Source organism: Prosopis cineraria, unplaced genomic scaffold, assembly GCF_029017545.1.
Source record: "Prosopis cineraria cultivar Desert tree isolate PC_DT_omini unplaced genomic scaffold, ASM2901754v1 PC7, whole genome shotgun sequence".
Lineage (NCBI taxonomy): Eukaryota > Viridiplantae > Streptophyta > Magnoliopsida > Fabales > Fabaceae > Prosopis > Prosopis cineraria.
In genome coordinates this window covers 16368083-16439062 of record NW_026555338.1, presented here as the reverse complement: position 1 = coordinate 16439062, position 70980 = coordinate 16368083, and the positions used below count along the sequence as shown (strand labels likewise).

Below are 70980 nucleotides of genomic sequence, written 5' to 3'. Positions count from 1 at the left end.
AATTAAAAAGGATGATCTGTGTTGTCTCAATTTTTTGACTTCATTTTTATATCGTTTGCATTTTGATGAGTCCTATTTTTAAAAAAATGGAGAAATCTGGTTGAAATTTTTAATTTATTTTACTTTTTTTTCAGCTACATTTTCTCTTTATTAAAATGTTATAATCCTATTTATCTAGATTTTCATTTTTAAATTCAGGTAAAAAAATATTTTTATTTTTAAATAGAACTTAAAACCTTTCCTGCTTGCCCTTTATTTTTATTGACACCTAAGGGGAAGGTTAATATCCTCCATGCGTTATATGGAGGCTAACATCTTTTATTATGTAATTATCATCATTTAGGTAACTCTTTCTCTATTTGCTTTTTTGTTTTCATTTTATAAAATTTTATATAATAAGATATAGATTTTATTTTAGTGAATCTCTAAGGCCTATTTTATAAACTCTATCCATTAAAATTTTGATTGTTCCAATTTATTTTCTTACTAGTAAAAATTTTTAGCTATGATTTTTTTCATTTATTAAAAGGGAGATTCATTTCCCTCATACATTCTATGAATAATTGCATTTGCATGCTTTTGATGCTATAGTTATCATTCTAACATAATAAAATAATAAGTAACTAATAATAAATAAATAGTAAAATAATATAGATTAAAAATTCAGCTCAGCAAATTAAAAAAGTTATTGTATCAAGGGAGAGTGATACAAAAAGATTTCTCAAATAAATAAATGACATAAATAAAATAGAGTAATTATATTCATGTTCAAAAGGTTCCCACATTTTTACATTTGCAAAATGACTTTTTAGCCCTCCGTAACATGAAATGATGAAATTGAAGACCGGCAATCACACTTGACGTTGCTTGATTGACGGGGAAACCTGACAATGTACCGTTTCGTTTCCATATTCCAATGATAATATTATTGATAAAAATTATACCTTTTAACTCAAATTTTTATAATTTTTTGAAATACATTTTTTTTGCAATTTTTAATTTAATTCTTATAATTATTTGTAGGCCAAATGATTTGGCATTTAATGTTTGGATAATTATTATATTTTAAATCTCAATATTACCAATTAAAAGAAAATATTTCTTAAAAAAAGATTAAATAGTAATATAAACTCTTAATTATAAATCCATGGATGACTTAAACTTTAAAGGTGTATTTAGTTGGAGGGGAGGGAAGGAGTTTTAATGAACCTCTCGGTGTAATATGAGATAAAATGTAATTAGCTTTAATTTAAGATATTAGGGTTATCTATTATGAATATTTAAATAACGATATTAATCCATTAGAATCAACTTTGATTATTTATTTCATTACTATCTTAGATATCAATATCTTTAAGATTTTATTTAGATTTAAAATTTAATATTTGAATTAAAATAATTATTATTTTATTAGTTTAGGGCTCTATAAATAGAGTTAGGAGTTTTCATTTGTATTAAGCTTTTGAGTATTATTTAATAAAAGTTTTCAAGAGTTTTGACCTTCTTCTTCCTTCTTTCTATCTCCCCCTCCTTTCTCTTTCTCTTTCTTCCCCTTTCCCTTTTTTTATGTTACATTAATTTGATACCAAAGCCAAGTTCCACCTCCCTTCTTCACGCTTAACTTGTAAGGTCTGCCTTATTAATCTATGCTTAACTTTAAAACATGGCAATCAAGGAATTAACTCTCAAAAGGATTAACAAATTGTAAAATTTCATAAAAAGAAGAATTTCTCAAATCCTTTTTGAAAAGAAATCCAAATTCAACAATTCAAATCTCAAACATTGTTTAATAAACTCAAATCAAAGTTTTGAAGGCATATGGAAGCTTGAAAATCAATTATGACCCAAAACAATAAGTTTAAAACTCAAAAATAAATTTTGTACAGAAAATGACACATGCACCACAATTCACAACATGTGTGCCACGGCTTGTCTTCTCTATGCCATGCTCTATGGCATGAGGTGCCATACGTCATGGTGCATTGCACAAATTTGACAGCATAAAGAGCGAATTTCTGATATGTCCTAAATCTCCGTCCAACGTTCAATTGAGGTGGTTTTGATGTCTACACAGAGCTTTTTTTTAGATCTAGTTAATGGCACAGATTTCACATTCAAACTTATTTTCTATAAAAAGTTGAATATCAAAATTTATTTTGATCACTTTTTTACAAAAATTTCCTAAATAGGTGTCCCAACTCAACCACACATGCCAAATAGCTCACATCAACCATCCAACTATACTCAATAGACTCTAACAGACATGTGCAACATACCACACACAATAAAAAACACGTTTATTATAAAATCATCACTCAACCCCAATTTTCATAAAAATGCAAAGGGGGAGAAAATGTTACACAAATTTATTAATTTCATTCTAAATCGTTTGAAATATATATAATTCTACTTGCATGAATATTTTAGCTTTATCCACAGGTTTAGAACTAAAACTCACTAACCCATGATACAAAATACACTAGTTATACGCAAAATCATGCAGGTAGTGCATAAATCATGTTAAATGATCCTAGCTGGCAATTCCATTAACAAATACACATGAAAACAACAAAAAGTGGCATAAAGAGGATTACTCCACAATCCTAGGCCTCTGTGTGTTTTCCCTTACTCGAATCCAATGAGCTAGGTCATGAAAATATTAAGAATTGAAGGGTGAGTACAACAACTCAATAACCAAGTTTCACCTAATCTATATAGTTGCATATCAATTGTAAATAGATGCAATTAGGCAAATGTATAGATATCTCATATAAATACTTGGCCATGGTTCACAAAACTAATAACCATGTGATCGGGCCCACAACACGCAATATCATGATATTTCACAAAGCATAATATAGGGTCGCAATAATAACAACCATGCGCCCCTAACACGTGCCGGACCACAAAACTAATAACCATATGACTGGACTTATATGTATGATCATATGCTAACCTTATACCCCCCTGTTACCTCCGACATGAAACGGGTAGCTATCACATGGCTACATCCTTCACGGACTAACCCAACCTTTCACTTGTGAGGAGCTACCGGGCTAGGGTGAATTCACTCACTTATATAATCTAGTTTCTGCCAATATTAACAACTATAGGGTGTCGTATCCCTAATCTAGCCTCCTCATGAACGGTGGAGACTAGTTAGGTTTAAGTTCCTTATAGAATAAGTAGGACAGTCTCAAATCAATCATGGGATGAGGGCTACCTCTTGATTCCAACGGTCAGTGTCAAGGCAAGTTCCTAATTTCAACGGTCACTGCCAGTACCGCATGGATTTAAACCAATCTACTTATCTCCCTAGGCGAACTCCTACCAATGATTATGCAATACACATTTCTCATATAACATGCATTTTAAGAATCAATTCATAACAAATTATCTCATATTTAGTCACTTCACACATTCAACATATCACATATCACAATTCTTCACTTTTACAACAGCATGCCACAAGTAAATTTATAAATCACAAGTAGGTGGCATAATAAATGTTTTTTCTTTCCAAAATCATTTCATAATTCAACACATTGCCGATATGCATCATTTATTTAAATCATTAAACACATTTCACAAACACAATTAATATTCAACTATAAAAATTAGGTTTCCCTTGGTTACCTTAAACCTTTAAGAGGTCAAAGGTTTACCCCTCACAATATCGACTTCTAAAGCTTCAACAAGCTTGAATGGTACTAAAATCAAATCTCACTACATTCATAACATAAGAATACCATCATTATTCCAATCTTAAGGATTTATCAACATATATTCTCCACACACTCTATTCTATTAACTTATAAATCACTACCCATTCATACTCAATGGGCTCTCTAAGCTCCATTAATACACATTATCATTAATAACACTACAAACCATCATTAATACACATAAATCTCTCCCAACTACCATATTTATATCAATTTTTGGATATTAAATGCTCCCATGGACAAACCAGTTTCAAAATCTTCAATATGGTGTTCCAATATCTTAAACAACTCCCATTAAACCTATTTTAACTAATGGGATTAGAACCATAATCCTATGGACCGAATTTCAACCTTCCAACTCAAACCTTACTACAAGTCATCATAAATGAGGGGGAGAAAGGAAGAATAGGGCTTAAATTACTTACCTTGAGTGTTTGGAAGCTTTAATCTATTGCCAATATGTTTTAACACAAGCCCTAGCAAAACCAAAGTTGTGCTCTTCAATTTTCTCTTCCCCTTCTTTATTTTTCTCACGCTAATACGAATCTAATGTATCAAACTTTTGGCCATGCACTGCGGCACACGTTGCCCTTTACTATGGCTCATGGCATAGAGGAGCCCGTTACATTTAATCTATATCTGTGCATCACGGCGGACTAACCACGTGTCGTGGCATATGACACAGAAGACAAATCTCCACTTTTTCTTCCTCTTTCCTTGCCTGGATGGCTCACCATTGATCCAGAACCACTTCTAGGGATAAAATCACAATAATTACACTAAATTAGACCCTTTTGGCCACACATTTTATTAACTCACTAATCAAAATAATTGGGTTAACTAATCATGGTTAATTTTCTGAATGTTACACAACTCATTTAAGATCCATTGCAATCCTAAAACCAAACAAGGCATTTAAAAAAAAACCTCATACGCTATCACCATAATCTACTTACAACCATTCACACATTAGCTGTTACACCACCACTATTAACTTTAACTTCATAATTTGCCTAAACCTTTAAGTTTCATCATTGACTACTACTTAACGCACCCTTATGTGCCACTATCTCTTTCGACGTCTAGATTCAAGTATAACACATTCAACATACATGTGAAGTTCCCATTGACATGTGGGCTCCATGCACCACATGCCTTGCAAGCTCCAGATTAATACACTATTTATGTCAAAATTTCATTACATCCTAAAGTTGTTCCTCCAATTTAACTCTCGGAAGGAGAGTTCTTCAAGCGAGGGAAAAATGATAAAATATGAATGAGATTTAATTATTTTATTAGTATTGTTTGAATAAGGATATTGAATATCCATTAGATTATTTAGGATTTATTAGATTTGATTTATTATCTAGGGTTTAATATTATATGATTTAGTATCTATGATTTATTTTTATATTTAAGTATTATCTCAAATGAAATAAGATATCTAGACTAACTAGATACCTTATCATTATCTTTTAAATTATAATTTGATTTAGATTTAGATTTAGATTTATTATTATTTTATTATTTCTAGGACTCTATAAATAGCCTTAGAGTTTCTCATTTATATTCAATTTTTAAATATTATTGAATAGAGATTGTGAGAATTTCAGCCTTCATCTTCCTTCTTTCTTTCTCTTCCCCCTTTCTCTTCTCTCTCTCCCCCTTTTTCCCTTCTTATTTTATATCAATTTGGTACTAGAGCTATCATGTCATAAAAATAAAGGGTGATCGACATGGGATGTGAACCATATCACACATCACTTAAGCCCAAAATTGATAAATATTTTCATTTTAAAATATAATTGAATTTGTACTAAAAATTATGACATAATAAAAATCATTATAATAAAATTTTCAATATTGGTGTAGAAATTTTGGTAGAACCTCCCATGTAAATAGAATCTCTAAAACATTCTACAACACAATATTTTACACAAAATATAATATCAATTAGGAGGATAGCTCCTTTTAGCTAGCAAACAACATATATCAAAATAGAAACTTAGCTATAAGCTATGTTGAGCACCTAACCTTACTTTCAAAATAAAACACATGAATTCAAACATTTACATCAAAAGGATATAATACTAAACAAAATTTGACAAAGAATAGTTGTATGCCCTTCAAAGGTCAGCAGTATGATTAGTGTCAGCTAATGAATCTGAGACCAAAATAAATTTCTAATGAATAGCATCCCAAAAAAATAAATTTAAAAGAAAAAAACTCAAGAATTATATAAAATAACTAAAAAGAATATACTTCTATATAAGAAACTCACTTGCTCTTGAAATCATAATCATAACCATAAAGATGAGAGTAAACTAAAATTACATTATTTTATGATACTTGAGAAACCAATTGATTATATATAAGTAGAAGTGGTACACTTTCTAACTAAAGCCATTAAAATTTTAAATATAAAAGTTAGTAGAAATTTAGAATTGTGAGGATTTAACAGAACAGGTAACAAAAATGGACACACAGTTCATGAGAGTAAATAACCAAACGTGTAACATTCAAAAAAAATTCTAAACTTGATTAATTAAGTTAATTAAGGTAATTAGTAAGTTAATGAGATCTGTGGCTAGAGAGGTCTAAAGAGCATGTTTGGTTGTGATTTCAACCCTAAACGTAAGTTTGGAGGGGATTTAGGTCACCTGGATGTGAAAAGAGGATGAAAATTGAAGGGCAAGATTCTGTGCCATATGTTGCGGCTTGTGGTTGGGTCACCGCAGTACATTTGTGCCAATATGCCTATTAGAGGGCTTATTTGTGCCATGCGCTATGGCTCATTGTGCATCCATCATGGCACATGGCCAAAAATCAAACTTTATCAATTCGTGTCTATTTACGAAAATAGAAGAGGAGGAAAGAAGGAAACAGAGAATGTAACTTGGCTTTACTAAGGCACATGTATTAAGACCATTAAGGATAGTTAAAAGCTTCTAAATACCAAAGGTAAATAATTTATGCCTTTGTCTTCCCTTCTCTAGCCTATTTATGAAGAGTAAACTTAGGGTTTAAGTATTAATGATGATTTTCAGTCCATATGAGTTATGGGTCTAAATCTATTAGTTAAAATGAATATAATGGGAGTTGTTTTGGGTATCTAAATCCTACATTAATGATTTTGTCAAGAGTTAGTTGGGAGGAGCCATTAATATGCAAAATTTGCAATAAAAGGGGTGGTTGGGAGTGTTTAATGCTCATGAATGACGGTTTAATGACTCATTGGTGATAATAGGGCTTAATAGAGCCTAATAAACCTATTGGGAATGAATGGGTGTGATTTTATGATTTTGATAGGAAGGGATATGTGGAGTTTGGTGTTGGCAAATTCTTATAAGAGAGACAATGATGATGTTTTTGTAATATGATTATAGTATAGTTCAATCTAGCACCATTCAAGCTTGGAAAAAGCTTTAGAAGTGGTTGTTATGAGGGACAAACCTTTGACCTCTCAAAGATTTGAAGTAACTAGGGGAAACATATTTTGTATAGTTGTATGTTAATTAGATAGTTTTTGAACTTCATGTTTTGAACTCATTGATGTGTGAATGTTATTTGATACAAATTGCTAATATGATGAGTTTATGAAAGAATTTTGGAAAATAAACCTCATGTATGATGCATATTAAGATTTAAGATTATGATGGATGGTATATTATTATGTAATTGAGAATAATGTGCTATTTTGATACGTGGAGTACGACAATCATGTGAGTGAGAACATATGCATAAACTATGTTAAAATGACATTTAGTGTCAAGATATGCCTAATTGTGTTAAAATGGCATAAAGTGTCAAGTCGTGCATGATCGTTGGTGATAGTTTGCCTAGGGAGAGGAATAGTTGAATAAACTCACATGGTATTAGCAGTGACCATTGGAATTGAAAGCTTGCTTTGGCACTGATTATTGAAATTGAGAGATAGCCCTTGTCTCATGGTTGATTCAGGACTGTCCCACTTATTCTATGAGGAACTCAAACCTAACTAGTCTTTATTAGTTCATGAGGAGGCTAGATTAGGGGTATAACATTCCATGTTATTAGTATTAGGGGAAACTATGTTATATAAGTGAGTGATTAACCCTGGCTTGTAGCTCCTTACAAGTAAAAGGCTAGGTTAGTTCATGAAGGACGCAGCCACATTATAGCCACCAGTTTTATGTCAGAGGTAATAAGAGGGTATAAGGCTTGCATTTAATCATGCATTTAGTCCCAGCTATATGGTTGTTAATATTATGGTCTGGTGTGGTTTAAGAGTGCATGGTTAGTATTATTGTGACCTCATGTTGTGCATTATGGGTATATATATGCTTATGTGTTTGAAGCTCGATCACATAGTTATTATTGTTATTGCCAAGGCTACATGTTGTCATACATGCATTATATGTGTGTTTATTGCCACTTGCATAAGTTTTTAATTGATATAAAATTATATAGACTAGGTGAAACTTAATTACTGAGTGATTGTACTCACCCTTTAATTCTTAATATTTTCAAGGCCTAGCTTATTAGACTAAGGCCTGGGGAAACATGTTGAGACATAGGAATGTAAAACAATCCTTTTTGTATGCCTTAATTTGTTGTTTTATGTGTATGAACTTTGTTAATTTGTCAATTAGGATTTACATGATTATTTTGGTGCTACTTGCATTACTATAGTGTACAACTTATGTATTTTATACCTTGGGTTAATGAGTTTTGATTGTAAACCCTTGTGTAGGGCTAAAATACTTGTGCAAGTAGAGAAATGTGTATTTTGACTAGTTTGAAATGGATGTTTAGTGCAAGAATTTCCTCCTACTTGTGTTTTATAAAATATAAGGATGAGTAGTGAATTTGTGATTTATGTGCTTTTGGTTGAGTGTGGTATGTTGCACTAGTCCTCTAGAGTCCATTAAGTATAGTTAGATGATTAATTTAGGCTTTTAGCACTTTTGTGTGAGTTTGGACACCCTTGTGGTGATTTTTTTTGTGAAAAGTGGTGACAATGGATTTAGGTGTCCAACTCTTTGTAAAAAATGAGTTTGAGTGTGAAACTTGTGCCATTAGCTAGAGCTTGGAGAGAGCTTGGTGTAGACACTGAGATCATCTCAATCGGATATTAGATGGAGATTTAAGATGCGTTTAAAGTTCACTCCTTGTTCTTTCAATTTTATAGAAGAATACTATTATTTTCGTGCAATGCGCCGTGGTGCATGGCACAAAGGTGAGAGAGCCGTAGCACATGTGCATTTAGTCACAGTGTATGTTACGTTTTTTGCATAATTCATAGTTTTAAGGTGTAAATTCAATGTTTTGGGTCCCATTTGATTTTTAAGCTTCTATATCCTTTTTAAAAACAATTTGAACCAAATGAGAATGCATAGGAGAGTTCTAAATGATAAATTTTCTTAGGATCCCATTGTGAATGAGTTGAAATCATTTTCTTCATGTAGTTTTGAAAAACATTTCTCTCATGTATATTATAAAAACTTGATAATCTTTAGTGCTATATCCCTTGATTACTTCAATGATGGTTTTTATGGTATTTATATATCAAAGAGATTATAGGACGTGATTTATGCCACAAAAACAAACGTGGACACACAATCCACAATGGTAAGTAACCAAATGCAGCCTGAGTTATAAAACAAATGTGGACACGCAATTTATAAGGGTAATGCTAACCAAATGCGGTTTAAAGCCATGAAAAACAAATGCAGGTATAAGACCTACAAATAACAAACATGAGAACAAAGCCCACGGGACAAACTAGCTAGTTATTAACCACAGTGCATTATGGGCTAATGAAATTGCTGTTAGCAGTAATTTTTTGTTTAAAGTCCTGTTAGAAATTACATTTTAAACATGCAAGAAAAAAATAATCATCACTAAAATAAGACTTTCGTTCTCAATGCCAAACTCACATGAATTGTTTCAAATATCAAAATTTACAATAATAATACTTCATAACTAATGCACAAGCTTGCAACAATTGAATGATCAAGAATTTCCAGAGTTCAATAAACATAGATGCCTTCATCAATCTTGGAAGTATATTTCTTAAGGAAAAATACATGCACATATCATAATTTAATTATCCTTCATCATCATTTTGTAATTTCCAAAATTAAAATAATTTAATTAACAAAGAACTCAATACTCATCATATTGTTAAAAAATGATTTATATAAAAATTTAATATTTTCAATAACAATACTACTTTTATTGGTAAAATAATGGGGGTGCTATTTACTTGCACGTCGGAGTTTTAAATTTTTAAAGATATTCTTCCTTTAATTCTTGTTAGGGGTCTTATTCTTCCACATACCCTTAGGTAATCACGACACCTAAGCAAGAAGAAGCAAAAGATCTATAGTAGAATAGGGAAGAAAGCTTGATGCTACTACACATCACAGGGAGGAAAAAAATTGATGGAGCATCCACAGTCTTCACCTGCGATGAATAGTAATGAAAGTGAAAGGGAGGAAGATCTGCATGCTCGCATATTCACTTAAACAGGGGAGGGAAAAGGACCTCTATAATCTAGAATAGAGGAACAAGAACAGAAGCCATGAGTTGACTAATCAACAATGAACAGAGGAGAGGCAAGCACGTCGATGACGGCAATAGCTAAAACAAAAGAGAAGGTGGTGAAGGTATAGAGGAGGAAGAAGGAATAAAAATATCAAAGCACCTCTCTCTCTCTCTCTCTCTTGATGTCTGGAAAAATTGAAGAAGAAAGGAAAACATATTAGATTTAAGAGAAGGGCAGTTTGGTAACTTCACAGTACAAAAGGTAAAAATAATTCTCCCTTTAGCCTTTACTAGATTTGATTCTTGAATCTAATAGATGAATTATATGTCTCAAAATTAATATAACTACAAGTAAAACACAATAATATATATATATATATATATATAAAATTTTTACTTAAAATTTTTGGGTCATTATAAGAGCCTAGTTTCACCTCCTTTCCTTGTGTTTCTTTTTTGGTTGAAATCCATAAAATAACCCAAACCTTTCCTACAGCCACATATCATCATATAAAATATTTGAAGGGTAATTTTCAATCCATATATTTATGACTTCATATGGGATATTACCATGAAAGCCCATATAGGGAGTACCAAAATTATTACGGCACCCTACTTTAATGTGTTGGGTATCTACAATATAACGAAGGCTACCAGAGGAGAATAATTGAAGAATGACAAAAATACTAGTATGCATATGATGATGGTGTGGTTATGAAGCAAGTCGCAGGGTTGAATATGCACAATAGATTGCTGAAGATGAAAGTTTTGATGCTAAATTTCAGAGGTGAATAGTGGAGGTCAAACACTGCAATGCTAAATTGAAATATCAAATTCAAGAAGGCGCACGTTTAGCTAAAAAATAAAGAAGAGTTTCTAAAAATTTTTGGAATTTCTAAATTAGCAAAAACAAGCAATCAGGGAGAAGAAGTTGAAACTCCTACATTAAATTCAAAGGAATCTATAGTAACTCTTATGGAGCCTAATGATAAGAATGGTTTGTCTATTTTAGCACCTTTATTAGTACAAGCAACATTAAAAACTCCATTAAAGGCTCCTTTACTTCCTATACAAATAGCATCTTTCTAAGTTGTGATCAGCCAAAACGAACCTCTCCTTACTATAGATTCACCCCATCTATAAGTTGCACCTACCAAGAATGTCCTATCACTTAACAAGAAGTTTTAATAGTATCTTGCTTGCTAAAAAGATTTTCTAGAGATTCCAAATAATTAATGTTGTCCGTTATATGATACAGTTCATTGTGACCTAACTTGTTAGAAAGGATTCCTAGATTCTTACCTATATCAAGTTGCTTGCTCTTGCTAGAGCTTGCTTTTTTAATATCTTACCTGCTAGAAAGGGTTTTCAAATTGGAGCACCCCACTAAAATTTATCCCGCCCTTCCCTTCTCGAATTTGTGCCTTAATTTTGACTTTTCAAGAGCCCAATTCTTCAAGTAGGGGGAGAAATGGTGTAATATAGGATAAAATATAATTAAGTTTAATTTAGGATATGAGGGTTATTCAATAAGGATATTTACATGAGGATATTGATCTTTTAAAATCAATTTTGATTATTTATTTTATTATTATCTTAAATATCGATATCTTTAAGATTTGATTTAGATTTAGGATTTAAAATTGGAATTTAAATCTTTATTATTTTAAGGCTCTATAAATAGAGTTAAAAGTTTTCATTTATATTCAACTTTTAAATATTATTGAATAAGAGTTTCAAAGAGTTTTGGCCTTTCCCTCCTTCTTTCTCTCTCCCTCTCCTTTCTCTTTCTCTTTCTCTTTCTCTTTCTTCCCCTTTCCCCTTTCCTATTTCACATCAACTTTGTTTGATTTAGGAAGGGAGGGGAGGTGCACTAAAAATAAGTTAACAATGTTATTTCTATCAAATTTAATTTGAATTTTATTTTTTTATTTATTATTAAAAAAACTATTATATTATAATTTATTAAATTTTCATTTTAAGAATGTGAACTTATATTAATAAAAAAAATTTTAAAGAACAAATACATTAATATTATATTTTATCAGTGAGTTTAGTAAAAAAAATATTAAAATTTTATACATTAAAAAATTATATTTTAAATTTTGTAAGGTGGTAAGATTTATTTTATTATGAGAGAGAGAGAAAGAATACATAATCTTTTAATATCAAAGGTAGTTTAAGATTTTTAAAATAAATATTTAAATTAGTCTTAATTATTTTTTTCTCTTCTCCCCTCTAAAAAAACCCAACTTGGAGGGGAGGGTTAGGAGGGGAGTGTAACAATTGCCCCGAGTATTATTCAAAAATTACATAATTCAAATAAACTAAGTGTGGTTAAGGAGTTGATCCTCTAACCAACTTAAAAATAAATCATTTAAAACCTTAAAAAAATTATAGGTTTTACTTATAGTGCACGAAAGCAAGCTAGATGAAAGTGGAATAAAAAGATGCTGTCATGACAGCATTAAATTACTGTCATGACAGCCCTCCCGGGCGAACTTTTGGGAGGCACCGTTCCGCCATTCAACCTCCGATCAAAGTGATTTTAAAGATTATATGTCACATTCAAAGGGTACTATAAGTGTACCAAAATTCAAAAAGATTCAATGATTGAATTAAAAATTAGATATGTTAAAAGATTGGTCATTTTTGCTGTCATGACAGCTTCCTCCAGACTAACTTCCGCGGTGCACCATTTCACCAACCGACCTCCAATCAAAGCGATTCCAAAACCCACATGTCACTTTTAAATAGTACTATTAGGATACCAAATTTTGGAAAGATCCAATAGACAGATTGAATTTCGTGCATGTTGCGACATCAACAAATATTGCTGTCATGACAGCTCCTTCAGACTAAATTTTGGAGTGCGCCATTTCTCTGTCCAGTATTTGATCAATGTGATTTCAAAGTCCACACGAAACTTATAAAGTTTTTTCTTGTGACCCAAATTTTAGAGAAAACCAACGGTCGGATTAAGATTTGAACACGCGGATGTAAAAGTGTAATTTTTTAGTAAAAACCATTTTTAAAATTGTCCAAATCTCATCCTAATGGTCACAAACTTATGGGAATACTTTGGACACATCAAATAGGACTAAAAACACCTGATAGAATATTTAAATGATAGAAAAACTTTTTATACCAAAATTTGACCACCCGGGTGCCATTTCCCAAAATGGACGCTAAACCCCTAAACTACACAAATCACACAAGAGTAGCCAAAAAATATTCTAAATATCATATACACATATGAATATACATGTTAAACATTTCTACTTGGCTCAGAGATCTCTGTGGGCCCCACGCACCTACTCTCTCTATCCAAGGTGTATGTTTGCCCATAGCACACCATTTGCAATGCAACCACTTTGCATTTACGTATGGAATCACATATATATCAAAATAAATATTTGCTTGTAGTGAAAACTTAGTCTACTAAATAAATCCATTAAAAGCACACATCATAGCCAAGTTTTCTAGCCACAAGTCTACAAGCAAATAAAAATTCATACACAAGCCATATAATCCACACATACTCACACACATATACATAATCATATCTTATTGGTACCTTAATCCTAAATACATTACAATAGATTTTCTCAAAAGAAAGGGGTTGCAGTTCTTTACAATTCACAAACAACCCTTAACTCTGCTCCTTTCCTTGTCCTCCACTGGTTCCTTCACCTGGACCTGAAAATATTAAAAAGAAAGGGGTGAGACAACCACAGTCTTAGTAATAGAGAAATCTACATTGATTATTACCAAGCAAGCCATAATTGAATAAATGAATAATAAATTCAACATAGTATATAATTTAGCCATTTAAAATGCATGAATGCATGACCTAGGCCGATATGGCCTTTCATGACTAATAGAATGCCCCTTAGCACTCTTTGACTCGTAGGTAAACTTTATACCTACTTGTACCTCCACGGGTACAAAACATAATCTAAGGCATAATCTAACCCATCGAATTGTCTATGCCCCTTCGACACAAATCTTGAGCAGTCAAAGCTAATTTCTTCCTAAAGCCAGCCCGAATCACTCTCCATGTGAGGGCTACCTTGGCCTAGGCACTTAACCTCACACTTTATATGTCAGATTCCCTCCCCTACTAAGAGGTGTCGAACACTCAATACATTAACTACTTTAGTATACTGAGCCCACAATACATAAGGCAACATTGAGTACTGGCAGTGTACCATATAATATCAAAAGTCTACATCTTCTCATTGGTGAACTCCCACTCAGATCATGCATTTTATTTATGTCTACCTTTCCCGAGTATTGACCACTTCAACACTTTAAGATAGTATAACATTTATAAATCTCCTTTAAACAATTCCTTAGCCTATCTAAGGTACCTTGCTTAGTTACACTTCCTTAAGTGAAACTTCTATTCCTTATGATTACAATACATGTAAACAAATCTAGTCTCCATAAAAATATTGTTGTTAAACAATTAGAAAACATAGTTGTACTATAATAAAAGTAGTACCCCATAACCCATTATAAAGCACATTTAATCTTTTAAAACATGTAATGCATGATAGCTAGTAATATTTATTCAAAAATAGCTAAAACAAAGTAATAAGAAATATAAATTCCCCTGTTACCTCAACCCTTTGGTATCAAAAGGGTTCCTCTTATACAAAATAGGACTCAACTTGTTCCTTAACTTTCGAACAAATTCCACCAACAATCCTTACAATGTATAAGTGATCCATATCACTTACCATGACAAATAGCATTAATGAAGACTATAACTCATACCACACAATTTGAGTCAATGAGTCATAATCCATCCTAATAGTCTATATATTAAACCAACCATTTACATAGTACTACTTAATGACCAAAACCATTTATTAGCCATTACTAGGCTAATTTTCAATTTATATAATTTTTAATCAATTAAAAACCTTTACTTAATATCACTAACTTTCACCATTAGCCCTTATAATGAAAACTAAACCTTGATTTAAATCTTATTGGGCTCAAATAGCAAAATTATAAATAAATCAATAAGCTTAAACCATTGAGGAGCAAAACCTAATCTCTCAGGGTGTAATTTATGCTCAAAACACCTCTTTTCATCCAATTATCTACTCAAAATATTAGATCACTATATAAAAACTCAAAACATCCTCCTTAGGATCCAAAGAAACAAAAGCTTACAAGAATAAAGCCTTTGGGATCAAAATCTAAAAATTTTATCTGCCAAAAATTTAAGAAAATCAAGAGGGAAGGAAGAGGATTGAAGTAGAGAGTTTACCTATTATCTAGCCGGGCTTGCAATGTTCGCAAAGCCTCCTAGATTTAAGCCTAATTCCCTCTCTTTCTCTTCTCTTCTTCCTCTCTCCCTCTCATGCATTTCCTTTCCTTGTTTCAATTTAGTTTCTTCATTCTTTTGCTCTTTAAAATGCTAATATAAAACTTTAGAAAAAATTACAAGAAAGGGCCTAACATTTTTTATTATAGCACAAAAGCCCGAGTCATCTTTGATAATTTTTTCCATAGTTAAAAATAAAATAAAACCCAACTTTTGCTTAGTAAAATTCAAACTCTAGATCTCTATCAAATTATTCTAAATTTTAATTTAATTATAGATATTTTATTTTATTTTTTAAAATAAATTTAAGTCTTAAAATTTTTTGGGATGTTATAGGGGAGCAACTTTAATGTTTTAACCAAACAAGGGGCCTCCCCTCCCTTCCCTTTATTAGATACTAGCCAAACAAGGGAAGGGAAACCCCTCTCCTTTTTAAAAACTTCCAACCAAATACATTCTAAATTTATGTTTAGTATATTTTAAATTTTGAATAATTAATTTTGAAATAAATTAATCTCTTATGTTAATTTGAAACTAATCATGCTACTTTAATGTTTTAATCCCTCTCACTGTCTCTCACCTTTCATTCTCTCGCCCCTTCCTTCTCTCTCTACGTCGCCCAGCCAGTGTGTGGATCTTTCTCTCTCCCCATCTCATGCTTCACGGCTTCAACCTCACCCTCACCCTTATAGTCGTACCCCTATTTTCACCACTTGCTCCACTTGCATAGGCATGGTAAAAGGTGACTCTTATGAGCCATGGATCTTTAAACATGCCAACTGCCCTTATGGTTTCATTACTAGTCACCCTCTTAATGCAGGGGCAAACCTACATAGTGGCTAGAGTAGACAAATGCCCCTCTAAAATTAAAAGATTTACATAGATGTATATGGTAAATTTCGCTCCTACCCCTGGTTATCTCTAGTTTTTAAACCTAGTGAAATATGATCTAAATAAAACTAATAAACCTAGCACAAATCTAGTCTTTATAACAAAGCCTACAAAACAAAAATGAATAATTAATCCTCACCCAAGCAAAAGGTAATCAAAAAGGAAAAACCCCAGTCCTAAAAATGATTATTTCAAATAATAAAATCTAACAAAACTTAGCTTTTGAAAATCATGCCCTAGCAGCTGGCTAGTCTTATACGTAAGAAAAGCAGTGGTAAACTCACAAAGAAGGTGAATTGAAGAACTGGAATTTGGAAAACTAGAGCTTCAGGCTTCAGCAAAAGAAGAACATGCTAAACTCAGGTAGTTTCTAGTTTTTCTTGAATCTTCTCCTTGATTATGAACATAGAGAAAGAAGTCAAGAGTTCAAACTTGAAAAAGCTTTACTTTCATGTTTGGATTTGCTAATTTGGGGAAATGAAAATAATAGAACTAGAGAGTAAAAAGAGAGGTTGAGCCAACGATGAGAGATAATGGGACTAAAGACTAAGGAAAGGATGAAAAGGTTAATGGAAAAGGTGTAGTTCAGAAGGAAAAGTCATTGGAAAATGATGAGGGCTCGTGGGAAGAAGGCTATAAAAAGTTGTTTAGTAGTTTTAAAATGATTACTTAATAGATTTACTTTTTGATAATGTTGTTAAATGTTGACTATGGGATAAGATTCTTTTGCACACCAATATAGTATGAATTCTAAACAAACAAATCTAATTGATAGTGATTTCCTTTGTTTGTACTGAAAAGATATTTTGAATCTTGAGAAAATAGATTTCAAGAATAATTGAATTATGAGTTGCCTATTTTTTTAATTATAAAATTAATTTCTATTTTTAGTTAATTGTTTGTTTATGATGAAATATTTTTTTCAATATAATGATTAGATTATTTTGATTTACAATAGGTGAATCACAAATTATTTGAATTTTGAAAAGAAAATGGAAAGATTCTTAAAGAGAAAATTGCCATGTGAGGAGCATTAATCTTCATCCATACATCATTAGCCAAATCTCCACCACCACCACCACCAATAACAAGAGAATCAATCTTTAAAAGAGTTACCATCAGACCTAGGAAAATAGATTAAAATTTCATCCTATCATCCTAATGAGAGGGATAAGATAAGAAGAGCTTATTTATAAAATGGGCTATGTCAACCTATTCAACATAATTTTTCCTAAAGAAGAAGTGGGAAGACTTTGAGAAGATTTTGTCCCTCTTGGTTTAATAAATTTGGCAATTGGTTAGAGTATAGCATAGAAAAAGATGCAACATTTTTCTTGTGTTATCTTTTCAAACCTGATTTTAGGAAGCAATTTGGTAGTGATTCATTTATTATGGAAAGATTTACAAATTGGAATAAAAAAGAAAGGCTCTTATCTTATGTTGGAGGCCTTAATAGTACTCATAATATTGCTCGGAAGAAATGTCAAGATTTGATGAATTAAAATTAACACATAGAAGTTGTAATTGGCAAGCATGATGAATGAGTTTGAGACTTACACAAAAAACGATTGGCAGCATCAATTGACTGCATTTTCTTTCTTTTAAAGCAAGGATTAGCTTTTTGTGATTATAATGAATGATATATATCAGCCAATAGAGGTAATTTCCTTGAACTTCTGAAGTTTCTTGCTGATCATAATGAATCAATTAAAAATGTTGTTTTAGATAGAGCTCTTAAAAATTGTTATTTACCTACTCATAAAATTCAAAAAGATATTGTTCATGCTATTATTGTAGAGACCACTAATACAATTATTAATGCTATTGTTCTAATTTATTTACTATTAGTTGGATTGTAAATACCTTTCTTGTATAGATATTTTATATGCACTATTTTTTATTAGGCTAAACACTGCCAGTAGATTGTGCAAGACTTGTGATACATTTATGAAACCAAGACATAGTGTAACAATGGGTGAAATTAGAGAGAGAAAGTGTTCATGTCATTATTTATGGAGGTCAAACTTGTGGAACTATAGTTTTACTGGCCACTAGTACAACAACTTACTCGGTAAACATATTTCTATAATTTGTTTTGTATGCATTGGTTTTTATATGCTCACAAATTTAGTGTCAAAACTTGATTAGGGAGTGAGAGAAACATATAGACTTTACACAATATGCCAACATAGTTGCAAGTAAAGTATTAAAGTTGCAATAAAGTCTAAAGCAACTCAAACATTTGAAAGTAAAGTTGTCGTGAGGGTTAATGAATGAAATGTAGAAGAAGTAGAGGAAGATGAAGGTGGAGATAGAGATGAAGCTAAAGATGGAGATAGAGATAGAGCTGAAGATAAAGATAGATCTAGAGATGAAGATGAAGATGGAACTAAAGTTGAGGAAGATAAATGATGATTATGGTATTGATGGACAATGTGATGATGGTAAGGAAGAAAAAGAAGAACTTATACTTGAACATGAAAGTGAAGAATGACAAGATAGTAAGAAAAGGAGAAGAACATATGAAACCTTAATGATTCAAAGGTCTAAAAAGAAAAGGATTGAGGTAGAGTAGTCACCTTTCCTTGAAGAACCAATATAAAGGAGTTTTACTAAGGAACAATAAATATATAAATATTGTACCAACAACTAATGAAGCAAAGGGTGATGAGTAAGTAATATAATTTTAACTTTTTGACAATTGTGGTGTTCATCTTTAATATAATAATATTTTTTTACTAAATGTATTGTTGAGATGTATGACTATTACCTAATTGAGGTAGAATACTAGAGTCTTGGTCCCAAAAAATGGATAAGTACAACAGTATGTTCAAAAGTTTTAATTAATTAGTTGTTTAATTGGATATTGCATTAAGTATTGGATGTGGTCTTTGTAGGTGATGAGTATTGTTACAAAAGTGAGAGTTGTTGAGCAACTTTGTGATGGGTTGGTGCAAAGGCACATGTTTAATTCAAAGTTTATGATGAACCTACGGGATTAAAAAAATGATGTCTATAGGGATGCAAAAATGATTATAATTGATAAACTAGGGTATAACATTGCAAATTGTGATTTCCTCTTCTTCCTCATGCTTGTGTAAAATTATTAGTTTTACTTTATTTTGACATAAAAAATCACAAATTTTTTGTGCTTGATTCAATGGCTAGGAAGTTATATAAAAAGAAGAAGATGGTGGCTAGAAGTCTTGCAAATCTATCTTTACTTCTCTCGTATCAAAAAAATAGTTTTATTTAGTTACTTGATTTAATTCGATTTACACTTATGCTTGAAATTTTCACTTATTTTCTTTAAAGTGTTTTGCTAAACTTTACAATTAAAGAATTCAAGTGTTTCATTATTTTATTAGTTGAAACTTCAAGTTGCACCTTGACTTAGTGCTAAATTTTGTAAAAAATTTTGTAAAGTCTACAAAAACTCCAAACACCCAATTCACCCTCTCTTGGGTATTGTTGCCTGATTTTAAAATTAAGTCATTAATTATAGGCTTTAGGAAAATGGTGAAAGGAATAGACTTGGTAAGAGGATTGAGCATGGTTTCTAACGAAGTGTAATAATAGTTATAAACTTGGGGTTAATAAGGGTAAGGAACTCTAGTATATGGATGCGGGTCACAATAACATGTGATCGCTTCTTGTATTGGGATATTTATTATTTATTATTGTGTATGTGTATATATTATAGTTGAGTGGGAATGTTGATGTGCCCACCAGGGACTTGTTCATTATTTCTTTAAAAATGTAATTAAAACTGCTTAGCATGCTTGTTGATCTCTAAAACTTAAAATATAGTACTTTAATAATTTTTAAGCTCGCTGGTTATAACATGCTGGATAATGTGAAATTGTTTGGTTGAGATAACTATAAATCTATTCAAACTTATTTATGTATTACAAAATGAGTTTTACCCTTTCCAAGCATGCTTGATTATTCTAAATGGATGGTTGGAATGTGATGCCAAAGGTAAGGAGGTGATGATGTATAACTCATCATGTTACATTAAAAATTCACAAAACTATATGAACGAGTTGAAATAAATTGAGCCTATAGTTGAAATCTATGAAATTATAGGTTAAATTAGATGATGGGTGCATAGGGGGATTGAAATCAAAATAAATGAAATTCTTTTATCTAGTCTCATCAAAACTGTATAAGAGAAACTTGTAAATGCCTTAAGAAAATTGTGCTCGCTTTCATCTAGAATTATTATGAAAATCTATTCCATGCTTTAGAGCTCCCATATAAGAATTATCTACTTAAGGTGAAATCCTAAATTGTTTACTAATCAGTCACTATATAATATTCGTTTATCAAGTAAAGTGATTAGTTTTTTTTGTATACTCATGTGAAGGTTTAGATAAATTTTTTTGAAATATGAACGTATGAAACCTGGTGAAGATATAAGTACATACATTATATTAGTAACACTTTAATAGTTGAATGCTAGAATGAGGTGGATATTTCATAGTGTTAAAAATAGACAATTCTCTTGTTAAAGAATTGTTAAAGATTTGATTTTTGAGTTTAAGCACTGGGTCATTATTACTAGCACCTTTTGTGGCTTGGTTGGTTAGAGTGGGCCAAGTATTAGATTGCCTTCATTATCCTTTAGAATTAGAATTGATTGTTATTGTCATCGTTGTCATTGTCATTTTGTTGCTTTTACTATTGTGTCGTTGTTGATGGCACATATTGGTATTAGTGTTGATTAAGGTTGTGATTAAGAATCCAATTCATCAATAAGTGAAAAAAATGATTTTGCCTTATTAGGTAGTTGAAGTTATTTTAGAGAAAAGCTTTGTTTCTGCAAATTTTTTGGATGTAAGATTATTGTATAGTAGCTTGTTAGAAGTCCCTATCAATTCTAAGATTACTTTATTGGGCAAGTCCTAAGTAAGATGTTTTGAGATAGTTAGTCTTGTGGATTCAAGCAAGGAGTACTTAATGTGAGAAATTTTCCATAATTATATAATATGAGGAAAGATGGGACTAGTGGAATTGTTGTTTATTAAGAAGTGATAAAATTCTAGCCCTAAAGGTGGAATAGGTGATCTTTTAAGAGACAATAACTAACTAGGTGAATCCAATTATAAAAGATGAGCCAACTTTGCTAGGCTAAGGAGTTTGGTAGACTGAAGTATCATAATGATGTTAATATAATGAGCATTACTAAGGAAGAAGGTATAAGGGAATTGTGAGATGAGCAACCTTAGTGTAAAAATTTAATACTTTACAAACTGTGAAAAGGTAGTTATGGATGAATAAGTAATGAGATAGGCTGGAAATTAAATAGAGCAATATGGTATATAAGGAAGAAGGAAGAATTTGTAAGAGATAATGGGTCAGCTAAATAAGAAAAATCATTTTTTATTAAAGTTGCGCAACAAAGTTAATGTAAATACTCTATGACAATTGGTCGAGTTATGTAGCTCTATTAATTGTGTTGGAGTGTTATTGGTCATAGAGTTAGAAAGGGATTGTAAGTTAACTATATCATAAGCCAATTTGTAGTGATAATCAATTTTTTGTTGTAGTGATATGATTCTTCATAAGCCAAGGATGTTAAGGTTGATATTATAGGGTGTGTTTTTAGGTAAACTAGTTCAGATAACAAATTATGTGTTTAGTTTTAATACTAGAACTATAAATAGTTCATTGTGGAAATATTGTACCAAGGATAAAATTTTTGAATCTTGAAGACCTTAGTAATTCTTTTATGAGCTTTAAAGAGAAGGGGTTGAAGATAAAAAGTGAATTCCAATATAAATTACGGTAGTTTTAGCCCTATGATTTTTACATGGCAAAACTGTAGTTTTTGTAATTTTATTGACAACCTATTGTTCTGTCATGTGGGACCTAATTGACCTACCTGTGAAGCAAATTAAGAAAGAAAGTGAACTCTTTAGCAAATTATTGGTGGTGAATTTTGAGGACAAAATTCCATTTTAGAATAGGAGAGTTGCAATATCCAAGAAAAGTTAACTTAAGTTTAATTGGGTAATTAAGGACAAATTAGATAAGTGAGAGTTAACTTGGGTTACAAAAATATATATAGATGGCTAACGAATCTATCAAACACTAATTAGGGCTTATACTTGGACCCTAATGGTATTGGGCCACATTTAGGTTTAATTGGATGGAACATATTCAAAAACTTGATTGTTGATATTTGGCCATAGCAAAGGATTGACTTTTAAGCCTTCAAATTTGCATTTCAACTCAAAAAATTAAAGAGTTGAGTAGGAGTACAAAGATGAACAAGAGGAGCTCTACTTAGATTGTTATGGGCATCCAACTTAGTTGATTTAGAGCTTTTAATCACTTGGGTAAATACCTATAATCTCTTCTCTTTCTCTCTTAAGCATTTTCATCACTATTTTTGGGTAGTTCTTTTGGAATCAAAAAATGGGTGGTGGTTTTGCTTAAAGTTTTAACTTTAGTGGGATTAATGGTTATTTATTTAAGTGTCTAACTTTTGAGTTATGATGCTAAAGATGTTTTTGGATTTCTAAGTGGGGTTTAGAGTAAACCCTAGCGCTAATTAATTTAGTTAAGGATGTTATGAGTTATTAGTGTTGATTAGATTCATGAAAGTCTAAGTGAACTAATGAAACCTAAAAATGGTTTAGTTAGTATGTAGATGGTCATAATAGGATTTTTGGGCTTAAGCTTTGATTAGAGTTAATTAAGAATAATTAGTCATTAATGACTATTGATTCGTTTGATTATAGATTGCCTATTATTGGAACTATTAAGCTTATTGGAGACTCCATTTGATATTCAAGGGCACTCTTGGTTAGTAAACCAAGAGTTAAGGCAACCAAGAATTCAATCAGATTTTGTTGTTGTTTTTACTAGTTTTGATTTTATTAATATTAATGACAGCTTTAGATTTATTAATGAAAACATGATAATGATTTTGTGCCCTTACGATCATTCATAAAGCTGTGAGGTATGTCTCTTAGGTTTAAATTATACTTGATAAACATAGTTACGTAATTGTAGGATATGAGTTGATGGCTGAGAATTGATAAGTAGAAGGGCCCATGGGATGATATATTTCATCAATTACTTGAAAAGTGTAATAGGAACATGTCGGTGAATCTGTTAAATCTAAATTAATGCTAAATGGTAAGCATGCCCAATTGTGATAAAATGCTTGATACATAAGTTTATATAGATCCTATATGGTATCAAAACATGAGTTGTGGGCTTGGAGTGGCTATAGGATAATTATGTTAATGTGATGGGTTATTGTAATCAATATTGTTGTGTGAGTTGTGATAAGCATGCAAGTTCTAATGATTATGAATATGTTGTAATATTGAAATATGCATGAGTTAGTATTGTATATGCGGAATGAACTTACATGATTGCAGACAGGTAGGAGTTCACCCGAGAATAGTGGAGGTTATGATTAGAAAATTCATGTGGTGTAGCCTTTCGTAAATTTATACACAATGATTAGTATATTGAATTACTAATATGCTTAGCATTGCCAATAATCTATGGATATGGTATGGGTCAACTATGATGCTCAATATCATTGGTCCTGGATACAATATTTTATGTCTAATTTGAATACAATATTTTCCAATTAGGATCTTTCATATTGACTTATATTTAATTGAAGTCCACTTGTATTTGTAGCCTTAAACATTGAATTTAGGAATTTTTGGATTGTCTTGGCCATAGTAGGGTTTAAAACCCTAATCTGACTATGGTAACGTTCCAAGATGGTTTGAACAAGTATATTTTGGCAAGTTAAATGAGTTTTACATGATTTGGGTAATTATTTTGCTTAAATACAAAGAGTTGTATGTTCACCCCCTTTTTATGTGTTTTATAGTGGTTGAGTGGTTAATTCTTATATTATGAGTTGTTTGATGAATGTGACTATTTAAACAAGTGTATTAGGACTCATTAAATGTGGTTCAAGCCATTGTGTGGGCTATGACTTGTGGTATGATATTTAGCAACTTGATTAATAGTTTTAGAGGTGAAAATGTGAAATTGTGGTCTTGGGTATCTAAATTCTCCATCTGATATTGGATTGACATGAAACTAAAACCATTAGCTCGATTATGAAATTGTCGATGTGTGGGCACTTGAATCACCTCAATCAAAAATTCGAATCAAAAGTTATGTATGCTAGATATTCATAGTGGAAAAGCTGTCATGACAACTTTGGCCACTACTTGTAGATAGTTGCCTGTAACCTAATGGCCTCAAGAATGCTTTTGGCCATAGCCTAAAGAGTGTTGGTTGCAGCCAAATTCACTTTGGAAGTGTTGGCTACAGTTAAGTGCCCCTATTAAGTGAAAATGACTCTTTTAATCTCATTTTGATTTGTTTTCAACTTTACATGTTTTCCATGCTTTCTAAAATACTTTTTACAATGATTTATAATGGTTAAATGAGCTTCTAAACTTGGTTTTGAGATTAAATGATTTATGAGATCCCATCTTTACAAGGTTTTCTTACTTAAACTTACGAGTTTTCAAATAGCCATGATTAATCTCTTTTATGCCATGATATTTTTTATTTTTGATTAAATTTATTGGAATTACCATGATAATTCTACTTTAAGGTTAAGTGTGTGCTAATTATGTGTTTAAGTATTGGATTTTTACAATCCACCCATTTTTCTATAGTGTTTTCTTTAGTCTCTATTAGTGAATTACACAACCAAGGAATAAGCATATATGATTGGTTAAGAGGCCCATGTATTTCCACCAATACTCTCTTTTGATCTTAAAGCTTGACAATAAGTTGTATTTATGCTATAGTCTCTATATAAGTTAGCTCTGATTTCATTGGGAGTTTTTTTCACATTAGACCTTACTACATCATCAATTATAGATGATGTTAGTGTGCACCTTATACTATAAAAAACTTCAAGGATTTTTTAGGTTGAGTATAAGTGCTTATTCTTAAAAGTCATTACATGTAGTAAGTGCATTGACTTTCTTAATGTATATGCTGTTATTTTCCATTAACATCCCTTTTCTTTGCATTTCGCAATTATTTTATATATATTGTTCTTCACAAATTTATATTCAAACTTGTGTTAGGATACAATCACAAATTTATCTGTATTGTTCACCTTGTAGATTGTTCGTTTACAATCTTTAGCATTAGCAAAAATTTGCCTAGGTCCTATTAGTAAATCTTTCCATTTTGTAGCATTTAAGTCTAGCATTGGTGTTGGGATACTTTGTATTACAGATGGTAGAACTTCAAACTCCAATGTAGCATGTACATTCCCAATTAAACATCTTGCCTTGCATTTCCATTCAAATCATATTTGTTACTACAATTCATATTCATATTAGCATAATAGTTACATTTAAGTAACTATTAAAAAAAGCTTACCCATCAATTGGGTCTCTGGTTTCCTTTATACTTAGTTGTCTCCTCCCAGTGATGTATACATGAGCAAAATTACCATTTAACTTGATTAATTGATTTATCCCTTTATTATCTTTAAGGTCTAAAAATGTATTAGAATCAAACTTTACTGTGTACTTCAACTCTACTTCATTTAAGCCATAATTCATGCATGATGAAATCAATCTAACCAATCCTTCAAGAAATATTTCTTCTTTGATCATTTTTCCATTACAAGTCCCCCCATTATAATGCATTATCCCATATATATCTTTTGCAATATCTTTATTGAGATGAAAATAATAAATTTTTTAAACAATTACTTTCCATTATAGCTATTAACATCAACCTACAACATATAAAATAAAATATTATAATATGTGACTCATAAACAAGTTACAAGTTATTTTTTGCATCTTTGTATCAGTGACAATATGCCATCTTAAAAAGTGAAAGCTCGATAATAAATTTTTACATTTTTAGCTGCAAAACATGAAATCTTCATGCCAAATCTTTAGAGCTGTGAAATATTAAAACATTTCTTTTTGTTTACTAGTGTGATTTTGCAAAAAGAAAACTATAAAAACCTACAAATAGGCAGCCATTCTTATATTTTTTTTGTTTACAAAAAATAAAATCACATCTCAAAATGCACCAGTCAAACCTAGTTCTAGAATAAGAGCTTACTTGAGTCAACAATGATGGCAAGCCCATCGTTTTCATGTGAAACTTCATTTTTAGTTGGGCTTTCTTCAACTCGTCTCTCGTTCACTTACATGCAGGGCTCAATAATAGTAAAAAGGAGCTTTGTTTGGGAGGAAAATTTTTAATTGATATGATATACTAAATGTTAATGATATATTTAACCTTACATGTTGTAATATCATCTATTTTAAATTAGGTTAGTTAAGCTCAAATTAACTAATTAAGTGTATTAATGAGGTGTGTGGCTAGAGGGGTTTAACTTAATGTAATTGTTGTGACTTCAACCCTAAAAGTGGGTCCGGATCAATGGCGGGCCACTCAGGTAAGAAAAAAGGAAGAAAAAGTAAAGATTTGCTCACGCCACGGCACACAGAGGTAGATTTGAATCCAACAAACTCCTCTATGCCATGCATCGTGGTGGAGGGCAACGTGCACCACGACGCAAGGCCAAAATTTTGATATATTAATTTCATATTTGCATGAAAGAAACAAAGGAGAGAAAAAGAAAAAGGAAGAGAACGAAGAAGCTGAGCTAGGGCTTGAAGAAACTAACTTATAAGAATAATTTAGAGCTTATAAACATTAAAGGTAAGTTTTCTTACTTAAATCTTTCTCTCTTCTTCCATATTCTTGATGGTAGAAGTTAGGGTTTGATTGATAATGGTGATTTTTGGTCTATAGAAGCTATGGGTCCGAACCCATTGACTTAAATACAATTAATGGGAGTAGGTTGAGCTAAATAAACTTGGTATTTATGGTTTTATGATGATTGGCAGTTGGAGGACATTAAATGTTTGAAATTCTCATAAATTTGGTGGTTGGAACAATGTAGTTTCATTAATGACCATTTAAGAGCTTGATGTTATTAATGAGAGTTAAAGAAAGTTAAGAAATCTTATGGATACTTTTACATGAGTCAAGAATAAATCTTGAGTATTAAGAAATGATAAAGTGTTAGTGGAAAATAGCTCAAAAATGGATATTGATATTTTGCATGGTAAATGCTTGTAGAACAACTACTATTGGCACCATTCAAGTTTCTTGGAAGCTTTAGGAGTGAGTAATTGAGGGATAAAATCTTTGACTTCTCAAAGGTTTGAGGTAACTGGGGGAATTTCATCTTATGTTTTTGTGTGTTTATTAGTTTATGGATTTATGATTTATCATTGAAATGAGTAAATTAAAAAGAAATACAAGTGTGGCTTGATTTGTTAGAAAATTAACTAGATCAAATTTGTGAGTTTCATGCCTTGTGATGTAAAATTTCTTTAGGAACAATATCAATGGATTTTCGTATTATGTTTATTGGGAGTTCAATAATTTTGCGAATTGAGAAATAATATGAATCTTTATTTATGAGAAATTCAATGATATTTAAAATAGTAAAGTTCAATGATTTTGAAAGTGTGAAATACAATGATCATGAAGTTAGAGTTTAATGACTTATTTGGTTTGGAGTTCCATAAAAATGTGTTTAAGAAGTCCAATGATTTGTGTAATGATGAAGTTCAATGAAAATTGATAATGTGAAGTTTTATGAATTATATATGTGTGAATTATGGCATGAATGTGCATTACATGATCTTGAGATACGGGAGTTCGCTTAGTAAGAGGACCAGATGATAAAATCCACATGGTAAGGCCAATCTGTGAGATAGTTTGCTGGATTGATTATATCTATATTGTCTCACTGGTTCAACAAGAGACTCAAACCTAGCTAGCTATCTACCAATTCAATGAGGTGGCTAGTCTAGGGTGAATGATACCTCATAGTGTGAGAAACGGGGGAAATCATGAGTTGGGTGCGCCTTAGTCGGGTAATCCCCTCACAAGTGTTTAGGCTAGAGTTATAACCCACGGTTTCATGTCAGAGGAATAAGGAGGATATAAGGGAGGTGTGATTATGCATATAGTGAGTAAGGGCACTTGGTTGTCTATATTGTATACCTAATAATGATATCACGAGTTGAGTCTTAATTTCTTTTAATATATTTGTTAATGAATTATGTGACCAACTCTCTTTATATGAAAAGTGCTAAAAAGTATTGTTTCTCAAGTATATGCTATTTATGTGAGTGAAATTGTGAATATATATTTTTAAATGTTTTACATGGGTTAAAGTATTGACATTAATTATCACTTGTATTTAAACTAATTGATATGTATCAATATAGGTTAGTCAGACCTTAGTTACTGAGTAGTTGTACTCACCCCAATATCTTCCATATTACAAGGAATAGCTCAAGAGGTGTGGATAGAGAAAAACACCCAGAGGCTTAAGACCACAATTCGATAGTAGTAGGCCTTTTTATTTTGAGTATTTATATGTGTATGACAATTTCAATTGCTAATTAGGAACTCTCATTTATTCCTTACTTGCATCCAGTAAATTATAAAGTGCAAGTGTATTTTGGGCCTTAGGGAGTGAGTTGATGAATATGTGTTGTTGTGATAGAGTCAAAATACTAATACAAGTAAGAGTAGAATATGTTATGAGATGATTTGGAGAAAATGATAAAAATAGTGATAAACTCTCCCTTGTATGTTTCTAAGTTTAAAGGGTTAAGTAGTAAAAATTTGATCTAGGAGTATTTCATAAGATATGGTGCATTGCACAAATTAGTCTTAATGATTTGTATGTGGTCAAATTGGTGTCGATGGCTATTGGCCTTTGGTATTTGGTTTGGACACTTGATTTTGTGAAAATTGTTGTAAAAGTGTAACTTTTGAAAAGTGTGTCCAATTTAATTTGAGTCTGAGACTAATGCCATTAGTTAGAGCTCAGAAAGAGCTTTTTGTAGATATCTAGTTCGCATCAATCGGATGTTAGACGAAGATTTAGAGCACATCGAAAGTTGTTCCTATTGCTGTCAAATTAATAGCAGAATTCACTGTCAAAATTCGTACAATTGCGCTGCGATGCATGGTGCCACGAGCCACGTCGCGTGTCACAGAGGTGAATATGCTGTGGCTCATATTCAATGAAATGTGATGCATAGCTCAAAATTTTTCAGAAATTCTCCTATTTTAAATTTTTAAACAAATGCACTCACTTATGTAATGATCACATGCTTCTGCTTATTTGTAAACTCTAGTTTGTCCAATTGCAATACTTTGAAAATGATTTTAGTTTTATAAACTTGGGGTTCCCATTTTGCTAACATTGGAAACTTTGTTTTTGATAATTACTATAATCTCATTCTCTAATTACTTGAGATTTGGTTTTAATTATGAGATGAGAAAGAGGAGGATATTATAAAGGTACTTTAGTAGTTTCATTTATAACTCAGATTGTGAAAAAAAGCATGAAACTTTATTGGCATTTTAGAATTATTTGAACCTAACTTAACTTAATTAATTTTTTTTTAAACTTAATCATCATTTTTCCTTTTTTGTTGGAAAAAAGAAACATTACAATATTGTATACCGTGTATACCGTGCGGCTGCGCTTGTCACGGGCCAAATTCTAGTTTCTTCTGTATCTTCATTCTCCTTCAGGCGGAGCGTATTCTCAGCGTCTGTTATAATACCCCGTGATCCATTGCCATACATCTCTGCTCTGTCTCATTCCTGGCCTCTTGCAGACCACAGTCTAGCCACCCGCTATTTTACACTTTTGTATTATCGAGGCAGTTTTCACTCCGGGTTGTTTGATTTCTTGGTCTCGTTCACATTCTGCTCCTTCTAGTTTCTCTTTTCTTTTCTTCTTGAATCTGGATCGTATTCAGTGACAGCAGAAGCATCATGCACACCGTCTTTTGATTTTTCGCTGCTCATTCGTTGGAAATTTCACAAATCACCTGAGGGTCTTCCTTGTGGTAAAGCTCAAATCGTCTCAATCGCTGCCCTTGAAGGTTTCGAAGGTAAATATCACCACCCTTTGGTCTCAGCCTTGCAAAAAGCTGATCTTGTGCTTAATTTGCGGTTCGTGGGTTCTCTGATTAGGGATTACCGTTCTCTTAGACTAAATCTAGCTCAGAATTGTGTTTGTAGATGAGGTTGATTATGTGTAGTTTAGTATTTAAGTTTGACACCTTATGAGCTTTACTTCCTTCTCTTGTCTAAGCTCAAAACCATGAAATTTCTTTCTTTTTTAATTTTTTTGGGTGTGAACAGAATTTCTGTCTCAACATTTTGGGTTTCAATTAGCTTCATATTGTGACTACTGCTTTGTGACTTCTGGTTCTTTAAGCTTCTTGCCCCCTTCACTAGATTTGAGTTTGTGATAAATTTCAGCATGGAACGTTTTCCTCGTTATGGCAATGATGTCTGTGTTGGCAAGTCGTAAGGTGGATTATGTTTGACTATTAATAAATATTAAGTGCTGAAGTTTCATGTGGGGGTTCTGTTATACTAATTACTTCATGAGTCAGAAGGATTGATAAGTGGAACATGATGGCTTTTGCTTGATGAAGTTAATCTTATTCGAGGGTAAAATCCTGTTTTAAATAATATGGACCATAACACAGATGAAATTGGAGCTAGATGACTTTGCAGGAGCTTAACGTTTTGGATTTGTCCAATCTAGGTTGATTAAATGTTTCTACACTGTCCATTCAATGGGGATTGTCCATCCTGAATTAAACATATATATATATATATTTATTTATTTATTTTGTGTGTGTCTGTTCCAAATATGAAAAAATATATATAGGTTTTATATAGAGGTTGAATACTGAATGGCCCTGGCCATAAACTCAAATTGAAGGGGTTGATGAAAAATGAAACAAGCATTTATTTTACAATGGATTGTAACCCAATTCTTTTTTATCTTTACCATTTATCTACAAATTATTATTCACACATAAGGTTTTTTTTTTTTCCTTTTTTTTTCAATGGTTGTGAAAAATGAGTGCCATGTGGAGGAAGTAATTTGAGTAAATTCTTTTTTCTTTTTTTCTTTTTTTAAATTACAGAAGCAATATGACAAACCAACGTGGTTATGTGCCACCAGCTTACATTCCTTTGGGACAGTCAGATTCAGTGGATGCAGATGCTTCTCAGCATCAGCTCATTGAAGAAAATCGTAGTAGAAATGGATCAAATCAGATGCAGACTCAGTGGTCTTCTGGGATCTGTGCTTGCTGTGATGATATGCAGAGCTGTATGCTACTTCCTTACTTTGTGATCCTCATTTAGTAGAAGGGATTATTGAAAAGGTGCATCTGAAGTATGCTTAAGAAACTTTGGTCATGCTCTTGTTCTCTGCTTCTTAATGTGCATTAGGTCCTTTATTTTCTAATTTTGCCAGGTTCATTGGGAGGAACCTGTGATTCATTGGATGAAATTAGATCGTACTTATAATAGGTCCTTTATCTTTTGGAAATTTGAGTTAAAATGGCTAAGTGTTATCATTATATTCTTGGGGTGGCGAAACCTATCCTTGACCCATCCAGCTCATCCATTAAAATACCCCATCTTAATAATCTATTTGCATGGTTTCATGAAAAATCAATAATATGCATTGAGTTTATCTAAATTTAACCCAAAAAAAAGGACCTTCAAAACCATTCTTTTCCCTTTTTGATGTCTGCCCTCTTTTTTCGTTTGAAATAATACTCATTCATGGGGACTTAAGCTACTTGCAGATTCCAACCTCCAGAAAGTGCAAGACCTGAAATTTCAGGAAGGCTATCTATTTCTAATAGCAATTTAATTTCAAACTAGGTTAAATTGAGTAATGTTAATTCAAAACTTATGATAATACAAGTATGGAAAATATTTGAAAATGCAAGTACCAGTTGGACTTATCAAATACCAATAATACGTGCATTGACATTATCAAATTGATAAAACGTAAGCTGTGTATGTATTGACATTGTAAAGTGGCTACCTTCTTGTGGAATAAATTGTTTGAGACCTTCGGAGAATTGGGCATGTCTGCAGGATTTATAACAGTTTAGTCTTGTATGTTTCTAGTGTTCTGTCTTTAAGAAGGATGGTGGAACTTGGTGATAATATATGGTTTTTGCAGTAACTAGATGTAGGCCACGTGCATTGTATGTGGTCTAGGTTGCCATATTGTTCATGACTTATAAATGATATGGAATGTATGACTATGGTGGAATGCCTGTGTTTTAGTCGTGTTTCATTGTCTCTAGATTTCATGGAGAAAGATTTTGTTAACGGCAACCTTGTGGTGTTCTGCTCAAGGATTTTTTAAGGAAGTGCCTCTTATGGATATGTTGAGGGACTGCACAGGATTGCTGCATGTCTAATCTTTTTTTCCCTTTTATTATCTGCTTCTATTGTTCTTTACCATTGTGTATTGGAGAAAACCTAATCCTCCTATCTTGTATCTTCATTCTATCTTGTAAGTCGTGTTATATATATACATGAATAAATTATACCTTTGTCATGGTTATATAAAGCTCATATTTTGCTGGGGCCCCCTTGAGTAGTGGCATTTTCCCTGGTCTTCAAATCATGGGGTACTGCTGATTGGGGATGTTATTCCCTCCTCTCCTAAATTGGTTCCCCACTAGGGCCTGGTTCAAACCTGTGAAAAAGAAGCCTTTTTTGTTCTTTGAAAGATTTAGTTTATCAACTGAAAATGTTGACTGCCAACTTTTGTTATCCGTGCAGGTTGTATAGGTCTTTTTTGTCCCTGCATTCTTTTTGGAAAGAATGCAGAGTTTCTGGGGTCTGGAACTTTCATGGGATCATGCCTAACCCATTTTATATTGTGGACTCTCGTTAATACTACCTGCTGCTTATTAACTGATGGCTTGGTTTTGGGGTTACCTGGATGCCTTGTTGCATCATATGCTTGCAGCTACCGCAGGACCTTAAGGTCAAAGTATAATTTGCCGGTATAACCTTAACTACCATGTGTTTTCGTGCTCTATTTCACATTCTTGATATGAGTTGATACTTCTTTTCTTTAGGTTTCTAATCAATGCTTTTGGTTTTAGCAATATTTAGTTCTTCAGAGACTAATTGCTGAGATTTAAATAGAGAAAAATATTGGTTAGAGTTCTACTGCAGGTTGTTCCTTATTGTGACTTTGATTTTGATCCTAGAAAGCTCCTAGCTGGGTCCTTATGGCTAAACTCTTTGAAAATGCTCAATGAATCTATCACTTAGACAAATGTAAGATCTTTTGAAAGTTCAATGTTGTATGTCTCCTTGCATCGACGTTCCAAGATCCTTGGACCTTGGCGGCCCACACTTGTGCGCAGAGGAGTCTTAATGTTAGTTTTACTTCATACCATCTTAATCTTTGAGATTCCAATTTTCTCTTCTCAACCTTGAAGTATTTTATCAATCTCCCAGATAATCCTTGAGCTTAGCTGCTTTTATTTACTGAGAACATTGTCTTTTTAAATTCTTGAGACTTGAGGCACTCTTGTAGAAGAACTTAAGTCGGAATTAAGATTTGAGAAATTTTTACAAACCAAGTTTAGTCTGAATTGGAATTAAGTCCTCTGGTCTTGCTTAGTAGTTTTCCTTAGACATCGCAATGACTGGATCCTTCAATTCCTTTGTAATTGAACTTGTACCCTTCGATTGGATATGGAGGAAAATAGGGAGGAAAGAAAACAAAGAGGGAAACCTCCTAAAAATAAGAACAAATTTTTTTTGCTATTTTAAAAAAAAAAATTTCTTAGTTTCCTCTTCTCTATTTTCTATTCATTTTTCCCTCCTTCCAAGCCAAGCCTTAATGTTGAAGCTTATCCAAAAAGCACTTCCCTAATATGATGCATAACTGATAATTATGTGAGAAGTCTCTTCAGTGCTCTGAACAAATGTGGTTACTTGGCTTTGAATAGACATTCCAAAAAAAGAAAGGAAAATAACTGACCTCTCTGAAAGTTTGGTTATGATGGTGCAATGCTGTACTAATATTTCTTGTTTCTTGTTTTAAAAGGAAGCACCTTGTGGAGATTTTGTCACCCATTTTTTCTGCCATATGTGTGCCGTTTGTCAAGAGTACAGAGAGATTCGTGAGAAATCTGGCGATTCTGAAGCTATGAAGTTGACTGTGGTCACGGCCCCACCAATCCAGATAATGCAGTCAGATTCAAAGCAGTAATGTTACAGAGCCGGAATCTCTCTATTGACTTATCCTTTTCCCTTCACTTCCCTACTCATAACCATTGACATCATTGCATTAAGTAAATTTGCTTTTAGCTATAGTTTTGATGAATGGTTATGATTAAGGAAGTGGAGGGAGAAAGATAATGAAGACATGAAAAAGTTGTCTGTAATGCTACTCCCTACACTTGTAGGTGGCTTCACAGCAGTGGAGAGCACGCTGCAAATCTGAACTGTTGAATTGGATTTGATAGTTTTTAGAAGTATAGATAAATAATTTATACAATTGAAATTTTTAGAAGTAAATTTGCTTTTAGCTATAGTTTTGATGAATGGTTATGATTAAGGAAGTGGAGGGAGAAAGATAATGAAGACATGAAAAAGTTGTCTGTAATGCTACTCCCTACACTTGTAGGTGGCTTCACAGCAGTGGAGAGCACGCTGCAAATCTGAACTGTTGAATTGGATTTGATAGTTTTTAGAAGTATAGATAAATAATTTATACAATTGAAATTTGATCTGAATAGTTTAGATTTGTAGTGAAAACGTGATGGAGAGAAATCAAGTCCACTTCACATCCTGCTATCTCCTCTCTACAATGTATGCATAATAATTTATGAGAGATGCAAGCTTAACTGAGGTCTGCTATTACAAAATCATTAACCATCGTTAAACTGTTGCTTACAGTATTTTCTCAGTTTTTTATTTTCCTTTATTTTGGACAAAAATCTGGGAAACTTTATGCAGTATACCTAGTTTTGCAAAGTAGTTAAGTTAGATATGTAACTAGATATAAAATGATGAGTACGTGAAATCAAAATGGAATAGAAAGAAAAACAAGCTGAAAATGTTGATATGAAATGAAGGTATACTGCATCTCTGAATTTAATAATCGTTAATAGTTGTTGCTGTCGTTGTACTAATTAGGCTTAGACTGTTTCTTTGAAAACTAGTTAGATATGAGTCTTCTTTATCCTTATTTTGAAATGTCGTCTTTACGTAAATGCTTACAATCATTCCTATAAAATTAAAGAATTAAATGGTTAGTTAAATTAATGAAAAGAATTTGGTTTACCATTACATATAAATACAATCGAAAGTACATGTATAACTATGAGAGAGTATATTATTATCGATATTTTCTTTTATTTCTGCTACTTAACATAAGATGTTTGTAATATTGATGACTATATTCAAAGATGCTCCACATGAAAAGCTTGGGAAAAAAAAATTAAAATGGTGACTCCTCAGATAATTGCATAACAATCTTAATTATAAATAAAATTAATAAAGCAAACAAAGGGACTGCAGTTAAAAGATAAGTAAAGAAATAATCATATTCGTAAAGGAAAAGGTTGAAAAAAAAGAATGATAGGAGAAAATATTATAGACTAACAAGTTGATAATGAAATTTCGCATGACTTGCTATTAAAATATTTGCATCAATCGAACATGACTCATCATTCCTCTTTACCTTTCTTTTAACTTTTTAAGGCATCCTTTAACATGTCATTGAGGTCAAGATTTCATTTTTAAACAACCTTCTAGTTTAAAATATCAAGCCTCATTGTTAACGTAGCATCCTCACTGGGAGTGGGAATAAGTCATGCCTTTAATAGAAGCATAAACACTGACCTACTTCAGGCTTAGTCTAACTTCTTTATTAAATAGGTTCAGGTTTTTAATTAATCATATTTAGTTAAATATGCTAGGCATGTTAGTCTATTCATATACGCACGTGCGCGTGCGCACTATGTTAACTTTAAACGCATCAGTTTTATTATTTAATTTTTAATTAATCTATTCTTTTTTTATTTTTAGTTATATTTTCAATCAAATTGGACTAATATGTTGATATTAATGTTATTACTTTATTATTATATTGTATTGTAGTTCACAAATCTTTTTAATTATTATACATTGTAATTGACAAATCAGGCTATATATTTATACTAATAGTATTAAAGTGTATTTGAGATATTTAAAACTACAATGTGAGTTAATTTAAAAGTCTTATTCTTAACTAAGCTTTTAAATAGACTTTTAAATCAGGCTAAGCTTTGGGTAGATTTAGGTTTGAGTTGTGAGAAAAGTCTTATACAAATTTCAAGTCAAGTTTAGATCTCTAACTTATCACATAGGTTTAAGCTTGCTTTGCTAAAGCTTAGCTCAGCTTAGCATATTTTCACTCCTAATCTTAATGTTAAAATGTCCATTTAGCGAGCTTAACACATCAACGTCCCTTTTAACCTATTAATGAGATTTTACAAAGTATTTAATGCTGCATTTGTATTTTATACTTTTGTCTAAAACGTCTTTGTTGCATGTTTTATCTTATCCAACACTTATAATCTTGTTTATAACGACCAAATCACTTCTAAAACTATAAATATCTCCCATTGGATTCTCCAAATTTTACTTCAAAGCTTTCCACTCAAATCAAACAACTGCTTGGTTCATCCCTTCAAATTCTTCTTTCTTCTTTTCAGCTTGTTTCTTCAAGAAAGGTTCACAATATACATGTATGTATGTATGTAATACTTTTTGGCTTCTTGTGATTTCTTGTGCCGCTGTATCTTTCATTTTAAATTTCATTTCATCATCTGTTTAATTATTTTATTCCGAAAAGAAAAAATCCTTCTACTTCTTGTGATCTAATTCTTGTGCCTCTGTAACATTTCTTTCAAATTTTCTTTTGATCATCAGTTTATTTTCTCAAAAAAAAAAAAAATCCTTTTGCTTGTCGTGACATTTACGTGTCGCTGTAGCATTTTTTCAAATTTCTTTTCATCATCAGTTTATTTTCTTAAAGAAACAAAAAAGAGGGAAAAATTGCCATAAAATTCCTTCTTTCGGGGAAAATTGTTTTGAAGGATTAAGATTAATTTAAGGATCAAGCATACACCAAGTCTATAATCTTGTAACTCAAATTTATCACCTCGCACATTGCACACTAAAGCCTATGACCTTACACTTCAAGCCTATGATGTTATACGCAACGCTTTAATCTTTTACACCATAAAGATGCAAATTTCATGAAAATACATGTTATCCTGAAAAAGACGGTTTAAAAGGAAATAAAAACATTGACAATGGATTGTTCAAACCATGAGCGTGTAAATTATATGGCATTTTCAAATGTTAACATGCAACTTTGTTGTGCAAGGTCATGGTCTTGGGGTGCAAGGTCATTAGCTTGGGGTGTATTTGGTCCTTAAATTGGTCTCAGTTCCTCTAAATAATTTCCCTCCAAGGATGGATTTTATGACAATTTTTCCAAAAAAAAAAAAAAAACTCCTTTTGCTGCTTGTGATTTCCATTCATAATTGTCGTGATACCTCAACTTTTCTTTCATAATTGTTTTCCATTTGATTGTATAAAGTTTTTGCATAAAAGACTCTCATACTTTGTTTTAAGCTTCATATGTTTTTATTTACTTTGAAAGAGAAATAAGGTTTTATTTCTCTAAATCTTTTTAGAAACTCAAGGTATGGTACCCTTGAATGAAACTTAGTCTTGGGGGTTATAAAGTGATTGCGAGTACCTTATTTTGAAATATTGTATAATAATTAAAAATTTTCAAGAGGTTTCTTGAAGACTAAATGGTTAGACGAAACAAAATTAAATACTGGTGTCCTTGCTTTTCTTTCATTCTTCTATTCTCAGTCTAATTGTTCATTTCACCTTACAAGTTTTCAAAAATTTTAAGACACGCAATTTACCCCTTCTTGGATATTAACCTTATACAATAATTCTAAGTAATTATAATAATTTAAACAATGTCAAAATATATTATTTTTCTTGTGATCATGTTTTTCAAATTTTAATAGATATATTCCTAAGAATTTGACTTAATTTCTGATTTTACGGAAAGTAATATTTGTCTCTAATTTGATGAATTAAGGACAATCAATTATGAAGACTAATTTTATAAGTACTCTCTTTTTTATTCAAATAAAACATTAAACTGAACGTTAAAAAGAAAAAAAAATCAGGATTGTGGTTTCCAATGAAATAGAACCATCAAAGTGTATAATTTTTGCTTTTAATCATGGGTAATTTTTATCTAGCATGAAAATAGACCTTAAATTATAAATCCAAAAGCATCTAGAATTTTAAACTAGTTTTTTATGCAATATTTACTCTCAACTTTTTTTGTGATTAAACAATGGGGCATCCAGCCCAAAAAATTGTACAAAAATCAGTCTTGCGTATGTAATACCCATATTATCTCTATACAGAAACTTTATTAACCCTCTAGGAGGACAACTAAGTAATTGTAAGCTATGTTCCTGAGTTGAACTCTAATTTGCTAACTAGTCAGCACAAAAATTACCTTGTCTATAAATGTGTAACAACTGTATATCCTAACTATCATCTTTAAGTATTTGTACAGCACGAATAAATTTGTTATTTACATCAAAATCGGTCATCATATTTTGCATCATAGTCACCATAGCAATAGAATCAGACTCAACAATCACTTTCTTAAAACCCAATCTCTTCAAGATACAAAATCCTGATCAAATTCCCCATAATTCAACATCAATCACCATACAACATCCAATCCTATTCGCAAAGCCTCCTGGCCATCCACCATTATTATCTCGAATTAAACCACCACATCCAGCCTCTCCAAGTTGCCCTTTCACAGCCCCATCTAGATTCAACTTTATCCACCCTACATTAGGTGGTTTCCACTTTATACTTTCCCATTTCTTCAAAATACCAACCTCTCCTTTATATGCCCATTTTACATTCTCAGCATAGCGGTATATAGCCAAAACAGATACTTCTTGTTCCTCAAAACCTTCCTCAAACAATATTTTGTTTCTCCAATACCACAAAAACCAGCAAGCAATACCAAATAATTTCATTTTTAATTGATAAGATACAGAAAAAGCCTCGTAGATGGAAGGCACAGAGTCTCTCATTGGCTGGTAGACTTACATTGGTTCAAGCTGTAACTCAACAAGTACCTGTGTTTAACATGTTACATGATGACATTCCTATAGGAGTGTGTAAAGAGATTGAGAAATTACAGAGAAATTTCATTTGGAGTTCGACTAATGAAAGAAAAAAGATACCTTTAATGAGTTGGAAGAACTTGTCTAAGCCAACGGATCTTGGTGGATTTGGATTAAAAGACATGAAAAGCATGAATAATGCTTTAATAAGTAAGGTGGGTTTGAAGGTAATGGTGAAGCCACAAAAACTTTGTTCCCAAGTTCTAGTTGGGAAATATGGGAGAAATAAGGATTTAATGCAGCAAATAGAGGTGAAGGCCATTGATTCTGTGCTCTAGAAAAAGCTTGGAGAATTGTGGCCAGATTTGTTACAGAACATTGCTTGGGAAGTAAATAATGGGAAGATGGTTAGCTTTTGGAAACATAAGTGGCTGGGGGATGTTTTTTTGAGAGATTTCTGCACTGTTGAGTTGGATTCTGGTGAATGCAGCAAAAAAGTAGGGCACTACGTGAATATTAATGGAGTGGAAAATTGAGGAGTTAAGGAGACTATTGCCAGAAGAGGTTGTGTATAGAATAATGGCTCGATTACCATCCATAGAGGAGGATGGTGAAGATATAGTGGTTTGGGGATGTAGAGGGAAGAAGAATTTTAAAGTTGCTGATGTGTACAAGCGATTGTGTGGTTTTAACAATTTAAGTGGAGCAAGAAAATGGCAAAGGATATGGAAATGGAAAGGACCGAGAAGAATACAATTTTTTTTATGGCTTGCTGTTTCTGATAGTTTGTTAACTTCTGCTAAGTATAACAGGATATTGGGAGGCTCTTCTATCTGTTGCAGATGTAGGAGGGTGGAGGAGAACACTTCACATGCTTTAAGAGATTGTCCTTGTAGTAAGAAAATATGGAAGCAGCTACTGACAAGTATGAATATGCAAAAAAATTTTATGCTTGCTCTTGATGAGTAGTTTGATTGTAATCTTGCTGTTTGCATGAAAGATAATTTTGGATATTTACCCTCAACTTTTAAAAACAATATAATGTAGTTCCTATCATTAATAAAAGTTAATTTTGAATATTAATTGACCACAAAATGATAGAAAGAATATCAAAAACTATAGAAAAGGATCAATTTTTTTCCTTTTGTAATTTATTGGGTCCTTGTTTGTATTTTTGAGTCATTTTTTATAATTTTCTTATCAATTAATAGTCAAAGTTAACTTTTATTGATGATAGAGACTGTATTACACCGTTTTCAACAGTTACAGAGGAATATTACATAAAAATTGAATTTAAGATTCTAAACATTTCTAGCGTTATACTTTGTTGAATATTTTTCTTTGATAATAATAAAACTCAAATAAGATTTGTTTTCTGCATAGTATAATATTAAGTATGACAAAATTAACCTAAGAAAGCAAAAGAGCAAGAACAAGAGATTGTTTTCTATTTTTAAAAGCTATTTTTTATTTTTGAAAACAGAAATTTTTAAAAACTTGTTTGGATTAATATTTTTCATTTAATTGTTTTTAAAAATATTTTCATCTTTTCTTTTTAAAAACAAAAAAAGAAACAACTTCTAGTTATTTTCATTTTATTTTTTTGTTTTTAAAATACACTGTATTTGATTATTGAAAATTATAATTACCTCAACCAATTTCTATTATTAATCACCATCATTAACTACTTATAACCATAAATATTAGTTTTTAATTTTTTTTAATTGACAAACCAAATGAATTTTTATTTTTTTTTGAAAAATAATTTAAAAAACTGTATTACAAAATAATTTTTAAAAATAAAAAATTAGAATAGAAACTAAACAGGTCCTAACGGGCCCTTATTAGTTTTATATGTTTAATCTTTATGTTTATCAATTTATGCATTCCAATCGAAAATGTCAAATATAGATCAAAAGCTAACCAAATCCACCAAAAAAAAATTTCACCCTCTATGAATATTAGTTTTTGCATTATGCAATTAAACTTTATAATACTTAAAGATTTCATTGATCTGGCCATACTGACTGACTCTAATATTCCCCATAAATTTGGACACATGGATTATATTTAAATAAATTTATATAATTTTAAGTATACTTTAAACAATTTTCTAATACATATTAATTTAATTGTAAAAAAATTATCTAAAAATTCAAGTTACATGAGTTTGTATCAAATCTTCGAACCATATGTCATCAAGTCTCAAAGGAATGCAGTTCAATTGCCTCGAAGAAATAATAAATGTAATGCATTCCAATAATTTCATCATGTAAGAAGACATAACTTGAGAATAACATAACCTATTTCATTTATTTATAGTCATCCATCTCTCTCTCTCTCTCTATATATGTGTGTGTATATATTATACACACACGCACGTACCTATAAGACATATAAAATAACTTTATCATAAAAAATTGAAACTTATTTTTGGAGAATTAATGTGAAGTCCTAACCAATTAAGTCAATTACACTTAAGTTCCATGAAATGCATAAATTATTTAAAAAAATTCATGGCTCTGACCACAAGTATCGGAGCTCTAGCCATCACTGCCAATCATCAGAACACTTGCTAGCGTCGGAGCTTTAGCAATTGGTAGCGGGATTCTTTTTTTTTTTTTTTTTTGTAAGGGTGATTTTGGGAAGATTTGAAGCCATGACCACAAACAATGTTCCCAAAATGTTTGGTAACTGTTAAGCCACTTTTACTTACCAGTATAATAGTGCAAAATCTTATATATACTTTTAATAATTGGTATTAACTTGAGTAGAGAAAATTAACAATTTAACCAAAAAAAAATGGCAACTTAAATATAAGAAAATAACAATTTTAGTTTAAGTACAAGATAATTCCAGTATATGAAAATGACAACTTGAAAAAGAAAAAAATAATTTGAGTGTACGAAAATAACCACTTGAAAAAGGAGAATGGCAACTTGGTTGTTAAGAAATAGCAACTTGAGTTTAATAACAACTATAAATATGAAATAATAACTTGGAAAAAGAAAATAATAACTTAGGTGTACGGAAATGACAACTTGACAAAAAGAAATAATAACTTGAGTATATAAAATTTTTTGATACCTAAGTTGTTATTGTCCTTTGTTTTTATTTTTATTGTATTCTGAAGTTGTTATTTTTCTTTACTATGTGGTTATTTTACATCTCTAGTCATTATTTACTTAAACTAAAGTTGTTATTTCTTAATACTCAAGTTGTCATTCTCTTTTACCAAGTTGTTATTTTCATATACCCAAATTGTTATTTTTCTTTGTCAAGTTGTTATTTCATATTCCTAGTTGTTATTTTTTTAATCATATATCTAGGTGTTATTTATTTAAACTCAAGAAGTTATTTCATGACACCTAAGTTGTCATTTTCCCAAGTTGTTATTTTATATCTCTAGTTGTTATTTACTTAAACTCAAGTTATTTATTTTCTGACATGCAAGTTATCATTCTCCTTTTTTAAGTTGTCATTTTCCTTTGTCAATTTGCCATTTCATATTCCTAGTTGTTATTTACTCAAAATTAAATTATTATTTCCTAACACTCACGTTGTCATTCTCCTTTACCAATTCAAGTTATTATTTTTGTATACCCAAGTTGGTATTTTTCTTTGTCAAGTAGTTATTTCATATCCCTAGTTGTTATTTATTTAAACTCAAATTGTTATTTCTTGACACCCAAATTGTTATTCTTTTTGCCAAGTTATCATTTTTGCATACTTAATTTATTATTTTCCTTTGCCAAGTTGTTATTTCATATCCTTTGTTGTTATTTACTTCAACTCAAGTTGTCTCCTAATATTTAAGTTATCATTCTTCTTTGTCAAATTGTCATTTTCGTATACTAATTATTATTTTTCTTTATTAAGTTGTTATTTCATATTCTTAGTTATTATTCACTTAAATTCAAGTTGTTATTTCCTGACATTCAAATTATTATTCTTTTTTGCTAAGTTGTCATTTTCATATACTTCAATTGCCCTTTATTTAAACTGAAGTTATTATTTTGTTATACTTAAATTGTTATTTTTCTTTATCAAGTTGTTAATTTTCTCAACTCAAGTTGACACTGGTTATTAAATATGCATAAGATTTTGCACTATTTTATGAACAAGTATAAGTAGCTCAATAGTTGCCAAATATTTTGAAAACTTTGTGATATTGGGTTTTAATCCTTTCAAAACCACCCTTCCAAAAAAAAAAAAAAAGAAATCTCACTATCAATCAATAGGATCCATCATTGACAAGTTTTCCAACGATTGGCAATGGTGCCCAAGAGGTCTCCGGTAGAGGCTGGCTAAAGGTCCAACGATGGTAGTGGTTGAATGATATATTAAAAAAAAAAAATACAATTATCAATCCTAATTTTATTAAATTTTATTTTTAATCTCTATAATTTTTAAATGTTTTCAATCTTCATAGTTTCAGAAAAATTAGGTAACATTTATTTTTCAAATCCTTATAATTTTAATTTTTTTTACTATTTTTAATCCTTATAAATATTGAAAACACTGAAAAAAACTACAAAGACTACAAACAAAATCTCATAAAACTATAGGGATTGATAATTGTGTTTTTTAAAAAAAATAATGTATTTTTGTAATTACACAAGGATTTGAGATTTGGAGACAGTTTATGCACTTCCTGAGACTTGAAAATAATTGAATTAATTGGTTGGAATTTCCCCGGTAATTCCCCCAATTTATTTCTAGCTAAAATACTTACCCAAAAGTGATTGTTGTGAATTATTCTAAATTTGTTCAAACCTATAGGATGATGTCTGTATAGAACAAAAATAGGGAGGATCACACCAAAATTCCTCACAATACAATTAAATATTACAAGTCAATGTAAAATGACAATTAAAGTTAACCATAATTCTCAAATAAACAAAAACGGAGAGAGATTTTGTTTTAGTTTTACTAAAAACAAACTTTTTCCTCTTCAATCATTAGAGGCAGCACAAAATGAAAAGAAATTGTATGCAAAGCGGGCATGTCTACATTCATAATTTTTAAAACAACTTATGTCACATTTAGTACAATATTTGGGACCCACATATAATAAAAATAAAAACTTTACAGATAAAAATATCTTCAAACACCAACTTCTAAAAGCTCAAGATTGATATTAAAAATTAATTACAGAAAGGTAATAGATATTGCACAAATTTCATCTTTGTAACCAAACAGGCAGCCTCCTCACCTACACGTGAAAGTGGAAACAGAAGATCAAAAAGCCTCCTTTGCATCCTGAGCTAACTGCATTCAATTAAGTTTCTGCAAAACCCAAATCAGGATCAATCAACCAAGTGCTCAGCCATGAGAAGAACCTTGTAAGAGATTTACGAATGAAATCCTAATGGTGGCTGAAACTGTCAACCATCTCAACACTTCCTTGTCAAACTTTTCTACCATCCAGTAGACTCTGGCATGATGTGCAAAAAGCTGGTCAAGCTTCTATAAATGATTTAAATGGAAATCTTGCACAAACCTGGTCAAGCTTTTATAAATGATTTAAATTGAACTCTTGGACACAGTATCGGTCCCTCAAGATTTATGAAAGTTTCAATTTTGTCCAACCATGACCGAAGCAAGCAATTTACACATCATCAATAATCAACCAAGAATATAAAATCTCTATAATAACAAGTTTTGGTATTCATAATCACTGAGTAGCATGACAGGCTCTATGCAAAGCATGAAACCTAATGTCTAGCTTCTTGTCAAAAAGGTAAACTTAGATACTTAGCGTTATATACTTTTGCTTGAGCAATGCTGGTTCAAACTCCAGACTCGAGAGTGATCATGAAATGGTCAATGGATGCCATGTTTCCATTTGGACCATTCATTTAACAGCTCATCAATGTCAGCCCAAGAGGTTCTATCTGTCACTAGAGGGTCTCCCTTCAAGCACCATTAATGCGTTTTGTAACACCTGTCTAGCTTTTCTGTCTGGAGTACATCCGTCATATTCCATCTCCTTGTAAATTTTTGGAACCTGATCAGAATAATGCTAGCATGAATTAGTCAGCTAAATCTTCGATATATAAATGTAAATGCCTGAAACCCATAAATAGGATAAATATCCTTCTTGTAGTGGCTTTCTTGTTGGATTAAAAGGCAATTTCACCGTTAAACTATATGTCGAAGAGCATCTGGGAACCTTAACTTATTTTTCATGCAATATTCCCCTTCAACTTTTGAAAAAAGTGCAATGTCGTCTTTACCGTTAACAAAAGTTAATTTTAACCATTAATTGACCAAAAAAAATTACAGAAAACGACATAATTTATAGAAAAGGAACTAAAAAACTAGATACAAGGACTTCAAAAATTACAAAAAAAAAAAAAACCCAAAAATTACATACAAAGATATCAACTAACGGTTAACATTAGTATTTGTTAACGGTAGAGGCAATAATGCAGTGTTTTAAAATGTTAATGGAGGACATTACACTAAAAATGAGTTTAGGGTCCCACCAGATACTCTAAAACTTACAGTTTAGAAGCAAATTTGCCATTTAATCCTTTCTTATTTCTTTTTTCTCAGAGAACAGCCAATTTGAATTTCACTAGAAATCAATTGAGTCACAAACATCTCTGTCTCTTAGGGGGCAAAAGATACAAATGAAAATGAGTGAAGAATCAGGAGCACCTCATTGAACTTCTTCGCCCTCATAAGTGCCTTCATAAGTGTAGTGTATGTAACCACATCAGGACTAACACCCTTCATGGAAATAGAAGCATTACCGTCAGGATTTGAAAACCAAGTAAATTGCCATAATAAAATTATACCCCCAACTAAATATTTCCACAACGGATAAGTAAAGCATACACTTTCTTTTATATGATGATATACAGACAATGCTTCCATATATCTCCCAGCACTACCAAATGCATTGATTAACATATTGAGCATGACAATATTTGGTTCTATTCCCTCTGCCTCCATGATCTGCAGCACCTTAACTGCCTGTTCACATAAGCCCTGCAAGAAATTTAAATTAAAAAAAAAAAATAGTGAGCCTTATACACCTGCACTTGTGTTGCTATGTATAACATTCTTTTGATTTATGATGGTAGAAATTTAACAATTCCAACATAGATAAAATATAACTCTTCAAAAATGACTAAAATAAGGTTTAAATTCTCATAAACTACTTCATTATCAATATTAACAAGTTAATCATTTGAGTTATGAACTGTTGGATTCTTGAACACTACTACTATACATATTTGTTTGTGGGTGTACAATATGCAGCCACAGCTGCTGCAGCTGCACTTATGGCAATAAGGATCTGCAGCAGCCAGAGAAAATTGGAAACTGAACAAGCCAGAATTTCACCATCAGTGGCTAATTTCTTCACTGAAAAGAACCACCCAAGGCTTATAACAGACGAAGAGTAGTTTAAATTTGAAGATTACCTACTTGTCCAAAGTTAACCTTATATTTGAAGTCCTAAGGAAATTGAAATGATTTGCATCTGGGTTCGTAAAGTAGGACTGTTAGATTTTCATGAAGTCTGATCTTAATTTTGTGGTCCATTGCTTAGTTTATTTCAGTTAGAGTAAATTGCTTACCAACTTGCTAGTCCCAAAAAGATCACTCTCCTATCATTTTAGGCCTTGAAAGACCACTCTTCTCGTGATTTGGTACTACAAAGATATAGCCTCTCAACTTAGTCATCACATTTTTTGCCCCAATCAAAATAGTCCCTTTGTTAAGCAAAAACAATATTTCATAGCCATTAAATAAAGACCTGGACTTTCCCAAGTGTCCTTAACCCTACCCTAAAATGACCCTTTTTTCCCTTTTGGGTACTAGAGCTAGATTTTTGTGCTATAGAGCCCAAAAATGCTTTGGACCATCTTGATGGAGGAAACTTGCTGGAATTACTAAATAGAGAAGCTTTCTTTCCAGAGGACAAAGTTGAGAGGAAAACAATCAATCCTTCGAGGATTAAAATGAAAGGCTTTATTTTTATAGGACCAAATTAATGGGAGAGTGATATTTTGAGAAGTAAATTGTTAATTTGCTCAGTTATGTGGGATTTTATCTCATTTACTAGGCTAATAGTTTAACTTGGGCTTTCTTTTTCTTGTCTGTTTTTTTTTTTTTTGGCCAATTAACTTTGGGCTTTCAGTCCACCCCTACCCCCCCATCCACCCACCATTTTTGTCCCCCGCTTTTTTTTTTGTGGGGGGGGGGGAGGAGGGGAGGGGATTGTTTATTGATGCATCTAACTATCAAATAATCAATGATTGAAGAATTCATTTTCATAGTAAGCCTATGTCTCCTAGTTATAACACAAGATGGAAAGCCCATGCCCTCTTCCCCTTACCAAACTTGCAACAATGATTTCTGCTGGTTAATTTCCAAACAGATATGTATGCATGAGTAACAAGCTTACCACCACCTTAATTTTCTCCAACATATTGACCCTATTTCCTACAGGACCCAGACTTACTGTTTCTAGATAATATTTTCAGCATCAGAATTGGGAGTGAGGTTTGAATGCCCTGCACCATGCAGAGCAAATAGGGTAAAAGAGGGGGAAAAAAAGTGTTAAATTCTATCAAGCTTGTTTAAAGTTTTTCAAAAGTAAGCCTTCTACTCATCTAAACTATCATGTCAAGCCTCTATGAGAATGCAAAATATTTTCTAAGTTTGATAGATTCCCAACTGTTTCACTAAATGATCAGATAAGCCCTCAGTTCAAGGAATCAGACTCTAGAAGAAATATCTACCTGCTGTCCTACCGCTAGTCTTTGAATCATCATGAAAATCAATATAAAATAATGATTCTAGCAAAATTAGGAGATTTCATGGCCTAAAGATTGAACTGAAATGTTAAGAAGTGAGCAAAAGGGTTGGCCAGAAAAGATATATTAACAAGATATTTGTCATATATATCACTCAAATCTGTTATTTAATGACAGAAAATTACAACAGGTGCTGATGCCACCATAGCTTCAGTCTTCACATATCAGATTTACCCTGAATAACAATTACCGTGCATTGAATGTAATTATTGGAACACAATAGTATACATTCAATCCAACTCCTCCATTGAATAGGCTAACTTTTTGAGGATAAATATTAACCATTTCATCTTCCTTTTATTCCAAAAGAATAGTTTACACCAACAACAATAAGAAGAAGAAGCTTTATCCCACTAGGTGAGGCACGTTACATTAATTGCACAATACCATTGTACTTTATCATCAACCAAGCTTTTAGGAATATTATTAACTAAGAGATCTCGTTCAACAATTTTCATAAGTTTATACCAAAATGTGAAAATTTTATTAATGAATATCACAAGTAAATAAATTTATATGTACGTTATTTTTTTTTCTCCCTCCCTACATCCATTCCCCATCAAAGAACCATCGTTGCTTCCACTTCTGTAAGATTTACCGATTTAGAATGGAAGCAAGGGGTTGAGTGTATTAAAAATCAAAAGGTGAATCCAATTGCAAGGATCCAAAGCAAAACCTATATCAAAACTTTTATCAAAAAAGAATCTTGTTATATTGGTGGATATTAAAAGAGCTATGCTAAAAGAACTCTGACTTGCTTAAAGATGTGTCAAATGGAAGGTCACCTGAAAAGATGGATACTTGATTGACGTGGTTTAGTGAAACAGGCAAATACAAATCCCTTCTAGTTTGGTTAAACCTTTCGTCAAAACAGAAAATGATGATGAATAGGTAAATCATCAATATATTCATAGAACTTTAATCACTTAATGAGAAGTTTATAAATATTCAACTTGACAGGAGCAAAACTGACAATGAGAGTACAAGACATCGAATCATAATCAAGCGATGGGTAGTGAACACAATTCCCCATAACTTCAAACATTTATATATGTGAATCACTTCATCCAAATTAATCGCCATTACCAAAATAAATACAGATGAACCAAAAATGGTAAGATCTGAATATCCCAAAATAAAATTATCTTATGATTAGTTATATTTAAGTAAAAGGTGGCAATGCAAGTGAACAAGAGAAAGGAAGTAGCTTACTTGCTGAGCATAAGCATTTGCCAACACGCAAAAAATGCTTGGTGAAACTAGAAGTCCTTCTGATTTCAGTGCCTGTATACACTCCTCAGCATTCTGGAATTTCCCGTACTGCCCATAAATGTCAACCAAAACAGCATAAACAGCCCCGTATTTACTTCCCCTGCATCTCATGCTTTCAAAAATGTTCTTCATTGCATCCCATTTTCCCTGCTCCCCTAAGCAGCTAATAATGGTAATGAAGATTTTTGGATCAGGATATAATCCTTGCTCTTGCATATGCATAAACAAACGGAGGGCTTTTGTGAGGTCACCTGCTTTGCAGTGCCACTTAATCAATGAATTCCATGTCACTATATCAGGCCTTACACCTTCGTTTTGCATTTTCTCAAACAATTCTAGAGCTTCGTCTAATTCACCATATTTCCCAAATGTATCAATAATACTGTTATAAATATGCCTGTCCAAAGAAACACCCCTATCTCGGATTTCTTCTACAATGCCTATGGCTTTTTTCCACATTCCATTGTCCCGATAAAGGCCAACAACCTTGCTATAGACAAATGAACTTAGTTGAAATCCATTTTTCTTCATCTCATTGAGTGTTGCCCAAGTATCTTCCAACCGTCCAGCATTAACATAGTAACCTAAGAAGTTCTCGTAAGTTTCTTGGTTTGGCCTCAAGCCCAAATCCTCCATCTCCTGTAAAAGCCCTAGGGCAAGTCCTAACAGACCTTTCTTCAAAAACCCTTTAATCAAAACATTGTATACATTCAGTCTCGGTTTAAAGCCAGAATAGATCATTTCCTGGAATAACATTTCAGCCTCTAAGGTCCTTCCTACACTCCCAAGGGCTTCAATCAGATAGCTAAAAGAAAGTGAATTGGGTTGATACCCCTTAGCCTCCATCTGAGCCAGGAGAGGCATGGCCCCATCAAGGTCACTTCCTTTACAACATTCAATAATTAACTGGTTGTATAACTCACAGGAAATCTCCTCTCCAACTCTATGACCATCAGAACTCCTAATCAAAGTAATTTTGCAATTACATTCTGGACCCACTTCTTTAATACCTTTCCTGTTGACCAAATCCGTTGAGAAATTAAAATTGTTCGATCTTTTACTGCATTTAATACTTATTTGACGAGACAAACAGAAAAGGGAACAGCCACGATTGGATGATATTGAAATTAAGTTACAACAGAAAACACTCTGCATAGGTATGCCGTTGTACAGCACCTTCTTTTGCCCAGCTGCCAAAATAAGAAAAGCATCAAATTTCAGACTCTTGTTTCACCTTCTCCAAGTTATCATTGTCTTCAACCGTGACTGTGATGTAGAGACATCTTATTTTGGCTAATAAGTAATAAGAAAAGAGGAAGGAAGGAACATACGGCTTCAATTACTGACGCTATCTTATTATTGGAAGAATCATTGACCACGAAATTAAGACAGGCCAGCCGGTTGGGCCGACCTGGAGCTAAAGGAAGAAGCTGTGCAAGAAGACCCTTTTTTTCTTTTTCTTTGGAAGAAAGAAGTTCAAGATTGAGGATAGAGAGAGATGGAACAAGGCTCGACGTGGAGGAAAGGAAGTAAAGTGCAGTGAAGAGATTTGCCTACTCCGTTGGTGATGACATTTAAAAAAATTTTCCTCTCCTCACCACTAAAACCTCCTCTTCAAATTAGAGGATTTTAAAACATTTCTCCCTTCTCCTCCCTCCCCTTTCAAGAGTTTTAATATATATAATCTTATTTAATTTTGTTAGAGGAGAAGAAAAAAATTTTTAATAATCCTTTATTTGATTTAGGAAGAAAAAAGAAGAGAAATAATAATTAATTTACTATTATATCTCTATACATTATTTTAAAATTTTGTTAATTGTTCATTATAGAAAGTAATTCTACACCTCAATTTAAATTACATGATTTCTTAAAAATTTATTCTCATCCTATCATATTGTCAATATATGCATAAAAATATTAAACAAATGATTATAATGATAAAAAAATTTATAAAAAAATAAACAACTCCCTTAAATATATAATAAAATATGATAAATTATAATTTTTTTAAAAAAATCCAATAAGGTCAGTTGGAGTCTATGAGTTAAGTACAATCTACTATAAAAAAGATTTTTTTAGTTATGAATATACTTAGAATATTTAAAAAGAGATAAGGACAAAATAGTCAAAAACATTAACTCCATTCCAAAACACCCCCAATTTGGAAGGAAGCAATATGAGGGGAGGGGAGGGGTTATTTTGGCTATCCTCTTTTTTAAAATTTCTTAACCAAATGAGAAAACCCTCAAAAATTCCCAATCAATCACACCCTTAAGCCTCATTTGATACATTGAAAATTATTTTCATAGATGTGGAAATGAATCTGGATTTGAAAATGAACGTGGAAATGAGATTTAAAAATATATTTGGTATGTTTATGAAATTAAAAGATAATTTTTATTTATTATTGATACTTAAAATATAAAAAGACTAAAGTGCCCTTATCACAAAAAAAATTCAACCCATCTTCTTGCAAATAAACATTAAAATTGGAAGATAGTAAGACAGATGTTCTTTCAAAACATGTGATGATGTATTGCAATACAACATAAATAATATTCAACGGTTAGCTGTTGTGGAATACATTAACTTTGATTAAAAAGAAATATTATTCACTGTGTAGTTTCTCTTGATAATAATTGCATACCAATTCTATATATATACATTCAAAACCACATGACATGCTGCAATGTCACATAATTGTCATGAACTTGTGAAAATACTTCCATAATTGGAAACTATATGCCCACCATTCATGACATGGATGAGCATTACATTTCATAATCTTTTCTCGTAAAACAAAATTCACCATAAACATGGATTGTTATTGAATGGTTATATGTTATTTACGTATATATTTATTTTGCATAGGGCTTTCTCAATTTTGAAAGGCAAAATATTTAATATTCCCTTTGAATTAACCCACCACAAACTAGATTCATAATTCATGATTCATAATCATTGAAGAGCATTGGAACCTCATAGGAAACTTATCCCCTGAATTGATCATGAGCAAGTCTAAAGATTAATGACCTTATACACCAGTGATTTTGTCATGTAAGTTGGAGCAATGATCCTAATGATTCAAAAATCAACTTTTGGCCCTTGTAGATGTTATAATATAGAATCTAAGGCAATAAAAAAGTGAAATATGGTTAGTTGATCAACAACAAAAATTGTGAGTTTTAAATGAAGATTCTACTCAAGTAGAAAAAACTAGCAAAGCAAGGACAAAAAGAAAAGCACTTTGTATGCTAAGGATCTGATTAAAAACTAAGAAAACTAAGAGAAGGGTAATAACTAGTAATGGAATAGCAAATCTTCATCATTAATCCACCCTAATAGAAGTTTCTTCATCAACATGTGGTAAATAAAAGGCTATGATAGATTTGGAATTGAAACCGTAACAAGTTTCCTCCTACAATATTTAGGCTTAGGGGCATAGACTAAGATAATAGCCTTAAAGCCAAATAGAGAAAGAAGTGAAGTCAAATCAAGAGAGGAATTATGGATTCGAGTGACATAAAGACTTGAGAGAAGTAGGAGATACGAAATAATGACAAGATGGAGATGGGAGTAAGAGGAAAGGAATGTATCATAAAGCCATCCCCTAATTGCTCCACTTCCTAGTTGTTCTTAAGCTCATTCAACCAAGTCCTCACTCATGTCACCAATTGCTCCTTCCTTAATGTTGTCCATCACAACCATGCTCAACTTTCCCTTATTCAATTGTTGCTTCATTTCTTTGGTTCTTTGATTAGGGATTAGCATGCAAAGAAGTAGTTGTTTATAAAAATTTCATTTGTTTAAATAGAGGGGCATTTCACTCATTTCATGAGGGCTTTTCTAAATATTATAACATATTTGGTCTTAAGTTCCCCTCAGTCCCTCACAACAATTTCCCTTCCAAGGAGGGATTTTTTAGCAATTTTTCCTAAAATTTATTTTCTTATATTTATTAATAAAACTAATTTCTTAAATGAGCTTCTCTGCTAGGATACCTTTTCTATTATGGAAAAGAATTTCTCCTTTACTAAATTTTATAAAATACCCTTAAGCAAGTATTTTTCTTGGTTTTGGTATAAAACCTTTGAAACTTGAAAGGTCTAAGTAATGAGTCCTAGCTTAAAGATGGTGGTAGATTGAATAGATAAAGTGCTAAACCAAATAACCTTAGAGAATGGATAGTTACAAAAAACATGATCAATGATTTCATACACATCACAGCCAAAAACACAAAGATTAGAACAATTAAGGTGATAGGCCTTAAGAATATCACCAGTTAGAATTGTGTAACATCGTAGACTTTTATCTTAGGAATTTTTAGTATTTATAAGAGTATTTTGACCTAATTAGGTAAATTATGATTTAATGGTGTGTTTAGGAGGCTAATGTAGCTAATGGATCATTGGGCAGCCTTAGAAGATAGCTAAATAGGAGATCAAGTAGGCCATGGCACATAGACATACCTAAAATGAGTTTGGGATTCTTTAGCCATGAGCCATAGCAAACGCACCAATGTGCTGCGGTGCATGTGAAAAATTTTGCACTTATCAATCGCAAAATAAACTTGAAACCAAAAAGGAGAAAGAGAGAAAACGAGAGCAGCGATGGAGGAGGCTCTTAGAATAACTAGGGCATGATGCTAAGGTCATTTTGAGGGCATTACGAGCTTGAATCATTATTGGTAAGCTTCCTTCACCTCTTCCTCTCCTTATACTTAAATTTTCTAATAGTAAGGGCATTTTGGGACTTGTTTTCAGTTGCTCTTAGGTAGTAGATGAACCCTTAACCTTAGATAAGGTCTTAAAAAGTTAAATCAAGCCTCTTACCCTAAGTTTATAGGTTTTATGGTGATTTAAAATTTTTAACTAGGGTTTAAATAAAACTTATTTGAGAATTTAAGGTTTTGGAACAATATGGATAGTTGGTTGATGGTTTTGGTATGTTTGGATGCTAAATAGGATTGTTGGAGTGTTTTACAAGGGTTGATATTGTTAAACAAGGAATTTAAGAGTTATGGGTATTTCAAACCTAAGGAATTCTGGGTTTATTCAGAATGATAATTAATAATTGTCCCTAAATTGTGTAGATTGTGTATTGCTTGAGCCTTATCATGTGTATAAAACGTGTAGAGCTAACACTAAACCATGATAATCCTTTTGTGACAAAGGGTTGAGGTAACAAAATAAATTACACTATTTGATTATATTGCTTAATTGTTTGTAAGTAGATATGTTAATTTTCTACTTGTGATTTGAAAACATTACATATTGTGAACTATAATTTTATGCATGTGAAACAATTTCCAAACTATGAGATTGTGAAAGTCTTATAGGAAATTAATGAGAATTAGAAAGGAATATGTGTTATATGAGTTGTGTGAGCATGATCATAATAGAAGATGAGAGTTCAATCGTAAGAAGGAGTAGAAAAAATCCATATATCATGTATCTCCTTAGTACCTTGTGAGGCACGGTGTTAGAGATTATCTCCTTAGTATCCAAGTAGAACACGGCATTGGAGATTGATACTCTTTAGCATCAATAATGCAATGTTGGAATAACAACACCCCAATTCATGTGTGATAGGGGGAGACCATAGTCCTAAAGTGGGATAGGACACCTTTGGTCGAGTAATCCTACCACTGAAAGTAAGCTCGGGCCATTGTGAATGTGCACTTGGTCTAAAAACCTATGGTCGGGTCATATGAACGCTTAGATGATAGTATGATCATGGTAGTGGTAAATAACTTATGCTCAAGGAAATATGTGGTTGAATATGTTAAAAGAGTATTTTTGAAGTATATAAGCATTACTCGCTTTTAGTTGTGCATGTTAATTGATAGTAGTGAATTATTCTATTACTAAGATGTTTATCTCATCTCGTGGTTATATTTTATAAGTGAGAGCTCCAGTAGGGGAAAAAGGGAAGGAAGGGATAATCAAAGAGTGAAGAGCTCATTTGTATAGCTCTTCTCCCTTGTCATTTTGACTTTGTAATAAAGATTTTAAATATTGTGCTAACTTAGGAACATTTCATTATTTTGGTAATCACTTGTATGAATTTGTGGAGTGTGTGTATCTCGACCTAAACTTATAGTAATAGTGATTAAATGTGTGTGAAAGGCCAAGATACTAATACAAGTGATATGATTGAAATGTTTATGTGTTGAAAAGGGTAAAATGATTATTATATTCAATCCGATTCACCCCTATTGCATTATTGAGAATTGGGTTTTTGATGGTCATTTTGCATGTGAAAGGTTATTTGTATGATATGATTAGCTTGATATATTATGTGTAGTCTATTTGACTTGGTCAAAGTGGTTCCAGAGCTAGTAGCACTAGGTTGTGGGATTTAAACACCATTGGGTGTGTTTTGAGATAAAAGCAGATCATTTTGAGTTTAGGTGTTTATCTTTTTAACAATGGAGAATTTGGGTGTGAGATTGATACCATTAGTTAAAGGGCTTGAAGAGCTTCATGTGGTTACTTTAACCTCTCAAATCAGACATCAAATGAAGAAACAACACATTCCAAAAGTTTGAAGTGCTATCATAATAGTAGGTGCAATTCATGCTAAGGGACTCGTCCTTTTGTGCCATCTACCATGGTGGGTGTGGCCTGTGCCGTGACAAATGACGTAAATTCTAGATTTTTTTCTAGATTGTTCCTTGTGAATTTAGGTACTGATTTGTACGTTCGTGCTTCTGTTATCGCATATGATTTACTTTAGACTATAATTTGAGTTTAAACAGCTTTTGAAAAGGGGTTTTCTTGAGATCTTAATGTTTTAAACTAATTACTTTTAAACAGTCGGGTTGTGATAACTTTTACTTGAGATTTTAATTAATCTAAATTATCACAACGGTGTGTTAGAGTGTTGTCCTAATAATATCCACTTCCATATGAAGAGCAAAGTCTTGTGAGTTAGTTGTAATTTTCATAAAAAGTCCCAAATATTTTTATGGGCATAAGGGTTGCTAGTAGGGTTTTAAAAACTGAATTAGCTGACCAATTCAACTTGTTAAACCAGGAACCAATCACTGGTCTTGTTCGATTGATGCATGTGAAGCGAGAAAGAAGTAAACTAGTCAATAACTATTAAATCGGTCAAAGAACTAGAAAAAGTGATGGATTCATTAGTTTAGCCAGTTTCCATTTTATTAATTTTTTATTCACTTTAAGCATCAAAACGATATTGTCTTAACTTTTTTTAACTTTTATAATCTAAAATTTAGAATTTTAAGCATTGCCTTGCTAGTTTCCCTTATCACAATTGAATGCACGTGAAGACTTTGCCAAATTATCTTCCCTGTTGAATGTGCACCTCACTCAGATTCTCTTCTTAATTTTTAATGTAAATTGTGTTAAGTATATGATATTAGCCGTGGAGTATTATAGTATGGACTTAGCTACATCCCTATCATGCAATTTAGTAACAATATGATATAAGCATTCCAAGAAGTAGATATTTAGATTGGAGTTTTTCATAAGAAGATCTAACACTTTGGATACATTGAGTTCTCTCAAAAGAGGCTAACTAAGTAGGTTTCCACTAGTAGTCATGAGTAAGAGGGATAAAGTCACCATTGCCTATTTCCTAATATAAGTTTTTCCTTATAACATCAATACCTTGAAAATTCCTTTCCAATACCAAGATGCATTATAAGGTAATTTGAGAGGTGTGTTGTTCAATATATCAATGTATTTGAGTTTAAGAGAGTTACTAACAAGGGAGTATTCCTCAACTATCATTACTTGGCAAAGTTGTATGGCTAGAAGACAAGCATTTAATGAATTAGTCTTTTTTAAACCAAGCCATCCAGATTTGATAGGGTTAAAAAGAATAGCTATAACATTTTGAAAATTGACCTCTTATTTAATTAGACTAATCAAGGGTAATTAAGTAAAATAATATGAGGTATGGTTAAAGAATAGCTAGAGAGAACTAATAAGTTTATTGGGTTGTGGTTACAACCTAGGGATTAAGTTTAGAGTGAAAATGAGCCTTAGAAGAGGAAGAGAATATGAAGGGGTGTTTCTACACCACGTGTTGCAGTACATGCAATAACTCTCGTGGCACATAGATCACCAAAACATGAGGAGTTGATATTTGGACCATATATTGCATTGCATGGCTAAAAATTCTGATAAGTAAGAATTCACATTAGTTTGAAAATAGAAAAGAAATAAAAGGAAGAACAAAGAGAATGCAATGAGTTCTGCTAGAGCTACATTGTGCATCCATTTGGGAGAGATTTAAAGCTACTAATCTACCTTAGTAAGTTTCTTAAGTCTTTTCCTACCTCTTCTTCCATTCTCACAAGTTAGTGAAGTTAAGGTTTGTTTGGAAGTGATTTTTGGACCTTTAAGGTTATAGGTCTAAACCATTGACTTAAATAAAGTTAATAGGAGTTGTTTAAGTTATTTAAATCTAATATTTAGGGTTTTGTTCAACTTTGATGGTTGGCTCCCATAAATATTAGAAAATGACATTTATTTTAGTGGTTAGAGGTTGTTAATGCCCATTATTGATGGTTTAGGAAGTTTATTGGAGCTTATAGGAGCTAAAGAAAGTTAACAAACTCAATGGGTATGTTTAAATACAAGGAGATTAGGATTTTGAGTAGTGAAAGTATTGATTTAAGCATTGTAATTTCATTAACAGTGATATTAATGATCATAGATATTGTCAATTATAGATCTATCACACTTTTTGGCACCATTCAAGCTTGAAATATCTTTGAAAGTAACTGGTTTTGAGGGGTAAACCTTTGACTTCTTAAAGGTTTGAGTTAACTAAAGGAAAGCTTACTTGTACTTTGTGTGTTAATTAGTTATATTGCTTTAAGAACTATCTTTGACATATGTGAAACTGGTTAGTGCAAGTGTGACATAATATAATTGAAAATCATGTATTGAGCATGATTTATGAATTTATTGAAAAGCCTTATGTTCTTGTGTACATGCATAAATAAAGTAATCGATGTGGTATAAATGCGTTATGACAAAGCTAGTACCTTGTCTCATATCATTGATGAGTAATAAGGTATACTTGTGAATTTGGTAAGTTATGTGAAGATACATGCTAAGTTATGTTGATTTATGGTGTCATAAGAATGATGATGATAAATTGCATATTAATCATGGTGATTGAAGATATGCATGCTATGAGTTAAATATTTATACATTATATGATCATATGAGGTGGAAATTCATCTAGGGAGAGGAGTAGAGATTTAAAATCTATGTGATACAGCCGCCATTCGAAACTAGATGGCTTACTTTTAACTATATATTGTCCTACTTATTCTATGAAGGACTATCTTACTTGTTCAACGAGTGACTCAAACCTAACTAGTTTCTACTTATTCAACAAGAAGGCTAGCTTAGAGGCATAACACCCTATAATATTTGATTTGAGGGAAAACCATGAACCATAAATGAGTGTAGTAGCTTTAGCTGAGCAACTTCTTACATATATAAGTTTCGGGTAGTCTAATTACATGGATGAATCCAATTGAGTAAATAACCTATGGTTTCATGTCAGAGATATCATGAGGGTATAAGGATGAAATTAATCATGTATATCATTTCATGGCCATATGGTTGTTATTATTGTATCCTTACATATATCATTAAGGGCACATGGTTATTAGTATTATGCCACATGTCATGATTGATATTTAACCATGTGATTAAAGTTGTGATTATGAGATAAGTTTTGATAAAATGCATACGTGTGAAAGTTGTTATTGCCACTTGCAATCATATTGTATTAGTTTAACATGCCTTAGTTATTGAGTAGTTATACTCACATATCTTTCTTCAATATTTATAGGAGCTAGCTTGAGTCAAGACAAGGGAAAAGTACCGAAAGCCTAGGATATTTGATTCCTAATTGTAGGCCTTTATTTTGATTTATGATATGTATTTAAATTGATAATGCCAACTAAGAGAGCATTTTTTAGCTTACTTGAAATTGGTTGATTTGTGGTAAATGGTGTATTTTAGGCCTAAAGTTGTATGTGTAGCATTTGTAATATTTAAATAGGGCTAAAATACTAGTGCAAGTAAGGGATTATTAAAATGCATGATTAATACTGAATTGCTGATTGTTGGCCTTTAAAAAATATGTCACTTTTCTTTTAGCTAGGACAAGAGACACTGGGCCGGATTGGAGACCCTACCTAAGGTAGTCGATCCCTACCTGACCCTACCCTTCCAAAGTCAGGCATCTTTCTGGTAGGGTTGGGCTTGGGGCATAGCTTTTTTCTTTTTTGCCCAAAGACATTTAGGGTAAAGCATCAAGTTAAAGGGCTTCCCTACTCGACCTTACCCATGCACACCCCTATAATGTATAGTAAGCCACATCTTTATTATTCTATTAAGTTTTTCTTGGCATTAAAGCCAATTTGTCATAAATGACAACATCTTCTAGAATTCTTGCTAGTGAAACTTCATTAACCTTAACCTTACTTCCTCCACCACCTCCATCACTAATCCTCTCTCTTCTATTGCCACATCACAAACTTTGGATCCATCTATAAAGATTTTCACAAAGTGCAATGTTCAAACTCCACTTTCTTCATCTACCAAATCATCTACTAAAGATTCACATGTCCCTTTCACTTTCATTCCAAACTCTTTCTTTCCATATGGTATAACGTCCTCATTTCTCTCTTGAGATCCTATTTCTCCTCACCCTTCCCCTCATCTATTTCACTTTTGGCTTCTTCCTTACTCATATAATCATCTCTTATCCTTTAACATTCTTCATCTATACTTCATCCCATCTCTGTCTCATTTCTTCCTTCTTCTTCTCACTTCTCTCCTTCAATTGTCTTATCCTAGGCATCGCTCACTAGTTCTCACTTCACTTCCTTCAAACCTAATAGCTCTTTCACCATAACACCACTCATGATTGCTAAACCAATTCCATTTCTTAGTTCTTTAAACTAAGTGAGTTCAACTAATTTAGATCAAAACAACTATCTCACATAGAAGTTAATGATTTTTCCTATTATCCGTGGGCATCACCTTGAAGGTTATCTTCTTGGCACTAGTGTACCCTTTTTAGAGTATATCTTAAATACCATGCATAGTATACCAATATGTCAATCTAAACACATTTGGTACAATCTAGTCATTTGATCCAATTTGACCAAAAGTACATAATTACTACTTATGGCTATATTTAGCCATCTATTCCTTTTCACTTATTCATTCTAAGTCCATTACTACTCGATTACCACTCAATTACTACTCTACATCACCTTAACTAGCCTTATTTTACCCTAACACAATTTTCACCCCTATTCTTCTCTAATTTAAGGTCAAATTGAGCCTATAGGTTCAAAGCTCTATCCTTCATCTTTAAACCAATCGCAAAGCTTTAATTTAACTCTCAAGAACTTTTTTATTACTATTAGGTAACAATCAAACCCCTTAAATTTCACCAATTCAATTTCTTTATAACTCATATTCAGAGAAATTTGGGTAGAATAGAAGGTAAGGATTATACGTAGCTTACCCACTAAGTTACTGATCAGAAGAACCTTTCATGGCTTTAAAATAGCTTGCCCTATCACACCAGCCCTTCTCCTCTTCTCCTTTCATGTATTACCAATTTCTTCCTTCCAAAATTCATGAAATTTCACAACTTAAGAAGTCACTTTCTGGTCCATGCACCGCTGCTTATGTAGCATAAGCCGCGACACATGACACAGTGAGAAGAATTCTCACTACGTGCACATGCTTCGACCTGAAACACAATTTTTCCACCCATACATGTTCATACAATATCGCAACAAATCAAACTATCAAGTAATCATCCAAATCTCAATCCCACACTCATTACCACTTTATCCCTAACTAACAACTAATTACAGGATTAAAAAATTTAGGATGTTACATAACTAACCTTGATTACTTGATTATCCCTTACTTAGCCAAAGAGAGCCTTTCTTTGTTTTGTTCATTTTTTAAACACTTGACCTTAATTCTTAATAGATTACATGTATTTTTATTTAGTATATTTCAATGTGCATTGACTACTTTTGATTGAGCTTAGTAGATAACAACTATTTGGATCCATTCCATTCACTCACATTAGTTATACCATTCCATTTTTTTATGTTTAGAAACATTCTTAAGATGTACCCCAGTGTTGGAAGCTATGCTTTGATGGGAAAAAAAAGAAGAAAGAGAAAGAAACAAGTAAGAGAAAAAGAAAAGAAAAAGAAAAAGAAAAGAAGAAAAACATTGTAAGAAAGAAAGAGAAAATTATTTGAGAAGAAAAGATCTAAAGTAGATTAAAGAAAAGAAAAAGAAAGAGTTAAGTTTGAATAAGCAAGCTTCATTGGGTTTGTCATGTGATTCACTTATTCCTATTTGTAGATTTCTACTTCATCTCTATCCACTTCACACTTGGCCATTTCATCATTCCATCCATGATCCTTATATGTTATATACTTAGTTTAGTCTTCAGTAGTCTTGTATATTGTGCATACTCACATTATAGCCAAGACAAGTTTCTTGAGCTAATCCTTACCCCTTCACATGCAAATATGAGTTTATCCTTCAATGAGCACCTACAAATCTTTTATGTTATCGAATGTTGGATGGCAAAATAGTACATTCTGAAAGTTAGTCCTAGAATGTTGTCATGACAGCAGAAGTGCGCCGTGACGCATGGTACAGCAAGGGACCCCTCCCTCTATGCCATCCGCCGTGGTAGATGACACATGAGCTGTAGTAAATTGTGCATTTTCAACTACATCTAATTTTGCCCTCTTTTAATGCTTGTATATGTTGATTTCTTCTTACATGCTTCCATTATTTATTTACATATGTTTTAATCTATTGTTTGAACTCAAACATTTTCTAAAAGAGATTTCTTTAGATCCTAACTTTTGAACTTTTTAAAATGCTTGTCTATTATAGTAACCTTTTATAATGATTTGTTTAGTCTTAGTTATCATGATGGTGTTGTGTGCTATGTTCTGGCCATGTTAAGGTGGACATTACAAGCCTCTAGCTATTATAAAATCTAGAAATTATGCTCTTACTTGTAATGAACTTACAAGTTCTTTGAAAATGAATGATGTTTTATTTGTGCCCAGAATCACTAAGAATTTAATAAGTGCTTATAAGCTCACAAATGATAATTCTAAAGTTTTTGTGAAAATTCACTCACAACAATGTTTTGTAAAGGATAAAGGAATACATTAGATATTGCCGTAGGGCATACTAGTGTAGGGTGGACCCTATAAAATTTATAAAAAAGTTTTACTGGCAAATTCTAAAATTGATTCATCAATTGCTACTGCTCATTTTATTTTTTCTCAAAATAAGTTTGAATTAGATTAAAAGTGTCATTCTAATATTTTTCTTACTATATTATAATCTTGGCATCGAAAACTTGGCCATCCCAATACTAGAGTTTTAGAAAGAGTTCTTCAAGAATGTAAGGATTGTAATCTTGTTTTGAAATCAAATAAAGAAGTTCCTTTTTAAGGAAGTTGTCAAACAGGTAAATCCCATATATTGCCTTTTCCCTTGTATGAGCCTCATGCATCCCATCCATTAGATCTAATTCATACTTGTAATGCCCTTTCGAACATTACAATTTTAACACTTAAACACACACTAATTAAAAGATTTAAGGTTTTGGAATCCCACCTTAAAACATTTGAAAACCATTTCTAAAATGTTCAAATTATAAAGTAATACACAGCAGAAGCAATAAAATCATGTATGTGAAAACCTTAAGGAAACAAATGTCAAATGACATATTTAAGGTAAAATGAGGCTATGTGCCACGACTTATGCCACATGCACTGTGGCTCATGTTACAGAGGTATGGGCTTTGACTTTATGCCATGCGTCATGATAGGTGACCTATGAGCCATAGCGCATATATCAGATTCTACTATTAAAACAGCAGTTTTGATATGAACTTCAAATGTATGCCATTTTCACATCCGATGTCCGATTGTGATGATTCAGCTCCCACACGAAGCTTATTTCAAATTCTAATCAATAACACTAGTTTTATTAAAATTTGGTATCCCGTTTGAAAATTGGACGATCGAGTTCGATTTGAGCATTTTAAGTCAAAATCTCTTACCCAAGTATCACAATTCCAAACTGTGTCACTTCTAAGGCCTTAACCACATCCAATGGGACAATTAACACCTGATTGACCATTCACATTAACAATATCTCACACGTATACAAGTTTGGCTAGTAAATTTCCCATTTCATACATACTTGGACAAGTTTACACATTTCTATATAAATTCACATCTTTGGCCAAATTTTTACATTCATCACATGTAAATTTTATCCACATACACATGTACTCAATCCCTAGCCCACATTATCACAATCACTTCAAACACATATACATATACTAGACCGAGCTAGGATTCAAAAATCACATATATATACATGCACTAATAACATTACACAAAACTATGTACTCTTATGGCAATTTATATACACTTGCAAAATCTATACCACACATATTCATTACACCAACCCCTTACAATTAGGCTTGAAAGAGAAATTCTCCAAACTCGACCTATATCTTTCCCTTTTGCACCACTAATATCTAAATTTATAAAATATAAATAACTATGGGTGAGATAATAATCTCAATAACCAAAATAGTTCATTTAATATTCATTAACATAAATAACCACATATTAGTAAAAAAAACCAAAGTCGTAATAGTTATATTAGTAAATGTACGTATAACTTTTCTTTTATTGGAAAATTTCATAAAATCACAACTATTAGCATGATCATCTTTCTACTAAACCTTTAAAACTCCCTGACTAAAAGCATAGACTCTAATGGATCAATCACTTATTAACTCGAGTACACCTTCAGTGGTAGAAACACTCAGCTAAAGGTATTCTATCCTACTTCCGGATTATGTTTTTCCCCTTCACACACTTATGCAATAGGGGTATCATTGACTCCTAACCACACCTTTATGGGCACTAGGGAGTTGCTAGACTACTTGAATGTCTCATGGTAATAGTCCCAATAAAATGCTGTACTAGATATCCATAATGCCAGCTCAATATAATTTGCTATATTGCATGTCCTATGGTGCTTGCCCGACCATATGGATTTGTTTTTACACATATCCATATACACCTAGGGTAAACTCCTACCCATTATGATTATGCCTTTATCATGTATAAATCACCCTTTCCACGCTTATTTTGATGTGTTTGTATGTGTGTATTGATCTATTTAAAATCTATTAACAATCAAATGAACATTCCAAAACACTTTAATGCCAAAAGCCATGCACATTGTACAAACATTATCAATTATCACAATTAAGCACGTAAACATTCCTAACTATCCATTCTAAGTCTATTCCATCCTTTTAAACTCACATGTCACCTATTGTGACCTTATTGTACTTCCTTCTAAACTTCCACCCCTTTTCTCCCTCTAAATTTTGGCTAATTTGAGCCTATAACTTTAAAGCTCTATCATTAACCTTCAAATTAATTATAAAGTCTTAGTTTAACTCTGAAGAGTCTTTCATTACTATAAGGTAAGAAATCATTCCCTTAAAACTTCTCAATTTCATTTCCCAATAGCTTAAATTAAGAGAAATTAGTGTAGAATCAAAGATTAAGGCGGTACGAGACTTACCCAATAAACAACGGGTTAGAAATGTCTCCGTAGCAGAGCTTCCCTCTCTTCTCCACTCTCTTATATTCTTTTGCTTTGTTTCCTCTGCCTTCCATGAGTTGACCACATTCTTATTTATCTAACTTCTATGCCATATGTTGCAGCGCATGAAGCTTATGCCGCATCACATGGTATAGTGAGAAAAAATCCTCATTGTGCTCACACGCTTCACTTCAAAATGCAATCCTTCAACTTGAATTTACGCATTAAACATCCCAAAGGGTCAAAATAATATCTCACCATCCAAAACGCTAATCACACACTAATTTACTAATTTAACCTTAATTAGTAATTTACTCCATAATTAGAAATCTAAAATGTTACAATACTTATTTGTGGGGCCCTCTCCTATTGTTTTAACTAGTGGACATAGATACTACATTAGCTTTCTAGATAATTATACATGTTTCACATGGGCATATCCTTTCAAATCCAAGGATGAAGTACTTTTTGCTTTTATTCATTTTAATTCTATGGTAGAAAATATAATGTCCCAGACATTAACCACCAATAAAATCATAATACTTAAAGCCAATTAGCAAAAGAAGGAACTAAAGGAAGATAAATTGAAGGAAGATAGGATCAACATTAAATATTTATAAATCTAAAGGCTAAGTGTAGAGATTTTGTACAAATGGGATCCCAAAACAATTTAAATTTGAAATCAAGTATTAAAGGCCCTTTGAACAACGAAAATCATATTACAAGACATTTAGGAAGTATGAAATTTTGTTAAGATAGTAAACAAGTGAAAACGGGATCAAAAAAGTCATTTTAGCCAAAATAAGACAACCAACTACAACTAATGCTCATTTACTACAACTTATGCCACATAGAACATCCACCATAACCAACATTACCCTCTACAGCAGTTGATACTCATTATGTCATGTGTCATTGTAACCTCTCCCAATATCCACCTAACGTTAGGAGGGGTTAACTTAAGTACCATAATAATAAAACCAAACTATATTCAAAATACTTTGTTTGAAAACCTTGAGCCCAAGACTCATTTTGAAAATCATCAAAATTCTTAACTAACACCATACAAAACAGAGCCTAGCACAGTGGAAATTAACCTATGCATTCATTAGGGTCCAAGCATGCTTTTAAAATAAAGAAATAAGGTTAAAAATTTGGGTCATACGCCTCAGCATGTGGCACAGAGCCATAAGTTAACTCTCTTTGTGACATGCGCTGTGGTGTACATGATAAACAATTTTACTATCAAAAACCAATTCATAGGATGAACTTTTAGCATGCACTGTTTCCACATATGATGTCTGATTAGAGTGATTTAAGTGCCCACATGAAGCTTAAAGCTAACTAATGAGATAATTCTAGATACAATCCAATGGTTCCATCAAAATTTAAATACTCGGTGTAAAAACTACTTTTTCAAAGATTTAAGTGCATTAAAGTGTTCAAATTCATTCCTTTATCTCATTAGACCACTCTGGACCTTAAAGTTAGTCTAAAAGGACCTCATGCACTTGATTGAACATAATTTATATCACATTTACACACAGATCAAGATTTAGCCATTCAATAGCCTATCTCAACTTTTAACAACTATTCACAACTTAACATATACAAACTAGTTTGGCCATTTTAACCAAGAGTTCACAATAAAGTCACACTTTTTCACATTCACATCATATTCACAATAAAGTCTTTGCCCATATTACTCATTTCACCACATATTTTTACATAAGGGCTAAGATTTACATAATCACTACAAATCTCTACAATTTCAAAAATTCACTACTAACAACCATTCAAAACATGCATGCAAATCCTATGGCAACTTTTACATATAACCAAAAAAGTTTGGGTTCATTACATAAAACTCTTTGATGCACGGCTTTATCGACATTAAGCAGGCTTTAAATCTTTCCTTTTGCTTTGATCACTACTTTAACGTGTAAAAATGTAACCATAAGGTGAGATAATAATCTCAATAATAGAATAGCTTTCTACTACTAACTATGGCATGCAACAATAAGCAATTATTTTGTAATATACAATTAAACATAACATATAATAAGAATTTCACTTCAAATCCCTATATTAATATATGTTTCACCACTAATAACCACTTTCACAAACCATAACATTTCACCACAAATATAGCACATAGCATAATCACTACCATTCTAATTTCTAAATCACCCTAACTCAAAACTATAAGCTTTCCTTGGATCAATATACACACTTATTAGCCCTAAGCATACTTGTTGGACATAATGACGCGTGCCATTATGTGTTAGCTTAAGTTTTGATGATGACATCTATAAATGAGTTAACCATGCTTTTTCCTAATTGTGTTCATATATATATATAGTAGCTAACTATGACTATGAAACAAGTGCTTTAAAGTATTTTTACCTATATTATTCCATATTACATAAGATTTGAAAAAATTATTTGTATGCATTAAAGTTATTTTATACTATTATATTTTTCTTTATCTTGAATTAATTCTACATCCAAGAATGTTCATAGTATTATCTTGCATAACTTGGACATATGTATATTAATACCTAAACTAACCATTTTATTCACGGTATATCATTTAAGGTTGTCCAAAGTGAAGATGAGAGTAAGAATGAAGAGAAACAAAGTTGAAGTCATCATTTTCATGCTACACTCATTATTGAAGAACATAAAGATAAAGAGAAGGATGCTCTAAGAAGAGCTTAAGAAGAATGAAGACATTCATACAAGTTTGGATGTGCCTTGGTAGCCTTGGAGTTGATAGGTATAATATAATTAGTCTAGAAGTCTTTATGTTAAACTCATTAATTTAAATATGAAATATTGGCCTAAGACATCTTAAATCAAAACATGCATTTTAGCTATTAAGAGAAAGAGTGAGATATAGTTTTCTAAAATTATGGTTTTCATCTTCGTTCGCATATGTCTCACAAAGGTTGAAATATTTTGATTATTAACTCCATAATGTTTTCAAAATTGTTGTATTTACCTAAAATAGAGTTAATTTGAAAAAGTCATAAAAACTTAAAGTCTATGCCTTGAAACGGAAATTGTGCAGAAAATTAGTTTTGACCCTTGGTCATATTTCATCGCATATCTCTCACTACAAATATAATTTTAATTTGAAACATAATTCATTTAAAACTAGACTCCAAATATTTTTAATGATAGTTTATTTGTTCAAAATGGAGTTCTATAGAAAAAGATATTAACTTTAGAAATTGAGTATTGAGATACTGATTCTGCACAGCTTTTAGCCTTGACCTTCGTCCACTCTTTCGATCATATCTCAAAATATACATTTAATTTAAGTGTAAAACTTATTTAATTGAAAACTAGACTTCAATATATTTCCAACAAAATATAATTTGTCAAATTTTGAGTTGTATTGAATGAGTTAGGATATTATGAAGTTTTATACAGTGAAACTTACATAAGAGCACTTCTTGATCATGTGTGAAATGACCTCCAGAAGCCCATTTTCATTCTAAATAGCCTCTATATGCTCAATCTTGAATGAAACAACCTATACACACATGAGAAATGACCTCCAAAGTCTTATTTCTCATTATATAACTTCCATGGTCCAATCACGCATGAAGACACCTTACTCACTTGCGTGATTTATCTCTTAGACTCTACAACATGCATTTTCTTGCATGATTTGGCATGTTACTAGAAAGATATTGTAGCTACACATAAAAACCTTCCAAAAATGAATTTTCTTATAAGATTTAGCTTTGGTCACCCACAAGAAAATGCATTAATGGCTATATTCATTATGTAACATCTCTATATGGTCATTTGATGTCTCTAACACGTATTTCACTCTATGAAATTCATGATCATGAAACTTTTATTATATGAAAATCATTGTTCTTCAACAAAGATCATTTATATCTTTATCTTTTGAATATTAGAGCTTTATTGTACTCGTCATTACTTTTAGAGAGAGTTTCAAGTGAATGATTTACATACACAAAATCTTTGTAAAGGTGAGGGAGAGATTTTTCTTGTAATCATGAGAGGTTGTTCTCTTGGAAAAAAAAAGGCTCGTTAGTAAAGTGAGTTATTGTAAAGGCTCACAAGTGCCTAAACTGAACTTGTAGATATAACAAGGTGACAAGCACCCACTCAAACTTGTATTTTAGTGAAAAAATCTTAAGTAGTTGCTTGGAGACTAGATGTAGGATCAAGAGGAGAAGTTGAACTAAGATAAACTATTGTTTGCAATCTCTCTTCCCTTAACTCTTTATATTTCCAACAACCTTAGCTTATACTATGTTTTAGTGTTCAAAATATAATTTGATATATTTACTTACTCTTACTTGAACTTATACTTAGAAATTACTTTTAAACATTCATACACCTATTGAGCTTGTGAAAATAACTTTGACATTCTTACACACATAGTTTAGAACTCAATTTTGCCAAAATCTTCTTTTGAACATAGTTATGCTTAAAAGTTTTAAAAGAATCAAACTTTTTCCAAACACCCAATTCACCCCCCTTGGCTGTTTTGCCATATCTAACAACACCTTCAATGGTAATCATCCAACCAAAGGTGTTCTATCTCACTTTCGAACTATGGTTTTTTCCATTACACACAATGGGGTGTCGTTGGCTCCAACCCTACATCATAAATGCTAAGGGGACTAAATCTCCAACACCACATTTCAATAGGCATTAACGAAATAATCTTTGATACCACACCTTAATAGGTACTAAGGAAATACAATTCTTAAACACTACACCCTATCAAGGACTAAGGAGAATATGCCATATGGTTTTTCACTACATCTCCACACAGGTGAACTCTCACCCCCTATGATCATGATTTAGCACTAGTCACAGGTTCACATTCAAAACCCCCCCACACACACACACACACACACATATAAAGTCTATAATCATATGTTTTCACTTATTTTGTTTGGTCAAAATCTATTTTCATGTAACAACTATACAATGGCACAAAACATGCTCAGTTTAAAAATAGTTTCATGCATTATCTATAATACTTTAAAACAGTTACAAGAGATAATCAACTATAGAAAGTTATTCAATTACCTCAACCCTTCTGTCACAAGAAAGGTTACCCATGGACTTTCAATAATTACTAAAACCCTCTACAAGCATTCCTTTCTTTACTTACATGGGGAATATACCAATCTATACACAATTAGCACAATTAGTTAATTAATCTCATTGATCAAAAATACTTAATTGTTAATTAAGGCTATGTCTAGCTATTCAATTTTTTTCACTCAGCCAGTCTAAGTCCATTGCTACTCAATTGCAACTTTGTATTACTTCTAACAATTCCATTTCACCTCTAATCTATTTACACCCCTATTTTCTTTGAGTTAGGGCCAAATTAAGCCTATGGCTCTAAAGCTCTATTGTAACCTTCCCCATACCTTCCTAATACAGGAGAAGATTAACTAAATCACTATATTCAAATTACCACATTTAATCAAAAACATTATTTGAAAAGCTTAGGCCTAAGACTCATTTTGAAAAACTATTAAAATCAGAATACATTTG

General features: G+C 31.9%; 2 protein-coding genes and 1 long non-coding RNA gene across 5 annotated transcripts; 1 reads left to right on the top strand and 2 right to left on the bottom strand.

The window, feature by feature from the left end:
* Nucleotides 1–30055: 30055 nt before the first annotated feature.
* Nucleotides 30056–35319, top strand: LOC129315859 (protein PLANT CADMIUM RESISTANCE 10). The gene is made up of 4 exons (XM_054959978.1): nucleotides 30056–30461; nucleotides 31515–31702; nucleotides 33184–33410; nucleotides 34469–35319. The coding sequence occupies exons 2-4, from the start codon at nucleotides 31522–31524 to the stop codon at nucleotides 34631–34633; spliced, it is 573 nt and encodes a 190-aa protein (XP_054815953.1). The 5' UTR covers nucleotides 30056–30461; nucleotides 31515–31521; the 3' UTR covers nucleotides 34634–35319.
* A 3454-nt stretch (nucleotides 35320–38773) lies between these two features.
* LOC129314826 (uncharacterized) lies at nucleotides 38774–40491 on the bottom strand. The gene is made up of 2 exons (XR_008594289.1): nucleotides 39723–40491; nucleotides 38774–39614 (listed from the first exon to the last, which is right to left on the bottom strand). It is a non-coding gene; the product is annotated as an uncharacterized LOC129314826 (long non-coding RNA).
* A 4119-nt stretch (nucleotides 40492–44610) lies between these two features.
* On the bottom strand, nucleotides 44611–51251 carry LOC129314824 (pentatricopeptide repeat-containing protein At5g42310, chloroplastic). Of its 3 annotated transcripts, XR_008594288.1 has the most exons (6): nucleotides 51040–51251; nucleotides 49649–50898; nucleotides 46449–46601; nucleotides 46269–46340; nucleotides 45374–45612; nucleotides 44611–44891 (listed from the first exon to the last, which is right to left on the bottom strand). XR_008594288.1 is itself a non-coding variant. In XM_054958260.1 (4 exons), exons 1-4 carry the CDS (start codon nucleotides 50861–50863, stop codon nucleotides 45496–45498), a joined length of 1557 nt encoding a protein of 518 aa, XP_054814235.1. In that variant the 5' UTR covers nucleotides 50864–51251; the 3' UTR covers nucleotides 45255–45495. The 3 variants fall into 3 exon arrangements, 1 of the variants encoding a protein (XP_054814235.1); XR_008594287.1 differs by having other exon boundaries at nucleotides 49649–51251; XM_054958260.1 differs by lacking the exon at nucleotides 44611–44891 and having other exon boundaries at nucleotides 45255–45612; nucleotides 49649–51251.
* Nucleotides 51252–70980: the final 19729 nt, after the last annotated feature.

Excerpts from the sequence above, each read along its gene's own strand:
- LOC129314824 (XM_054958260.1), bottom strand. The coding sequence starts at position 50,863 with ATGCAGAGTGTTTTCTGTTGTAACTTAATTTCAATATCATCCAATCGT. Across the intron at positions 46,602-49,648 it reads CAAATGCTTATGCTCAGCAA|GGCTTATGTGAACAGGCAGT; the intron begins GTAAGCTACTTC and ends AATTTCTTGCAG. Across the intron at positions 46,341-46,448 it reads ATCATCATATAAAAGAAAGT|GGTGTTAGTCCTGATGTGGT; the intron begins GTATGCTTTACT and ends ATTTCCATGAAG.
- LOC129315859 (XM_054959978.1), top strand. The coding sequence starts at position 31,522 with ATGACAAACCAACGTGGTTATGTGCCACCAGCTTACATTCCTTTGGGA. Across the intron at positions 31,703-33,183 it reads CTGTGATGATATGCAGAGCT|GTTGTATAGGTCTTTTTTGT; the intron begins GTATGCTACTTC and ends TTATCCGTGCAG. Across the intron at positions 33,411-34,468 it reads GGTCAAAGTATAATTTGCCG|GAAGCACCTTGTGGAGATTT; the intron begins GTATAACCTTAA and ends TTGTTTTAAAAG.